Source organism: Giraffa tippelskirchi, chromosome 3, assembly GCF_054371585.1.
Source record: "Giraffa tippelskirchi isolate mGirTip1 chromosome 3, T2T-mGirTip1v1.2.pri, whole genome shotgun sequence".
Lineage (NCBI taxonomy): Eukaryota > Metazoa > Chordata > Mammalia > Artiodactyla > Giraffidae > Giraffa > Giraffa tippelskirchi.
Genome location: NC_137277.1, coordinates 184,233,907 through 184,305,367, shown reverse-complemented (window position 1 = coordinate 184,305,367; position 71,461 = coordinate 184,233,907). Strand labels below are relative to the sequence as shown.

The following is a 71,461-nucleotide window of genomic DNA, read 5'->3' as shown; positions in this document are numbered from 1 at the left end:
TCTCCTGCCCTCTTATTGGTCCAAGGTTAACCATGTTCTAGGAAAGTCACTAACTGTCCTTTCTTGGAAAACACTGTTCTTTAACCTGAGACGTGTCACTTCCCTTTTTTCAAATGACCTTCCTTTTATAACGATAGCGGTGGTCCACTTTTGCCCACAGATTTAACACCTTCAACTGGCAAAAAAAAAAAAAAGTCTGTCACCCCTAGTGGTCCCAGGACCGAGAGAGGTGGACTTTACTAATTCTCAGGACCCAAAGACTGGGGTCTCGGCTGCCCCCTTTCAGCCAGACGGCCCTGCAAGACCCTGGTGTCGTCCTGAGGCTCTGCCCGCACGGCCCGGCGGGACAGCCTCACGGAAGAGGCCTGTTTCTCCTGTGTCTACTTGGAGGCGGCCCCCGATGCATTCCGGAGAGAACTGCCTGCCCCCAGCCTGACCCACTTGCAAAACAACCTGGGGGCCTCACACACTCGCTGGCGGACTCTGAGAGCAGAGGAGACAGTTGGCTGTAAGGAGCCCCTGTGTGGGGCAAGGGGAGGAACAGACATAACCCTTCATCCATAGCGGGGGCAGAAGGGACTCGGTCCTGGGAGCTGGCGTGAAAGCCTGGGTCGGGAGGAGGGATGAAGGGAGCACCACTGCCTGGAGAGGGGGCGACTCTGGGAACCTGCAGGAAACCATGGATGAAACCCAGGAGAGGGCCTCTCTGGCCCCTGCTCCCAACTGAGGGCTCTGACCAAACTCCCCTCCTCCCTCTCACACCCTCACACATGCACGCTCACATACACTCCCATACTTTATCACACACCTCACGTGCACAAACATAGTGAGTGAGTGAGTGAAAGTCGCTCAGTCATGTCCTACTCTTTGCGACCCTGTGGGCTATACAGTCCATGGAATTCTCCAGGCCAGAACACTGGAGTGGGTGGGTAGCCTTTCCCTTCTCCGGAGAATCTTCCCAACCCAGGGATCGAACCCAGGTCTCCTGCATTGCAGGCGGATTCTTGACCAATGCACAAACATAGAGCCATACTCTTATACACTCACACCAACACACTCAGTAAAGGACACTCACACACTCCCTAAAGCATATTCACACGTTCTCACACACTCACACCCTGTCACACACACTCATACAAACACCCTCATACACACGCACCCTCTCACACAGCCCCACACCTGAGGGTAGTCCCGGGGTCCGTCTTTGAGCATCCCCGGGCACAGGGCCTGCGCCCAGCCCCGATCTAATCTGGATTGGGGAACCGGGCTTCAGTTCCTCAGGTGCAGACCCTGCTCGGAGGATTTGTCTGTGTAATCATTCCCAGCGTCTGGTCTCGAGGCAGGGTGGGGGGTGCCAGGAACAAAGGGCACCGCCCAGGGAACAGAGCAGCGGCTGCCAGGGCCCGACCGCCCAGTCCTGTACGGCCCTCGAGCTGCAGGGCCCGTGAGCACCACGGGTCAAGGCGGCTCCTCCCACAGGTGACAGACAAAAGGCCACCGGGGGAAGTGTCAAGGCCTCTGTTTCTTTGGGGTCTTCAGGCCATAGCATCTCAAAACGGATGCCGGCCTCCATGGGAGAATTTAAACTTGTCTCTAAGTCTCTCAAGAAATACCGCCATCCTGGCCTCCATTCTGTCTGCTCTCCTCGGGGGCTGGGGGCTCATTCTTTCCTGGCTGAGCCCAGCATCTCACTCAGGAACCGAGTGGAGAACTAAGTCACCACAGAATTAGCTACATCATCCCACTGGATCCTGGCTGCAGCCCCAAGGGTACCCATTTTGCAGATGCGCAAACTGAGTCTCTGTGACGTCAGATTACTTGTCCAGTGATCAGTCTGTGAGTGGCAGAAACCCAAAGTGGAGCCCAGGCCAGCTGCCTCCGAGCCTGAGCTTCTAAAACCGTGCCATGAATGAAATAGTAGACACCTCTGGTGTGATAAATTTTTTAAAGTTCCCTGGGAGAACCTGATGAACAACTGGGTTTGGAAGCTTCCATCTCAGATACAGATGCTCCCACCCAAATTCATAGGGGATTCTGGACTTTTCCCCAAATTGTGTCCCTTTCATGCTTCCTGATAAAATAGCATTATGCACGGAGAGCTTGGGCTTCCCAGGTGGCACTGGTGGTAAAGAATCCGCCTGCCAATGCAGGAGATGCAGGTTCGATCCCTGGATCAGGAAGATATCCTGGAATGGGAAATGGCAACACGCTCCAGTATTCTCGTCTGGGAAATTCCAGGACAGAGGAGCCTGGCTGGTTACAATCCATGGAGTTGAAAAGAGTCGGACACAACTGAACACACACACACACACACACACACACACACACCACACGGAGAGCTTACTCTCCGCCAGGCACAGTTCCAGGGACTTGACACGAATGGACTCACTGAATGAATGCCCCCTTCCAGTCCTGTGATGTCGGAATTGTTATCCCCATTAGACAGATGAGGAAACAGGCACGAAGCCATCAGGAGGCAAAGATTTAGAGCCAGGCAGGGCAGCTCCGCCTCCGCCCTGGGCGACGACCCCGAGCACTGCCCCTGGCACACGGCTGGGCTGCCAGGGGTGCTGAAGTGGTGGCATTGTCAAGAGCTGCGATTTTTATCTTGACAAGTGGTCCTTTCACAATTGCTGTTTCCCCTCCGCAGCCCAAAGCGGAAGCGAGAAGGAGAAAGAAAGAAACAGGGCGTCAGCAGGGCCTGATGGATGTGCCGAGCTGGATCACACCTTGAAACCAAAAATCCATTCCCTTTGTCTACACCAACAATGTGTGTTGAGGGGCGGCAGGAAGCCCAGGCGGCCCACCCACCCCTCTGGGGGAGCTTGGCACAGCTCCCGGCCATGCAGGCAAGCCCTGCCTGGGAGGAGGGGGACCCAGGAGGGGCGGGTGTACAGAGGGTCTGGATGGTGCAATCACGGAGGTGGGGAGCAGGCAGCGTGACAACCCGGGAGACCAGCTCAAGGGGTCCCCAGAGCACCCAGGACAGTCTGGAGATAAGCCTTTCAGGTCTCCGTGCCCTCCCCCCATAAATGGCCCTGGAAACACCATCAGGACAGAGGTTTCCTAGGTGGCCTCAAGTCCCCCGAGAAGCCATATCAACACACTTCCCAAGATACGAGACTCGGAGACCCAGCCCTGCCCGGGTCAGTCTGCGGTGGAGGGTTGTCTGCGGTTCCTCCGATACCCAGGGGTGGGGGACCTGCCTAGGGCTACAGAGATGTGATCCAGTCTGTGAGGGGCTTCCAGGAATGAGACATACACACTCCAAGTGGCACGAGGCAGGTAGTCTCTCTGTCTCACCACTGGACCCAGCAGGTGTGTGTTGGATGAGTTTGTGATGAGAATATCAGTAAAAACTAACATGTATCCGCCATCATGGAGAAGGAAATGGCAACCCACTCCAGTATTCGTGCCTGGAGAATCACATGGACAAAGAAGTCTGATGGGCTACAGTCCATGGGGTCGCACAGAGTCATACACGACTGAAGCGACTTAGCATGCACGCATGCATTATCCATCAACTGTGGGTCAAGCACATGCAGGGATTAGCTTTTTTTATTTTTTTAAGATTATTCGATATGGACTATTTTTTAAGTCTTTATTGAATTTGTTACAGCAACGTTTTTGTTTTATGGTTTGTTTGTTTTTCTGATCCAGCGGAGGCATGGAATCTTAGCTCCCCAAATAGGGATCGAACCCACACTTCCTGCATTGTAAGGCAAAGTCGTAACCACTGGGCCACCAGGGAAGTCCTGAGATTATTTGTTATCCTCCCAACAACCCTACAATGAAAGCTCTGTGAATTCAGAGGGCTGGAGATGGGGAGCAGTCAGGGGGCACGGGAGATGTTTGTACAGAGCAGGAGGGCTCTGGGTGGGTGGAGAGGAGGCAACGCCCTGCCCTTGCCCATGACCTCTGCCTGTCAGCAACCCTAAGCATCCATATCTGTGTTGATACAACCAGCCCCAGTTGTTCTAAACGGACAACACCAGCCCAAGGTAGAGCGAAGGCAGCCCAGGAGGTGAAGCGGTACAGGACCCTTGTGAGTGGTGAGGATCCACCCGCCTTGCTGGGGAAAGGCAGGCTTAGGGTCAGGCTGAGGTGGAATCCTGGCTCGGCCTCCTGCCTGGAAGTGCCGAGGGCAGGAAAACAAGAGTGCCTCCATAACCGTCAGCGGCCACTGGGGCCCATTAATGAATCACGCCAATAAAGCGTCTCTCTATTGGACCCACCAGCGTGGGCACCTTTTTCTGCTGCCTTGGGTGGGTGAGTCAGCATCCTCCGACCTCTCCATCGGTCACCTGTGGCTCCCGGTAACTCAGCCGTAAATCCTCACCCCCACACCGCTTAGATGTCAGACGGCCCCTGGGAAACCCTGCTGGATTTACGAGCTCGCAAGTCCAGATTCACTGGCGAGGGAAAAAGGGATCGTGTTGCCCATGGGGCACCTGGTGCTCAGAAGCCATAAACCATGCTGGTGACAGCGGGTCTGACGGGTTGAGGGCCCTCCCGGGTCATTTGCGCTCGGCTTAATGGCCACGATGATGAGGCAGGCGCTGCTTGGGAACTCCTGGAGGGCCACTACTGAAGCTTTAAATCTGTCACAGGGGGTTGAGGGAGGGGCTGCCCCTTTTCATCTTCTTGTTGGGGTGCCTGATCGCAGCTCTTTGGCTTTTTTCCCTCCTGTTCCTCCTCGTCTATCCTACCTTGTCCCCACGAGATGGCCCCGATGTTGCGAACACACACGTCGAATTCTGACTTGGGAGCACTGGAGAGTGACAGCCACTGCGTTTCCCAATCTTTCTTTATTGTCTTTGGAACAATAGTCCGCTGTGTTCCAGAGCACACAGGCTCATCTTGCATGGGGCAGCAGGAGGAACGGGAGCCGGGGGTTGCTGCGGGGGCCAGGGGGTGCAGGGCGTCCAAGGCAGCAGCGGCAGAGAGCAGGCCACGGGGCAGCAAGGATCTGGAGGCCCCCCTCGGCCCTGCCAGCCCCAGCCTGGTCTGAGCCACCTCCCCTGGACGCCTCTTCTTTCCCTGGACTCAGCCGCGAGCCCATTAAGTGGCCACTGAAAGGAGAAGCTGGTACTAGGTCTCCTGCCTTGTGCTGGGGCAAAAAGTATCCAGGTCTTATCCAGTGAGTGACCTCAAATTACCAAAAGCCAATGTGTTTATTTGATCTAAGACTCCGTGTGTGTGTGTGTGTGTGTGTGTGAGAGAGAGAGAGAGAGAGAAGGGGAAAAAATTAAAGGCAAAAAAGGGTATTATATGAACTTATCCTTTGGCAGAAGGAAAGAAGACATAGCATCTCTGGCTGGCTGTGAACGCTCTTTAATTAAGTAATAAATTTGGAAACAGGGAAATGAGCCCCAGTAAAAACACACTCTATTTAATTACCCATTCATCTTCTTGGCTCTGCCAGGGCACTTCTGCCAAGACACGCCAGCACATGGGCACTCAGGACAGAGGCTGCCCAGGCCTGCATTCCGATTTGGTTCCAGCTGGTGCCGTGTTGAAAGGGCGAGAGACGCGGAGGCCCAGAGGCCGGGAGAGACAGAGACGGGGAGCCAGCAACGGCGCAGAGTAACAGCTCTAATTCCATCAACAGGCTCTGGTGACACTGTAAACCACCAGACACATTCAGAGTGGTTTGTCACCACAGCCCCAGTGGAATTGACTCAGAAGGCATTGTTGCAGATTTTTCCAACATGAAGCCAAAATAAAGAGGCTGTGTGTGTGTGTGTGTGTGTGTGTGTGTGTGTGAAATACTGCTCCCTGTCATCTCCAGCCCCACACTGCTGCAGAGGAGCAAACCCAGGGTTTGGATCCCAAGTTCAAGTCCAAGCGGTTGCCCTGAGCAGAGCGGCCAGATGATAGCTTGTCTGCTCTTTCACCGAAGAGTCAGAGCCCGGAGGAAAGCGAGGCTGGATCCCGGGGGACAGCTGACCGCAGAGAATCAAAGACTTTGGGATTCTATTTCTGTGTCCTTGCGGGGGCCTGGAGCTCAGGGCCTAACTCCAGAGCTCAGACTCCTGGGTCAGCTCCACCAAAGCCAATCACAGGACCCCTACCCCCTACCCCCACCAAAGGCCAGGGGCCAGGATACTGAGAAGAACTGGGGATGCAGGGATGGGGTGGGAAGAGGCTGATCAATATGAAACCAAGGCCCAGCTGCTCACTGTGTGGCGGGCCTCTGGGAGTCTGTGGTTTGGGTACTGGAGCATTTCTAGAATCCAAGAGAAGAGTAAAGTAAGGAGGATTTAGGGCAGCAGAAAGTGTCCTTCGGGTCACTACGATGCCCCAAGGGTGTCTGAAGAGGCCCCTCCCACCTCCATCAGGGATCCCAAACCTGTCGCTTGTTTCCAGAATTTTCTCTCCATGTGGAAGAATACGTATGAATTTCTGGAGGAATATGTATTATTATGGACCAAATCTTTGCTGCTTTGGCCGCTGACCCCTAAAATCTGCTCCTATAAACAGCCTTCACTCACCAGACAGCCTCGTGATGTGTCAAGAGTAACTGAACCTGAAACTGCAGAGGAGATGGCCTTCAAAAGACTCCCAACTTTCAAAATTAAGGCAAAGAAAGCATTTGGCATAGGACATTTCAGGTCTGGCCAAAATTCAGGGCTTTGCAAAAATATCTTGGGACATTTCACTAAAGCCAGAGTGAAGCGGCCAGGACCTGGCTCTGGTCATTATAGGTTATTTGCAGCTTGTTTCTTTCCAAAGCAATTTTCTCCTATCTGCGAGCTGAGGTCTTCTGACTCAGCCTGATTGCTGCAGCTGGTGCACACAACTCCTGCCTTCACCAGCTGACAGGCGCTTGGAGACGGCTCTGGAAAGCGGCAGGAACGTGGGGGCCCCCCGCTCCAGTCCCAGCCCCCAGAAGACCCTGGCCGGCTCTCTGCACGCTCCAGAGGCATCCAGAGCAGTGCCAAGGGGGCGGCAGGCACGCGGGACGCAGCAAGTCAGAGTTCCCCTCTTCCCCGGGTGGGGCTCATCCAGGCAAAGTCATGCCCATCAGAAGGTCAGTACCATGTGGCACCCAATCTCTGATGGGAAGGAACTCGGGACAGATGACAGGAGCTCAGGGAGAAAGAAGATGGAGCCTGGGACTCTGCAGGGAGCCTCAGCACACAAGTCAAATTGTCAAGATGTGTGGCTGGCAGTCGGGCCCTTAAGCACACCACCCGCTTGTGGGGGCTTCACACGCGCTAAGTGAGCTAATGTGTGGGGCGTTTCTTTGATGTGGAATAGATCTTCAGGCCCCTTCTGACACCCTCCATCTTTTTTTAATATCGATTTATCTCTTTTCATGGCTGCGCTGGGTTTTAGCTGCAGCACACAGGGTCCTTTCTCTCCATTGCACGTGCAGGTTCTTTTAATTGCAGCATGCAAATTCTTGATTGCGACATACAGGATCTAGTTCCCCAACCAGGGATTGAACCCAGGCCCCCTGCATTGGGAATGCAGAGTCTTAACCACTGGACCACCAGTGAAGTCCCTCTCCATTTTTTAAAAATGTCGTGATCTTCCTACCCTGGTCAGTCCATCCTCTGTTAAAGCTGTATCCCTGTTAGCTGCTCTCTTGCAACTCACTCCGTCCCTCTGGACCTGCCCAGCCAGCAGACAACCTCTGCAACCCCTCAGTCCCTCAAGGTCATCAGCTTCCACGTTCACCTCTCACGCCTATGGGTTGGAGGTCGCCTATTGAGGATAAGTCCTCTAGAGTCTTCCAAGAGATCAGTTGCACAGGTAAATAAATCTCCGGGGAATGTGTCCTCAGGTCTGCCTCCCTCCAGGGGATGTGATTGTAAAGTCCACATCACCCACCTGTGTCCTCCAACAGTGTGGCCAGACTGGGAAGGAAGGGGGAGGGTTTTAGGCCATGAAAGCGTCCAACTACCAATACCTTACGCCATATAAGCCAAGATCTTACTCCACCTTCAGCACCTCCCGAAAAAAGTGAGGGTGAAGGGAACTTCCTTGGTGGTTCAGTGGTTAAAACTCTGCCTTCCAATGCAGGAGACTCAGGTTCGATCCCTGGTCAAGGAACTAAGATCCCACATGCCAAGGGGCAACTGAAGGCCATACATTGCAACTAGAGAAGCCCACGTGCCACAATAAGGCCTGGTGCAGCCAAAAATAAATAAAAGTTTAAAACAATAAATTAATTTAAAATAATTAATTTTTAAAAGTAAGGGTGGAGAAGACCAAGACCTTCAGAGCAACCATTTGTCCAAGGGCACCCACACTGATTATTTCTGATTTGTACACCTGGCAACCCTTCCCCAGACCACAAACAAAACACCAAGGAATAAAAGAGCAAGGTGCACCCTGGCATGTCTCTTCATATTTCCAGATGCCAATATAAGATTTTCTGCTCACTAACAGGGCCTCTGCCAGCTACCCACGTCAGTCTGAGGATGGAGATCAGGGGCCCTTGCCAGGCTCAGGTAATTTGTTCTTCCCCAGGCCAATACCTAGAACTGGGTCTAACAAATGATCCTGGCCCAAGGAGCTTGGTTTTGTCCAATCCCCTTTCCATACCCAACGGTGGCCAGTGGCTGGTGCCTCTGTTCTGAATATCGGCCTCTTGCCTTGATGCCTCTGGCCTGAGACTCTGAAATGTTTAATCAAAGCCATCCCTCCCTGAGACTGCCCCCTTCCCACAAGGCTTCTAGCTCCTCTCTCTAAAGACCTCAGTTTAACTTAATGGACGAAACAGAGACTGATTTCTATATGATTAATTAATTAAGAGTCTTCCTAGGAAGGGTAATAATGTAATAACTTAAATAAGACTGCAAGGCCTAGCTGCCAGTTTATAAAAAGAACAGCCAGAATAGCACAATTAGAAAGGCTTTCCAGCTGGAGGGAATGAGGAACAGTGTACCCCGTTCTGGTTAAGAGCACACTTTGTTCCAGAGGTTTCAAGTCCAGGGTCTGCCTATTCCATCTAAGAATGACCTGTCTTCTCTGAGTGGTTTCTTTGCTTGATAAATGGAAAAATAGAGGTGTATTTTTCAGTGCTGTTGTAGAAATCCAATAGATGTTATATCTGAAAACTGCTCAGGAAACAGGCTTAAAACACATGGAAAAATGCTCAAGAAATTCCATCTTAATAGCTGATACTAAGAATGGAAATAAGTGGAAAGAAGCCTGACGAACGTGGTCCATTGTGTTTTATCAGCAAACATCTTATTTTTCTCTGTACTATGAACCTGCATGCCCACTCCAAGTCTTTTGAAAGTAAGTGGATGAAAAGTCCCCGTAAGAAACATCTTAGCTGATTATAGATGACTAAATAGTTTTTATTTGCAGATGAGTCAAGGTGATTCTAGTTAGTAGACTTACTTGTTGGTATGTAGATTTGTAGCACTAGTAGCATGTCGGGCTTCCATGTGGCTCTGCTGGTAAAGAATCCGCCTGCAATGCGGGAGACCTGGGTTCGATCTCTGGGTTGGGAAGATCCCCTGGAGAAGGGAACAGCTACCCACTCCAGTATTCTGGCCTGGAGAATTCCATGGACTGTAGTCCATGGGATCTCAAAGAGTCAGACACAACTGAGCGAGTCAGTGTCCTGCCAGCCTTCACCCAGGCCTCTCAACTCCCCCATATGGTCCCTCCTCACCCCCCACACTCTTGGTCTCCCACCTTGGGTCCCTCAACTGTCCTGTGTCTGGTGATCCAATCCCTCAGGGTCTTGCTTAGGTGACTCGTTTTCTTTTGTTTATTTGGCTGCGCTGGTCTTCGTTGCTGCACTCGGGCTCTCTCTGGTTGCAGGGCACGGGTCTCTGATTGTGGTGGCTCCTCTTGTTGCCGGGCATGGGCTCCAGGGCACACAGGAGCAGTAGTTGTGGCACACAGGCTTAGTTGCCCCGTGGCAGGTGGGATCTTCCCAGACCGCAGGTCAAACCCATGTACCCTACCTTGCAAGGCAGACTCTTAACCAATGGACCACCAGGGAAGCTCTAGATAACTCTTTATCTAAACCTAATCCTTTTCCTGTAAAGGATCAGATAGTAACAATTTCAGGCTTTGAAGACTACACAGTCTCCATCACAATTCCTCAGCTCTTGCCTCTGCACCTTAAAAGCAGCTGTAGACAAGAGGCCAGTGAGTGTGGCTCTCTGTTCCAATAAAACTCGATTTGCAAAAACAATTGATGGGCCCAAGAACAATTCTTTGGCCCAAGAATCTAAATAGTTCTTTGGTATTAGGGGATTATAATGGTCAATACATTGTATCTAGAGGCTCACTTCCTTCTGAAGCTTTTGATACTTTAATCCTCAATCATGATCAATGGGGGACATTTTAGACACTGGGAAACTGCTAAGTCACCTCAGTCACGTCCGACTCTGTGCGACCCCATAGACGGCAGCCCACCAGGCAACCCCGTCCCTGGGATTCTCCAGGCAAGAACACTGGAGTGGGTTGCCATTTCCTTCTCCAATGCATAAAAGTGAAAAGTGAAAGTGAAGTCGCTCAGTCATGTCCGACTCTTAGCGACCCCATGGACTGCAGCCTACCAGGCTCCTCCATCCATGGGATTTCCCAGGCACGAGTACTGGAGTGGAGTGCCATTGCCTTCTCCGGACACTGGGAAAAGTTCAGGATAAAAGACACGTGTGGCTTCTCTGAATCACAGCACCTGTGGCTAAAGCCAACCAGACTTTGTCACCTGTAATTGCTGGCATTTTCAGATCACAGAAAGACCTAAGCTGAATTAGATCAGTGGCTCTTAAGTTTGAGAGTACGACAAAATCACCCAGAGGGCTTGTTAAAGCACAGATTACTGGGCCCCACTCCAAGACCTTCTGATTCAGTAGGTCTGAGGTGGAGCCAAGGGATTCACATTTCTAACAAATTCCCAGCCAATGCAGATGCTGCTGTCCAGGGAGCGTGGTTTGAGAACCACGGTGATACACGTTAAAAACCTAAAGGTATACTGCCACCTAGTGGACAGTTCTTAGTAGTACCCTATGCCAAAAATTTTTTGATTTTTAAAATGTACTGAAAATTACACATCTTTTGCCATGGAAAAGAATCAAATTCACAAAGCAAATTTGTCATTTGTATACTTGGGAATCCACAACCATATTCAAAGCTTCTTTAAAGAGATGAAGTGTCACATTATTTATGATAACATGGCTGCAATTTTAAATCAACTTAAACCAAAAACAGATTATTTTCCACCAGGGGAAAAACACTTTAAATACCTAAATAGAATAAAAACCACTGCTGGCTCTGTTCTCTGGCCACTCTCCCATCCCCAGATGCACATATCTCTCCTGAAAGGAAAAATCCACACAGCCCAGCTCTCCAACCCACTATTGATAAACCACTTCAACCTGGTGTAATTGACAAAATTCAGCAGGAGACTGGCCAAAATGAGCCTGTTTCAGACCCTTAACTTTGTGACCTTTGCACACACAGAAGAGTGGCAGTGGTAAAGGACCCTGTGAATAGGTAACTGACATACTGACAATGCAATTACCCGCTCCCACCTACTCATCCCAGTTAGCTCTATCTAACTTCACCTGGCAAGAAATGAAGGGACGCTACAATTGCCGATAGCAGATGACTTGGGATTCCATGCTTGGAGGGCTGCTGGATCGTTGTCAGCGTGGAGAAGCACACTGAGCCCGTGCTACAAAGGATGGCGTGGCACCAGGAGACCGGAAATGACAGGGACCGGGACGGTTTTTGATGCCAACAGTTTATATTTGATCTCCAGATGCAATACAGCTGACAGCTAATTAGTTTGACTTAGATCTACACAGATCTTTGCTCTTTTTTTCCACACATGCTGTGGGCATGCTAGTGTGAAAATGTGTCTGCCTGGGGTTGCTCTTTGATTGAGAATTCTCTGGAATGAACACACTTGGAACCCCTGAGAAGTCTGGAGCCCCAGCCCGTGGACCATCTGGTGAAGACAGTCTCTCTCTCTCCAGCTTGGCCCGAGAGCAGGTAATGCAGCGGCTGTCTTTTTATTCAAGTGGCCAATTCCAGCCTAACAAAGCTGGAGTAGATCGCCCGGTTTCATGTTTCTGAGTACGAGGCCACCATTAACTGCAAACCTCAGTGCTCAAGAGCTACTGGATGGGAATTCTGTGGCTACTAATGAAAAAGCAGAGCATTAGCTGGTGAGCTGTTTGGAAGGAATGAGAAAGACATGCAAAGCTACAGTTTTGGGGACAGCTGAAGCAGCAAGATCCTCCCCTCCCCTGGCCCCAGAGGATCAGAGCTACATTTACACAGCCCTACTGTGTGCCAATAGGGGCTTCCCCCATGGCTCAGTGGTAAAGAATCTTCCTGCAATGCAGGAGACCCAGGTTAAACCCCTGGGTCAGGAAGATTCCCTGGAGGGGGAATGGCTACCCAGTCCAGTATTTTTGCCTGGAGAATCCCATGGACAGAGGACAGACCATGGTCTTCACCACCACACCTTAAGGCTTCATGAGTCGGGCTGGTCTAAGCCATCCATGGCAATCCGAGCCCCGCTGACTGGCCTAGGGAAAGGCCGATGTGGCCTGCACTCCCCAGAAGCAGGATTATACCTCACCCCCTACCATGACCTCATAGCGGACTCAGTGGCTCTCCCTGTCCCCTGACTTTGGGCTTAGCTGTGTGACTTGCTTCAGCCAAGGTGATATTTCACCACGTGGTTCAGGCTGGGGCTTGAAATGCACTTGTGCCATTGGTGTGCCCCCTTGTCCTCATGGTTCCCAGAAGGAGACTGGGACATGGTGCCAACCCAGTTTGGACTAAATCCCAGAGCCAGTCCCAACTGCACCCAGCCTTAATCAGCAAACCATGGCCACCCCACTGGCTGTGTACAGCATGCACTGATACAGCTCATAATCCTGTTCCAGTCGATGATACTGGGAAAGGTTTCCAGAATACACTGAACCTCCAGAGGAGAAAAGCTTTGGGACTTTACCCCTCTCTTCCTCGCTGGGCGCTGGTAAGAAGACATGGTACCGAGGGCTGGGCACCACCTGGTGACCACAGGTAACAAATGCAAAGACAAAAGGCCAATACACTGAGAAGCCAAAGTAGGAAAAAAGGACTGACCCTAGGTTCTTGGTGATCTTTCAAGTCACTGAACAACTCCCCACCTCTCCATTTTTTTTAGAAAAACAGTATCCTCTTTGTTCAAGCCAGCACTGTTGGGAGTTCAATTACTTACAGCCAAAGCCATTCTTAACTACTATTGACTCTCTTAAGTATGGGCTAAAAGAAAACTGTTACAAAAGCTGTATCTTCACGTCTGCTTTTTTCTTGAAGTGGGTCAAATCTCTCCAAAAAATAGCAGGAGGGAAGTCACAAATCCTTGCTGGTATCAATCAATACCTGCTGCTGGAGTGTGCTTCCCAGGTGGCGCTAAAGGTAAAAAAACCTGCCTACCGATGCAGGAGACATAAGAGACACAGGTTTAGCCCCTGGGTCAGAAAGATCCCCTGGAGAAGGAAATGGCAACCCACCCCAGCATTCTTGCCTGGACAATCTCATGGACAGAGGAAACTGGTGGGCTACAGTCCGTAGGATCACACGGAGTAGGACATGACTGAAGTGACTTAGCACACACAAACGCTTGTGAAAAGCAGCGTAACTAAAATCAGTCCTTAAATTTTATTTGTTGACATAGTCAAGTTTCTAGAACACTTCCTAACATATAATAGGTGCTCAATATAGCTTTCTAAATGAAATTTCTAATTGAGCTGTTGATATTTCTCTGGATGGGCCATCACATGTGTCTCTTGGGAATCCAAGAGTCTGATTTGACTACTTTGTTTTCTCAAGAGGCCTCCTGGAAATCACACCAAAGTGAATTTTGTGAAGCCTGCACATTAAACAGCCCTTCCAAACTCAGTGGAAGTCTTGTCATGATATGATTGCAATCAGAAATCATATGAGCTTTATTGAGATATAATTCTCATACCATAAAATTCACTTTTTAAAGTGCACAATTTAGTGGGTTTTGGCATATTCACAGGATTGTGCAACCATCAACCATAATATAATTTTAGAACATTTTCATCATCCCAAAAGGAGACCTCATAACCATCAGCAGTCATTCCCCATCACTCCCTCTCCCATCCACCCAGCCCCTGGCAAAACCACTAACCTACTTTCTGGCTTTATGGATTTGCCTGTTCTGGACATTTCATATAAATGGAGTCATATAACGTGTATGGTCTTTTGTGTCTGACTTGTGTCAGTTAGCAAATGTTTTCAAGATTCATCCATGTTGCAGCTGGTATCAGTATTTCATTCCTTTTTTTAAATTTTTGTTTATTAATATTTATTATTTGTGACTGTACTGGGTCTTCGCTGCTGCACAGGCTACTCTTTAGTTGTGGTGCACGGGCTTCTCATTGCAGTGGCTTCTCTGGTTGTGGAGCATGAATTCTAGGGTGCTCGGGCTTCAGTAGCTGTGGCACATGGGCTTAGTTGCTCTGTGGCATGTGGGATCTTCCCAGATCAGGGATCAAACCTGTGTCTCCTGCATTGACCGGTGAATTTCTTACCACTGAGCCACCAGGGAAGCCCTTCATGCCTTTTTATTGCTGAATAATATTCCATTGTGTGGACATGCAACATTTTCTTTATGCATTCATCAATTGATTGCTTCCACTTCAGGGCTATTAAAAAGAATGCTGCTACAAACATTTGCTTACAAGTTTTTGTGTGGCAAAATATCTTCATTTCTTTTGGGTACATACTCAGGGGTAAGAATTTTTGGGTCATATGGTAGCTCTCTGTTTAACCTTTTGAGGAACTTTCAGACTGTTTCTCAAAGCAGCTACCCCATTTTATATTCCCACCAGTATGCAATGTATGGAGAGTTCCAATTTCTCCATGTCCTCACCAACACTTGTCATTATGTCTTTCTGATTATAGCTAGTCAATGTGAAGTGTATTTCATTGTAGTTTACTTTGCATTTCCCTGAGGGCTAATGGTTTTGAATGTCTATTCTGTGTGTTTATTGGCCATTTGTACAGCCCCTTTAGAAAAATGTACAGACATAAATTTGATCTTATTTATATAGGCTAATTTTGCCTGGGGGCTTCCCTGATAGCTCAGTTGGTAAAGAATCTGCCTACAATGCTAGAGACCCTGGTTTGATTCCTGGGTCGGGAAGATTCCCTGGAGAAGGAATAGGTTACCCATTCCAGTATTCTTGGGCTTCCCTTGTGGCTCAGTTCAGTTCTGTTCAGTCACTCAGTCGTGTCTGACTCTTTGCGACCCCATGAATTGCAGCACACCAGGCCTCTCTGTCCATCACTAACTCCCAGAGTCTACCCAAACCCATGTCCATCGAGTCAGTGATGCCATCCAACCATCTCATCCTCTGTCGTCCCCTTCTCCTCCTGCCCCCAATCCTACCCAGCATTAGGGTCTTTTCCAATGAGTCAACTCTTCGCATCAGGTGGCCAAAGTATTGGAGTTTCAGCTTCAACATCAGTCCTTCCAATGAACACCCAGGATTGATCTCCTTTAGGATGGATTGATTGGATCTCCTTGCAGTCCAAGGGACTCTCAAGAGTCTTCTCCAACACCACAGTTCAAAAGCATCAATTCTGCGGCACTCAGCTTTCTTCACCGTCCAACTCTCACATCCATACATGACCACTGGAAAAACCATAGCCTTGACTAGATGGACTTTTGTTGTCAAAGTAATGTCTCTGCTTTTAAATATGCTATCTAGGTTCAGTGGGTAAAAATTTTGCTGAAAATTTTTGTAAGCCTGGATTATGGAACCAAAATTCGTTTTTCCCTAATAATAAACAAAGTATTATAAAAAAAACTGATTAACTCACACACCATTTAGAATACATGTATCTAAAACAAAGGAAAAGATCATTGTTTTCTCAGCCACTAAAGTCCCATCTCTTAGCATGTCTGGCAAAAACAAAAAAAAGAGAGAGAGAGAGAGAGAGAAAATCAGTCTAATAGAGCAAAATTACAATCAGAATTAGTGAAATGTTTAAATTCAAAATGGCTTTTAGAATTCCCTTTTCTTCTTTTAATTACATGTAGTAACAGAAACTAGTTTACTGAGTACTTTAAAATTACAACTTTTCCCACTTTTTAATTTATCTACTAATAAGTTCATTATAAGTTGCTGTATGTCAAGCATTATACTTGTTTATTTAAACTTCACCAGAACCCTATGAGGTAAGTAGCCTGTATTAGTTAGCTATTCAATTCAGTTCAGTTGCTCAGTCATGTCCGACTCTTTGCGACCCCGTGGATTGCAGCACACCAGGCTTCCCTGTCCATCACCAACTCCTGGAGCTTGCTCAAATTCATGTCCATTGAGTTGGTGATGCCATCCAACCATCTCATCCTCTGTCATCCCCTTCTCCTCTTGCCTTCAATCTTTCCCAGCATCAGGGCCTTTTCTAATGGCCAAAGTATTGGAGCTTCAGCTTCAGCATTAGTTAGCTATGCTGTGTAACAAATCATCCCAAAACTTGGTGGCTTAAAACACTGCCACAATTAATTATCTCTCACAGTTTCTGTGGACAAGACATGGGCAGGATGGCTTGACTCTGCTATACAACATCTGGGCCTCAATGGGAAGACTCGAAGGCTGGGGATTGAAATAGCCAATATCACTCCAATGTCTGGCAATTGATGCTGGCTGTTGATTAAGACCTTCACAAGGTCTATGCATGTTCTTCTAGACACGGTGACTGGATTCCTGAGAGAGAACCAGGTGGAAGCCATATTGCCTCTGTGATTGAACCTCCGAAGCCACTCAGCATCACTTCCATCACAGTTACAAAGGTCCTCCCAAGTTCAAGGAGAAGAAACACAGTCCCTCCTGGTTGTGGATTGCAGTATGCAACCATGGTGCTTTCTTTCATGTGTCAGTTGGACTGGCCCACTTTCTTTCTGAGTGTGTCTGTGAGGATGTTTCCAGATAAGATTCATGTTTGAATCAGTGGACTCAGTAAAGCAGATTGCCCTCCCCAGTGTGGGTGGGGTCATGCAACCTGCAATCTACTGGAGGCCTGAATAGAACAAAAAGAGAAGGAAGGGAGGATCCATCCTCTTCCATCCTGCCTGTTGAGATGAGATATCAGTCTCTTCTTGCCCTTGGACTAGAACTCGCACCTTTGACTCCCCTGGTTCGCAGGCCTTCAAACTTGGACTGAATTTTACCACTGACCTTCCTGGGTCTCCAGCTTGCAGATAGAAGATCATAGGACTTCTCAGCCTCCAAAATCACGTGAGCCAGTTTCTCATAATACATCCATCTATATGGAGAAATTTATACAGAGATTGTACACATGTGCATAAAACTACATATACATGTTGGTTCTGTTTCTCTAATACATATACCCTAACAAAATTCATGTGTGGAAGTCTTAATCCCCATGCCTCAGCCTGTGACCTTATTTGGAAATGGGGTCTTTACAGAGCTAATCAAGTTAAAATGAAATCATTAAGGTGGGCCCTTTTTCAAATGAGTGGTATCCTTATAAAATGGGGAAATTTGAAGACAGTTAACTCACACCAGGAGAACACCACATGAAGATGAAGAAATCAGAGTGATGTTGCTACATGCCAAGACATGCCAAAGATTGCCAGAAAACCCCTCAGAGCTAGCAAAGAGGCAGGCAGGAGATTCTCCTTCACAGATCTCAGACGGCAACAACCCTGCCAACCCCTGGATCTCAGACATCCAGCCTCCAGAACTGAGAGACCATAAGGGTCTGTGGTTCAAGTCACCCGGTTTGTGGTACTGTCAGCCCATATCCTCGGATGCAGAATGCACAGATATGGAGGGCCAAGTCTGGGACTTGAGAACATCCTCAAATTTTGGTGTCATGGAGGCTCCTAGAATCAATCCCCTGCAGATACCCAAGGGCAACTGTGCTTTATCAGAGCAGAGCTAGGAAGCTAACTTCCGCCTCATGATGGAGGATCATCAACATCAAATTGTAGGAAGAGCATGCAGAAAGGGTAGTTAGGGGTACGGCCATCTTTGGAAATTACAACCTGCCACAGCCCATCCCCTCACCAACAAAAATTCACCTCCCTCCCACATGCAAAATGTACTGGTCCCCTCCTGCCAACCACCAAACCTCATCCCATTACAGCATTAGCTTAAAGTCCAGGATCTCATCTCTAAATCAGATTCAGAAGGAACCAAGGCTTCTGGAGTACAGTCAAGGAGCACAGCTCCTCTGGATCTGAAGAGTCATCAATTAAAGAGGCCAGTTATCTACCCGCCCCCAGGGGCCACATGCAGTGGGGGAACAGCTCATGGACATGTTCTCCTTTCAAAGTCATCCCCATTCTCCGAAGAGCCTGAAACCATCAGCTCTAAAGCACCATCAAAGATCTCGCCTAAGGGACTTCCCTGGTGGGCCAGTGGTTAAGAATCCCCTTCCCAGTGCAGGGGATGTGGGTTCAATCCCTGATCGGGGAAACTGAGATTTCACATGCTGTGGAGCAACTAAGCTGGTGAGCCACAATTAGAAAGTCCGTGTGCAGCAACAGAAGACCTGGCCTGGTTCACCGAAGGTACCACGTGCTGCAACTAAGATCCGACACAGCCAAATAGATCAAAATTTTAAAAAGATCTCTCTCAGATTGTTTTCTTCCCTCATGTCCTCTCTCCTTACAGAATTAGATGATTTCAGAGTTGGAAGGGGATTTAAAGTTTAAGCCAGCCCTGCACACAGCCTGGACAAATCTCACTCTAGACACGATGTTGGCCTAAGAGAGTCAGACCCTGAAAACTAGATACTGTATGATTCCATCTGTGGGAAGTTCAAAACTGGCAAACTAATCAGAGGTAATAGAGGTCAGAATAATGGTTAACTTTGGGGGATGGTTTGACAGCAAAAGATTATGAGGGATCCCTCTAGGCTTGATCTGTTTAGTAGTTGCACAGGTTTATAAGTCTGTAAAAATTCATCTTATGATTGGGCACTTTATGTAAGTTATAACTCGGTTTTTTTAAAAAGAGATTTAAGTTAGTTCTGTGGCTTCCATAATCAGGGATTTCATAAACTAATCAAATTCCATACTTCTCTCTGCACCTTCCAACTGGAAGAAGTAATTTTCTAAATTACTATGGATTAATGTTCTATCTAGGGAAAGGCTGAATGTTTGCTTCTTGGGTTTAAAAAAATACGACTGATTTTGAAGCTGTGTTCCTCAGATCCCACAAGAGAGCGTTAAACAGTGGCTGTGATCTCTCCAAAAGGCTGTTTAACCGTCCCTGCTTTCCTTCCCCACCACTTTCTGTTGTCAGGCTCTGTTCCTTCAAGGCCCCACACAGGCGCCTAAGCAACAGATGAGAGCTAGACCGCTCATTAATAAGAATGAGAAATGCCAAAGCAGGATTTTGTAAAAATGGTGGTATATTTTAGGTGTTTTACTTTCACATACATGCGGTGAATGATATTCTAGAACACCCCACACAGTGTAGAGCATTTCTGAGATTGTTAGTTCTTTTCTGCATCTTTCCCCAAGGGGTCACTTCCAGCCAAAGAAACACACGCCTGCCCCTCCCGGCACACACCATGGACATACACCCCACGCACCAGCAGGAACACGTGCAGGTCTCAGCCAGCTGAGGTGGTGTCAACATCTCCCCGTTTCTCATGGTCCCGCCAGCCTGTTGAGCTCCCAACAGCCTGGAGATTTCCAAATGAAAATCCGACAACCTCATCCACAAAAACAGGACTGGATCCAAAGCTAAACTATTCATTCAAAACATGAACATTTTATAGATAAGGAATTTTTTTTCTTTTTATTTTAATGATTTGATCTTAAGTGCTGGTTCCACTGGGGCTTCCCAGGTGGCGCTAGTGGCAAAGACCCTGCCTGCCAATGCAGGAGACATAAGAGATGTGGGTTCGATCCCTGGGTTGGAAAGATCCCCTGGAGGAGCAGGGCATGGCAACCCACAAGTATTCTCGCCTGGAGAATCCCATGGACAGAGAAGCCTGGTGTGGGCTACAGTCCACGGGCTCGCAAAGAGTTCAGTTCAGTTCAGTCGCTCAGTCGTGTCTGACTCTCTGCAACCCCATGAATTGCAGCACGCCAGGCCTCTCTGTCCATCACCAACTCCCGGAGTCTACCCAAACCCATGTTCATCGAGTCGGTGATGCCATCCAACCATCTCATCCTCTGTCGTCCCCTTCTCCTCCCGCCCCCAATCCTACCCAGCATTAGGGTCTTTTCCAATGAGTCAACCCTTCGCATGAGGTGGCCAAAGTATTGGAGTTTCAGCTTCAACATCAGACCTTCCAATGAACACCCAGGATTGATCTCTTTTAGGATGGATTGATTGGCAAAGAGTTAGACATGACTTAAGTGACTTAGCATACCCTGGTTCTAACCACAGCAAAAATCCAGGTGAGACCTCTGGTTCTCAGATCCCTGGATTCTGCAAGTGGTTGTCATTTGTCAGAAACCAGACTTTGAGTCTAACTGCCTTGCACTGGAGAAGCAGCCCCGGGGAGCGTGAGGTTAATCCTGGATAAGCAGTGAGCTTCTGAAGAGAGCTTTGCTGAAGGAGGAAGGCCGCTGCTGCAGCACCTCTCAGGGCTGGGGAGAAGGGGCCTGGGGAAGGGGGACTTCAAAGCTCCTGGGCTTCCTATCTCTTCAAAGCTTCAGATCAGCAGGAAGAGGAAGTCTCTGCTGGCCCTAAAAAAAAAAAAAAGCCAGACTTTTGGGGGCAGGGAGCAAATCACACAGAAATCCTACCTCCCTTGAAGATTTCTGAACTTTCAACTTGGCATTATTGGGACTTCCCTGGTGGTCCAGTGGTTAAGACTCTGTGCTTCCAATACAGGGGATGCAGGTTCAATCTCTGGTCTGAGAACTAAGATCCCACATGCCATGTAACACAGCCAAATAATGTTAATAAATTGGTATTGTCTTGATTTGGAAGAGGATAGGAAATCTCCAAAGGGACAGTACTTATTTATGTTGTTGTTACTATTATAACTCCTAAGGTACCTGCTATAAACCAGACACGTCTAAGCACATTACACTCATTAAATCCCCCCAACAGTCCTCAGAGGTAGGCATTATTAACATATTTTAGAGCTGGAGAAACCGAAGCACAAAGTAGCTGACATATTATGGACTGAATCATGTCACCCCAATTCATATTCTGAAATCCTAACCTCCGCACATGACTAGATTTGGAGACGGGGCCTTTAAAGTGGTCATTAAGGTTAAATAAGGTCATAAGGGTGGGGGCCTAATCCAATAGAATTGGTGGCCCTATAAGAAGAGGAAGAGACACCAGGAATACACAGGCACAGAGAAAAGGCCATGTTAGCACAGGTAGCTATCTGCAAGCCAAGGAGTGGGCCCTTGTCAGAAACCAACCCTGCTGGCACCTTGAGCCTGGACTTCCAGCCTCCATAACTGTGAACAAGGAAATTTTTACAGTTTAAGCCACCTAGTCTATAGCATTCTGTTAGGGAAGCCCTAGTGAACAGTACAGGTGACTTGCCTAAGAATTTTTGCCTTATAAATGGAAGAACTGGGATTTGAATCTAGATTGTTTGACATCTGAGTCTGTGCTTTCTTTTTTCCTGGCCATACCATGTGGCTAGCAGAATCTCAGTTCCCTGATCAGGGATTGAACCCGGGCCACAGCAGGGAAGCACCAAATCCACACTAGACCACCAGGAATCTCCCCTGAATCCATGCTTTTAATGGCTAATGCACAGGGTCTCTTGCCATGAGAAAGGAGGGAGGAGAGCCCTGTTCAGGAACATGAGGGTGACCACAGGAACTGCCAAGATGCAGGAGCATTTACTCTGCACACTTTATGGCAAGTAGAAGGGACAAAAGTGGAAGCAGTAACAGCTTTTGTTTTCTTGGGCTCCAAAATCCATGTGGAACATTCAGCCATGAAATTAAAAGACACTTGCTCCTGGGAAGAAAAGCTATGACAAATCTAGACCACATATTAAAAAGCAGAGACATAAACTTGCCAACAGATGTCCATCTAGTCAAAGCTATGGTTTTTCCAGTAGTCATGTATGGATGTGAGAGTTGGACTAGAGAGAAGGCCGAGCACGAAAGAATTGATGCTTTCAAATTGCAGTGCTGGAGAAGACTCTTCAGAGTCCTTTGGACTGTAAGGAGATCAAACCGGTCAATCCTAAAGGAAATCAACTGTGAATATTCATTGGAAGGACTGATGCTGAAGCTGAAGCTCCAATACTTTGGCCACCTGATGCAAAAATCTAACTCCTTGGAAAAGACCCTGATGCTGGGAAAGACTAAAGGCAGAGATAGGGGGCAGCAGAGGATGAGATGGCTAATTGGCATTACCAATTCAATAGACATGAATCTGAGCCAACTCCAGGACATAGTGTAAGACAGGGGAGCCTGGAGTGCTATAGTCCATGGGGTTGCAAAGAGTCAGACATGACTTAGCAACTGAACAACAACAACAAAGCCCATGGCACTAAGAGCTTTGCATGGATTATCCTTTTAATACCAACAACCATCCTGTGAGGATGCTGCCCCCCTCCATTTCACTAAGGCCTTAAGAAGAAGCCAACAGGGGCAAACTCACCCCAGACTAGCTGGGAACACTGTGCTAAATACAACTAGCTGTAACTATTAGAGATCATTTTGTTTTGGGCAGCTTCACCACCAGGCCCAAAACTGTTCAACCAGGCCTCCCAAATGGGAGAACACAGTTGAGTCAAGTGAGAATTACGCCTCCACTTCTCTGGGAAAACCTCTGGAATCCATGAGCCAGTGAGGAAGGGGTCCCCACTGAGATGTCACAGGGTTGAAGAAAAGGGTCAGTGGGGAGAAGCCCTGCCCTGATGGGCAGGGTAGGTAGGAAGGAACACTGTCAGGGGGGCTTACCCAGACAAGCCTGCTGTGGGTGGGTAGAGGGGTACGGAATTAAACAGGGCCACTGCCCCCTCCCTCTTAGAATAAGTCATGGCTAACGGGCTTCCCTGGTGGCTCAGTCGGTAAAGACTCTGCCTACAATGCAGGAGACCCAGGTTTGATCCCTGGATCTGGAAAATCCCCTGGAGAAGGAAATGGCAACCCACTCCTGTATTCTTGCCTGGGAAATCCCATAGACAGAGGAGCCTGGCAGGCTACAGTCTGTGGGGTCTCAAAGAGTCAAACATGACTTAGTGACTAAACCACCACCAATGGGGCCTCAGCAGCAGTCAGGTTGATGTCAAAGGGGGCTCACGAACATTGCCTCTGTTTCCAGCCACATCCTCTATATCCTCCCAAATAGACCTCACTTCCTTTTCTAGGCATTCAGTTTCCCCAGACCCATGGATGGATTCTGAAAGACTGACATAAATCATCTCCATTCTCCCTGCACAGCATTTTCCAAAGGACAAGATGTGTCTTGAAGGTAAGCACACCTGAGACAGGTGGCCCCTTTTGAACTTTGTGGCCAAAGTCAAGGAAAAGATCTCAGCTTGGTGCCAATATGTCTTTCATGACATTTCTCATATTTTGTCGTCTTTCGACAAAGAAAGACTAGACTTTAGATTCAGAGCCTTTTATGGGCAGCAGTGTCTTCCTTCCTATCTCCTGGAAACTCCAAATTACACATACAGGGCCCCCTAATTCACTGATACGCTGCTTATTATTTAATTCTTTTACTCTCTGTCTTGCCTTTTGGAGGGTTTCTGTTGCTATGTCTTCAAGTCCACTACTTTCTTCTGTGATGTCTAATCTACAGTTAAGCCCATTCACTGTATTTTTCATCTTAGACATGTAATTTTCATGTCAAAAATTTCAATGTAGGTCTTTTCATGTCTTTTCTTAACTTTTTGAACATGTGAAGTACAGCTGACTTGTCTCTTACTTCAAATGTCTGTGTCACTTCTTGGTAAGTTCAGGTTGATTTACTTTTCTTCTCATTATGAGTCTTATTTTCCTGTTTCTCTGAAGATGCTGGACACTGTGAACTTGATTTTTTAGGTACTGAATATTTCTGTGTTTATGATAATGATTCTTAATCTTTGTTCTAGGATATAGTTAAATATTTTGGAAACTGTGATTTTTTTTTAGTTTTTTTAATTAATTTATTTTTAATTGGGGGATAATTGCTTTACAATATTGTGTTGGTTTCTGCCGTATGTTAACATGAATTAGCCATAGGTATACATGTGTTCCCTCCATCTTGAACCTCCCTCCCACCTCCCACCCCATCCCACCCCTCTAGGTTGTCACAGAGCACCAGTTTGAGCTTCCTGAGTCATACAGCAAATTCCCACCAGCTATCTGTTTGACATATGGGAATACATATGTTTCCATGCCATTCTCTCAATTCACGCCACCCTCCCTTCCCCCGACTGTGTCCACAAGTCTGCTCTGTTTGATTCTTTTAGGTCTGAACTTTTAAGATTTTTAGGCAAGACCCAAGCACTGTTTAGTCTAGGGCTAATTAATCTCCACTACTGAGGCAAAACCTCAGGATCCTATGCCATGGATTACGAAGTTTTCCAGCTCAGCTGGTGGGAAACACTCTTCCTGGCCATGCGTGAGTGCCAGGTGCTATTTTCCCCTCAGCCTCCAGGCATTTCCTCACACACATATTCTGCCTTCTGCTTGTTGAGACCTCTGTGGACTTTCCCAGTTCTGCCTGCAGCTCCCTTCTCTCCAGCACTCTGTACTGCGAGCTTTGCCACGGTGGTGTGCCCAGACTTTCGGCTCTGTCTCTTCAACGAAGGGCACCTCTGGGCTCTGCCTGGCTTCTCCCACCACGCACCCACCATAGTCTGGACGTTCTTTAAACCCAATGGGCTCAGTTGATCATAGGGCTACCCTTGTTTCTTCTCTTAGGAACCACTGGGCTTCCTTGTTTAATTTCCAGTATCTTGAAAACCACTGGGACTTCCCTGGTGGTCCAGTGGTTAAGAATCTGCCTTGTAATGCAGGGGATGTGTGTTTGATCCCTAGTCCAGGAACTAAGATCCCACGTGCTGCAGGGAAACTAAGCCCACAACTACTGAGCCAGGGTGCCACAAAAAGAGAGTCCACTCTGAAACATACCATATGACACAGTGAAGATTCCATGTGCTGCACCTAAGACCCAACGTAGTGAAAGAAAGAGAAAACTGCTGTTTCACATAAGCTTTTTTTGTTTGTTTTTGTTTCAAGTGGCAAGGTAAATCCATCTCCCATCCCTCCATCTTGACTGGAAGGAGAAGTCTCATGTTAACTCTTTCAATTAGATTTTATAATTTTCTTCACATAGGTGCTGTGCCTTCTCATTTAACCCACGTGGCTCAGTGTCTTAAGAATCCACCGGCCAGTGCAGGAGACACGGGTTTGATTCCTGTGTTAGGAAGATCTTCTGGAGAAGGAAATGGCAAGCCACTCCAGTATTCTTGCCTGGGAAATCCCATGGACAGAAGAGCCTGGCAGGCTACAGTCCATGGGGTTGCCAGAGTCAGACACAACTTAGCAACTAAACAACAACAAATACATTCTTTTTCTTTTTCAATTAATTAATTTATTTTGATTGGAGCATAATTACTTTGCAACATTATGGTGGCTTTTGCCATATATCAACATGAATCAGCCACAGGTATACATGCATCCCCCCCATTCTGAACCTCCCTTCCTAACCCGTCCCTCTGGGTTGTCCCACAGCACCATCTTTGGGTGCCCCGCTTCGTGCATTGAACTTGCACTGGTCATCTATTTTTTATACGGTAATGTACATGTTTCAGTGCTATTCTCTCAAATCCTCCCATCCTCGCCTTCTCCCACTGAGTCCAAAAGTCTGTTCTTTACATCTGTGTTTCCTTTGCTGCCCTGCATGTAGGATCATCAGTATCATCTTTCTAAATTCCATATATATATATATATGCATTAATATACAGTATTTATCTTTCTCTTTCTGACTTACTTCACTCTGTATAATAGACTTCAGGTTCACCCACCTCATTAGAACTGACTCAAATACATTCCTTTTTATATCTGAGTAATATTCCATTGTGTATATGTACCACACTTCCTTATCCATTCATCTGCTGACGGACATCTATACTACACTGAGACCAAACTCCACCCAAGAGCCAGCAAGCTCCAGTGCAAGACACTCCATGCTAATCCTCCAGCAAAACAGGAACACAACCCTGAACATTAAAAGACAGACTGCCCGAAGCCATACCAAACCCACATGCGTGCTTTTCTACGTGTGCGTGTGTGCTAAGTCGCTTCAGTCATGTCCGACTCTGGACAATCCTATGGACCATAGCCCACCAGGCTCCTCTGTCCATGGGATTCTCCAAGCAAGAATACTGGAGTGAGTTGCCATTCCCTTCTCCAGGGGATCCTCTAACCCAGGGATTACACCTGCATCTCTTATGTCTCCTGCATTGGCAGGTGGGTTCTTTACCCCTAGTGTCACCTGGAAAGCCCGTGGACACCCAAAACTCACTACTGGACACTGAATCGCCTCCAGAGAGGATCCAGCTCCATCCACCAGAACACAGACACAAGTTCCCCCAACCAGGAAACCCTCACAAACCGCCGGTCCAACCCCACCCTCAGGGAGCAGACTCCACAACAAATATATTCTAGAGACTTCCCTGGTAGTCCGCTGGTTAAGACTCTTTGTCCCCAGTTCAGGCGGCATTGATTCACTCCTGGTCGGGGAACTAATATCCCACATGCCACAGGCTTGGCCAATATATATAAATATATATGTATATGTATACACATATAATAATTTTTATTGCTATTTTAACTATTTCCTCCCATCTCCATTTCTAGAGTGAAGAAAAACTACTGATTTTTGTATATTTCACATTTGTCCTGAAATCGAACCATGAATTGTTCATACATTTATTCAGCAGCAGCTAACAGGAAGATGAGAGGCAGGCATCTAGGGCTGGTGCAGCTGCTCAGTGTTGCCAACAGGAATGCAAGCTCCACTCTCCTCAGCACATTAAGTTTGTCCTCACGCTTGTTACTTCATGGCACAAAAAGGCTGCTATTACAACTCCAGCCCTCTCATGTATAATCCAAGCAGGAAGAAGAAAGAGGGAAGCAGGGAGTGGCTCCCTTACGAGGAAAGCAAAAGATTTCTCAGATTAGATTGTGTCATCTTAGCCAGAACTATAACATTTGACAACCTGGAAAAGCAGGTCAGTCTGGAGAAACAAACGTTTAGCTGGAAATTTTACCACAAATTCACCCAAAAAAATCAGGGTTTGGTTGGTTATGAAGAGAATTGATACTGGACAGGCAATTAACAGGCCTTCAAGCTACTCTTGCATTCTTAGAATAAACCCTGCTGGCTCATATATTCTTGTAAATACCGTGCCAGATTCTATTTGACAATGTGTTTTGATGTGTTTCTTTTTTAGGGCTATTGCAATACTCAGGATTAAAGACCTGAACTAAGGTAGTGGAAATGGGAAATGAAATACATTTATCTTCAGGAGCTTCCTGTTCAAGATAGTAGAGTACAAGGATACACAGTAATCTCCTGCCAGAGCACCAAAATCACAACTAACTGTTGAACAACCATCGACAGGAGGATGCTGGAACCCACCAAAAAAAGATACCCCACATCCAAAGACAAAGAAGAAGCAATACGGTAGGAGGGGCACAATCACCATAAAATCAAATCCCGTACCTGCCAGTTAGGTGACCCACAAACTGGATAATAATACCAAACAATACCAAACAATAATACCAAAGAAGTTCTCCACTGTTGTGTGAAGATTCTGGACCACACCTCAGGCTTCCCAGCCTGGGGATCTGACAAAGGGACTGGGAATCCCCAGGGAATCTGGCCTTGAAGCTCAGTGGGATTTGATTACAGGACTTCCACAGGACTGGGGGGAACAGAGACTCCAGACTTGGAAGTCACAAACAAAACCTTTCATGCACCAAGACCCTGAGGAAAGGAGCAGGAGACTGAACCAAAACTACCTGCTAGTGTTGGAAGGTCTCCTGTGGAGGTGTGGGTGGGCAAGGGCTCACCACAGGGACTGGGGCACTGGCAGCATCAGGCTGGGAAGGTCCGCCTTGGCGTAAACCCTCTTGGAGGTTGCCATTAATCCTACCATAGAGCCTGTAGTCTCCAGGGCTGGGTCACCTCAGGACAAAAAGCTATCAGGAAGTGCAACCCACCCATCAGCAGATAATTGGATTAAAGTGTTACTGAGCAAGGCCCTGCCCACCACAGCAAGACCCAGTTTTTCCCATCACCAGCCCCTCCCATCAGGAAGCTTACTCAAGCCTCTTAGCGTCCTCCATCAGAGGGCAGACAGAAGCAAGAACCACAGTCCCACAGTGGCTAAAGCAAAACCATATTACATGATGATGAAAAAGCAGAAAGTTATGGCCCAGAGTCCCAGATGAAGGGACAACATGTCGCTGTTGCTCAGTCACCCAGTCGTGTCCGACACTTTGTAACCCCATGGACTGCAGCATGCCAGGCCTCCCTGTCCCTCACCATCTCCCAAAGTTTGCCCGTGTTCATGTTCATTGCATCAGTGATGTCATCCAGCCATCTCATCCTCTGACGCCCTCTTCTCCTTCTGCCCTCAATCTTTCCCAGCATTAGGGACTTTTTCAATGGGTTGGCTGTTCACATCAAATGAACAAGATATTGGAGTTTCAGCATCAGTCCTTCCAATGAGTATTCAGGGTTGATTTCCCTTAAGAGTGACTGGTTTGATCTCCTTGCTGTCCAGGGGACTCTCAGGTGTCTTCTCCAACACCACAGTTCAAAGGCATCAATACTTTGGCACTCTGCCTTCTTTATGGTCCAGCTCTCATAACCGTAAATGACCACTGGGAAAACCATAGCCTTGACTATACAGACCTTTGTCGGCAGAGTAATGTCTCTGCTTTTCAACACACTGTCTAGGTTTGTCATCGCTTTCCTGCCAAGAAGCAATCGTCTTCCGATTTCATGGCAGCAGTCATTGTCCACAGTGATTTCAGAGCCCAAGAAGAGGAAATCTGTCACTACTCTGAACTTTTCCCCTTCTATTTGCCATGAAGTAATGGGGCCAGATGCCATGATCTTAGTTTTTTGACACTGAGTTTTAAGCCTGCTCTTTCACTCTCCTGCTTCACCCTCATCAAGAGGCTCTTTATTTCCTCTTCACTTTCTGCCATTAGAATGGTATCACCCACATATTTTGAGATTGTTGATGTTTCTCCCCCATCTTGATTCCAGCTTGTAACTCATCCAGCCCAGCATTTCTCATGATGTGCTCAGCATATAGGTTAAACAAACAGTATGACAGCCCTGTCATACTCCTTTATCTTGAACCAATCAGTTTATCCATACAGAGTTCTAAATGTTGCTTCTTGACTCACATACAGGTTTCCCAGGAGACAGGTAAGATGGTCTGGTATTCCCATCTCCTCAAGAGCTTTCCACAGTTTGTCATGATCCACACAGTCAAAGGCTTTAGCATAGTTGATGAAACAGAGGTAGATGTGTTTCTGGAATTCCCTTGCTTTCTCTGTGGTGTTGGAGAAGACTCTTGAGAGTCCCTTGGACTTCAAGGAGATCCAGCCAGTCCATCCTAAAGGAGAACAGTCCTGGGTGTTCATTGGAAGGACTGATGCTGAAACTCCAATAATTTGGCCACCTGATGCGAAGAGCTGACTCATTGGAAAAGACCCTGATGCTGGGAAAGATTGAAGGTGGGAGGAGAAGGGGACAACAGAGGATGAGATAGTTGGATATCACCGACTCAATGGACATGAGTTTGAGTAAACTCCGGGAGTTGGTGATGGACAGGGAGGCCTGGCGCTCTGCAGTCCATGGGTCACAAAGAGTCAGACATGACTGAGTGACTGAACTGAACCTATGATTGAGCGAATGTTGGCAATTTGATCTTTGGTTCCTCTGCCTTTTCTAAATCCAGCTTGGACATCTGGAAGTTCTTGGTTTGCACAAGGCTGAAGCCTAGCATGCAAGATTTTAAGCATGCCTTTACTAGCATGGGAAAGAAGTGGTCATTCAGTCGTGTCTGACTCTTTGCAACCCCATGGGCTGTAGCCTACCAGGCTCCTCTGTCCATGGGATTTTCCAGGAAAGGGTACTGGAGTGGGTTGCCATTTCCTTCTCCAGGGGATCTTCCCAATCCAGGGATCGAACCCAGGTCTCCCTCATTGCAGGCAGACGCTTTACTGTCTGAGCCACCAGGGAAGCCCTAGCATGGGAGATGAGTGCAACATAAAACCTCAGAAAAACACTAAATGAAGTGGAGATAGGCAACCTTCTAGAAAAAAGAATTCAGAATAATGATAGTGAAGATAATCCAGGATCTTGGGAAAACAACAGAGCAGATACAAGACATGTTTACCAAAGACCTAGAAGAACTAAAGAACAAACAGAGGTGAATACACTAGAAGGAATCGATAGCAGAATAACTGAGGAAGAACAGATAAATAACCTGGAGGACAGAATGGTGAAAATCACTGTGTGGAACAGAATATAGAAAAAAGAATGAAAAAAGAAAAATGAAGACAGCCTAAGAGACCTCTGCACCAACATAAATGCACCAACATTCATATTATAGGCGTCCCAGAAGGAGAAAAGAGAAAGGACTTGATAAAATATTTTAAGAGATAATAACTGAAAACTTCCCTAACATGGCAAAGAAAATAGTCAACCAAGTCCAGGAAGCACAGAGAATCCCAGGCAGGATAAAGCCAAGGAGGGACACACCAAGACACATAGTAATCAAACTGACAAAAATTAACGACAAAGATAAAATATTAAAAGCAACAAGGGAAAAACAAATAACATATAAGGGAACTCCCACCAGGCTATCAGCTGATTTCTCAACAGAAACTCTATATGCCAGAAGGGAATGGCATGATGTATTTAAAGTGATGAAAGGGAAGAACCTACAACCAAGAATACTCTACCCAGCAAGACTCTCATCCAGATTTGGAAAAATCAAAAAGTTTTCCAGACATGCAAAAGTTAAAGAGAATTCAGCACCACTAAACCAGCTTTACATCAAATGCTAAAGGAACGTCTATAGACAGGAAACACAAGTGAAGGAAAAGACCTACAGAAAATAAACTCAAAACAATTAACAGTATTATACATATCAATAATTACCTTAAGAGTAAATAGATTTAAGTGCACCAACCATGAAGACTGGCTGGGCAAATGAAAATAGGTGCACATATGCACTTTCACTTATCACTGCTTGACCCTCCAAATTGTATGTAATTATTTTATATTGTTAATTGTGTTCTCATTATGGCTTGCAATTTTAATTCGTGTAGCTATTGTGTAAACTGATAAATATTCTTCACTATTGTGATTATATAACTATTAACTGTTTAACACCATTGTATGATTGGTCAACAGTAAAACAGAACTCTGTATCACCAAAACTATGATTTAATAGGAAAACCTGTAATCACTTTTTAAAATCCAGATGCATATCAGAATTATCTTGAAATTTGTTTTTGAAAAATACAAATACCCAGGTATTGCTTTTTTTCCCTCCAGAGCTCCAGATGTTTCTAATGAGCAGTCATGTTTAAAAACAACTGGACTATATGATGATCTTTTAGTTTGTTTCAGTTCTTCTATTTCTTATTCAGTGCTACCATTTCATTTTCCAATTTCTCCATCTTTTTTTTGATGTTTTTTTCTCAAGCCTTTCTCAAGCACAGTAGAAAAGCTTTTGTATATGTATCAATAATATATGTTATTTTAGAAAATTTACCAATTTTTGCCTAAAAAATTTATGACATTTTGATTCCACTCGACTTCGTATGGGTAGAATGCTCGACTTCTAATTTAAAAAAATAGATATGCAACACACAACAAAGGTTTACTGTCTAGCACAAGAATTATAGTATCTTGTAATAACCTATGATGGAAAATAATTTCAAAAATAATGTGTATAACTCAGTCATCTTGCTGTGCATCTGAAACGTAAGTCAACTATACTTCAATAAAAAATATACATATTAAGAAAAAAATATATATTTATTTTCAGAGGTAGCATCCAGGCTGTGGTCAGACCTAACTGCACATAGATTAAGTGCTATAAGATAAAAAAAGAGCAGAAATAGAAAGTACTACATAAATTTTAAAAGGAAATAATCATCACCGGTTATTAATTATAAATCTAAAGCTGAAATTTTCTTGAGTTTCAGGTTTTTCTTAATTTGGAATGTCCTAATTAGGTACTTAGCATTTTTATCAACACATAGAAAAAATTATACCAATCTTTCACTCTTTAGTTTTATTAAAATAGGACTATTACTGTTATAATAGCATGGTGGTCTTTTTATTATCTTTCAGATAGTGAAATATTTATAGATGATATTATACATTTAGCATTTGCTTCAAAATAAATGAGTTATAGAAAGTGGATAGAAATGAAGATGAAACAAAGATTGCCATAAGTTGGTAATTATTAAAGACAGGCACTGAATTATTATAGGACTCATTATTTTGACCAGGTTTGCAATGGAAGCACGTGTGTATCTGTGTAAATATAAATGTATAAATACAAATATTCATTTTATTTATTGGCTGTGCTGTCTTTGCTGAGGCATGTGGGTTTCTCCGGTTGCAGGGCATGGGCTTAGTTGCCCCATGGCAATGTGGGATCTTGGAGAAGGAAATGGCAACCCACTCCAGTATTCTCACCTGGAAAATCCCATGGACACAGGAGACTCGCGGGCTACAGTCCATAGGGTCTCAAAGTGTCAGACACAACTGAAGCAACTGAGAATGTGGAATCTTAGTTCCCCAACCAGGGATTAAACCCGGGAAGGCAGACTCTTAACCACTGGACCACCAGGGAAGTCCCCAGATACTTGTTTTAAATTATAAAGTATTTAATAGGGATTCTCTTCCACAAGGTATCTCCTTTTCAAAAGGGAACTATACCTGGTCACTGTTTATGGGAGGACAATTCTACTTCCTGAACTCCGTCCTAAGCAGTCCGCTATGGAGACAGCCTGCTCCTGCCCTCCAGTAGCCACTATCATCTTCCTCATCACCATCCTTAGCTACGGAGTCTACAACCCCACAGCGTTCCCGAGTCCAGTTCTAGATTTTATCAAATTCACTGAAATACTCAAAAGTAACAATGACTGCATTTACATATGCTACTAGCATTCCTTAAACCCAAAATGCCTCAAAGATTCAAGTCATACACATTTAAAATATATAGAAAAATAATAGAATTTATACAAAGTAGATTTTTACAAAACAGGTACATTACAAGAAATATATCTTATATTCAAGCACAAAAAATGTGGAAATATACATGAAGTATACATTTAAGAAAAAACATTTATTTTTAAATGCTGGGTGGGAGGGCACACAGAGTTCTAGTTTACAGTATAACTCTGAAGAGAACTTCAATTTGCTAGCAGAAATTTTCACTCTATTCTCAAGCTTCTAAACAGTTCCTGATGGGATTAGACGGCTGTTCCTCTTTCCAAATTCTGCTTAATTTCAGCTGTATATTTCCCATAGAATCTTTCTGCCTTCTTGTTGAATTTAGCATTCCTTTCATTAATGTAGTCAATATCTGCATCATCATTATACGGACGTCTCCGGCTGTATTTGTCTCGTTTTTCAATTCTGGGAGAAGAAGATAAGTTTCAAAACTGCCTTCCTTCTTGGTATTAATAAAACATGGCAAAAAAACAATCAGTACACTTAAACTAGCACACTTTGGGGTGGGGGGAGCCCAGTTTTCATCAAGATGAAGTTGAAACTGCCAATTAACAGCACATCCCTGGGTATGAACCATGAAATTCAGTAAATACAAACAAATCTTCAGAATGCTTCTAAAAGAACAATGATACACTGCCAGGAACTGGATACATGAAGAAAATGATTATAACAGTAATTATATTAAGTAATAATTATAATAAATATAATAATTATATTAATAACCACAGCTAATATGAACAGAGTATACAGTATGTACTAGACACTAATCTTAATACTGAAGTGTATGAGCTTCTATAAATTAAATTCATTTTGTTCTGCCTGATCAATATCAGGAAAACAACCCTATCAGTATTAAAAAACACAAATATACTTAGGTAAATTTACTAGAACATTTATACTTCTTTAAATCAAAGAGTGCCATGGTTGTTAAAGTAGTAGTAAGAATAATTTCTTTAAAGAGAATAATTTTATTTATAATTTTCAATTATAATAATAACTCAATTCCATCAATATTTTCCATCTTCATTCCAAATCAAATGGACTCAATTCATATTTGCTCTCTGTCCCCAATACCACTAGAGATGCAAGGTCAGAAATGAGCAAGTAGAATATCTATCTTAATTCATTCTAAGCATGTTATGTCCATTTTGTCACAAAACATTTAAGGAAATGGCTGCTGTATGGAGTACTCACTGTTTTTCCAGGTCTATGACCATCCTGTCAATTTCCTCTGTGGAAGGCACATGTGTCCCATGAAGAAGACTGTTGGATGTTGGGAAAAACTCTTCTCCACTGAAAAGACAGCAACATGGACTTGGAGTAACACTGCAAGTGCTCCACATTTGCAAACTAAACTACCATTCATGAAGAGAGATAAAATACATAAATACCTTTACTGTGGAATCCTATCTCATCTTTTTTTAAACAACGAGAGAAAAGAGGATACAGAATTGTAAAGGAGGAAAGTTAAGAAATCACCTAGTTCAACACCTTCATTCTACAGATAAAGAGCAAAGGGTCAGAGTTAAAGGACTTGCTTCCAGCCTCAGGTTCTCTTTCCACTATAGCAGGCTAGCAAATTCCAGCCTCTTGTTTAAAGAAACAGTCTTACTGGGACACAGCCCACCCATTTGTCTATGACTACTCTATGGCTGCTTTCACATCACAAGGGCAGAGTGGAGTAGTTGTGACAGAGCCCAGACAGCCCATAAGCCTAAAATATTTACTCTCTGGTCCTTTACAGCAGTTCACCTATCCTGGCACCAAAGCATTCTATGTCCCAAAATATGAGTAACTATGATAATCTCTCAACACCCAGTTGCAGAATGCCCAGCTAGAAAGATAATCATGTGGTTAGCTTAACTGCTGCGGATGGGCAGTAAACAGTGTCATCAAGATCTGAAACCATCCTTATACAGTTGTTGAGGATTTCTCTGGTGGTCCAGTCGTTAAAAATCTACCTGCCAATACAGGGGACACGGGTTTGATCCCTGGTCCGGGAAGATTCCACATGGCACGTAGCAACTAACCCCATGCCCCATAACTACTGAAGCCCACATGCTCTAGGGCCCATGTGCTGCAACTACTAAGCCTGAGTGTTGCAATTAATGAAGCCTGTGCACCTAGGGCCTGTGATCCACAACGAGAGAAGCCACCACAATGAGAAGCCTACACACCTCAATGGAGAGTAGCTTCAATAGAGAGTAGCTCCCACTCGCTGTAACTAGAGAAAACCCACATGCAACAAAGACCCAGCACAGCCAAAAAACAGCAACAACAAAAAAAACCCAGCTATTGGTAATCCACACCTAAGCACTACAGTGTGTTTGTATTTATGTATATACGTTTATGTATACACACAAGTTTTAATACAACAATATCACTTCAGGATGAAAACGGGACTTGCATTAATCCTGTCAACTTACTGCTTTTCTCTCAGTCTCTCATACGTTTCCATGTCTGGTTTGATCTGTTTGGTCAGCCGATGATACTGGCGAAGCTGGGCAGCAGCATAATCTAAAAATAAAATGAGAATTGGAAATGATATATTACCTTATTTGATCATTACTATTCAGAGAAAAATCAAAATTATTAGCATAACCTTTATCCTGAAGATCCTGAGCAAACAGGCTTTAATTTTAGCACTGAATAAAGGAATCCAGCTGATTCAAGTAGAGCCTTTTTCACTTCTGCCATACGTGATATATCTGTATTTTTCTTAGGAGCACAAGTCTATTACAGGATGTTCCACGAAGGGGCAGGCATATCCTTTCTTAAAACCAGAAACACTGAAGGCATGCTTATCTCAGAGGCCTATTCAATAAAGTAAAGGTCCGTCTTACCTGAAAATCCCAGGTCGGGGTTTTTCCTCCTTTTTTTCCTCTCCCATCTTTCTGCATCTTCTGCACTGATTTCTAGCAACTTCACTTTCTCATAGTCTTCCCCTCTTGCTGCACATTCCTAAAAAGAAAGAGAAAAAAGCTAATGCTTGCCCTTATGATATAAGCAATTATTTGATCTATTTTAAGGGAATATAAAGCAATACATTTAAAATAACCATTACTATGTGAAGGAGAAATTTGGTTATCTGCTCTTGTATGTAAGAAGTGAGTACATCAATCTAAAAAATAATAATTATTCAACATTTATCCAGTGTCAGACCCTCTTTTAAATGTTCCAAATGCACTGACTCATTTAATTCATAATTAACTCAAGTAATTATTACAGATCCCATTTTACAGATGAGAAAACACAATCACAGGGAGATTAAATTACTTGCCCAAAGTGCTGCAGCTGATAAAGAGCTTTTTTTACTGTCTCAATACAATAGAATAGATCACTTATGAAGACAGCAGAGCAGTTCCTAACCTTTTTCTTTTCTTCTTCCTGTAGTTCCCATTCCAAACGAGCTTTTTTGGCTTCCCAATTTGCAGGTAACTTAAGTCTTTTATCTTCTTCAACAACTTCCTGGTGATTTAATTTACGAGCTTCATTCTAAAACCATAAACACAAAAAGGTTGTTGGCTGAAACATAAAAATAAATCCAAACAAATTTTTCCCACTTTAAGGAAGGCCAAGTAGACACATTAATAAGGGACTCCCCTTTATCCTAAAAGCAAGACAACCATCAAAGGATCTCAAGCAAGGTCTTACGTTTGTATACAGTCAAGAAATGTGTTGAGCTGTACTGGTGTGCTATTCCAGATGCCTGGGGGTTAATGTCTCACGTTATGAAAAAAATATTCTACTTTCAATTCCCTTTTAATCCTGACTAATTCAAGGAAGAAGCCTCAATTTGAGGCTGGCGCTTTAACACATATCATAGTATCTCTAACCTTTCCCAAGTACTCCTGCTCTTTAGCTATTTTAGCACTTTACATTATGGCAAATGAAAGGCACTCCCCATTTAAATTACTGTATGAAGAGTCTGTTTTAAAATAAATTTAACTGCATAAACCAAAACAAGTATACTATCTCAGGGACAACTTAAGTTAGATGTTTGTTGGGTCACAGTCTGGAGGCAGCTAGTCCAGGAAGATGCGTCTCTTAAAATCCAACCCCATGTTCTTTACCTAGTCCCTCCACGTAAATATGTGTGTTTAATCCTGTATCAAATTTTTCTGGGTAAAGAAACAGGCTTCTCTCAACGTGTCATTCCTGCCATCCAGACACCAGGAATACGTGTGGTCAAAGCTGAATGTGCTACACTGAAGGAAACAGCAAACCATGGGGAACTGGAGACATTTCAGTGAAAAGGTGTTAGGAGGAGCTACTTACAGAATTTGAGTCTCTATCAGGTGACTGGAGGGAGAGGGTCAAGGAAGCTCTGGCTTAGGCAGGGTCAGCAAGTCAGGGCACACTATGATTGTTTTTATGAACATACTTCAGTTTTTGTACAGGAGGCAGGAGTAAGGGAGTGAGGCTAGTGCTGTATTTATCACTGGTGTTAGCAGAAGACGGTGCTGTGTGGTCATTTATGTGGTTTGTACAGCTGTGCTTTTGTCACACTGTGGCAGTCTGAGTGTGGGTGAGGATTTTGTGAAACCGGGGCCAAGCTATCAGTCAGGACCCTTTGAGTTGAAACAGTCAAGAGCTGCTTTTTTGTTTCTTGGCTCCAACTGCAGCCAGCTGTTTGCTGGACTCTTACCCCTGATATGAATTCCTTTCCATGTGTTCCCTCTGTTTGGAAGAGTTTACTGGAGTCATACCGCAGAGAGGCTGTTAGTGAGAGGCCCCCAAAACTCGAAAAAAGGTTTGGAGAAAGAATGTCTGTTTCCAAAAGTGACTCCAATGTGCTGCCAGGTTGAGACCCACCGGGACAGAACTTTCATCCAGCTCTGCCAATCTGTCACACGCAAAAGTGCCCCTTCCTCTTCCCTCCACAAACGTGCGCGGGCCTGGCCAGGTGACAAGTGTCAGGCGGCCTCCGGGACACTCACCCGCTTCAGGTGCAGCTCCCGGAATTTGCGCAGTCTCTGTTCGCGCTTCTGGGCGGCCAGCTCCTCGACTCCTGCGGGAGGCTGCTGCTCCTCTGCTCCACCCACCGGCACCTATACGGCGGAGGAGAGGTTGAAGTAAGGGCCGGTTCGGCTTCTCCCCGGCCAACCCAGGAGAGCCCCCGCGGGCCGGGCCAGGCGCTCATCGCGACCCAGGCCCCACATTATCTGCGCCTTCCTGACCCAGCACACAAGCACTTCCTCCACTTCTCGCCCCTGCTGCCCTCAGAACCCTCCCCAACTAAGAACCCTGGGTAGAACCAGCAGCACGTACCTTCTCAGCAAGAGTCGCAGCCGCCATCTCAAGCTTTGCTTGCCCACTTCCGGAAACAAAACCCAGCACTTCCGCCGACCTTTGGACTGCCGCGTCAGTACACAATAATAGCCTACCATAAACCCCGCCTCTTCCGGCAGCCTCAGGAATTTAGGGCCAATCCCTGCCCCTTTTGGCAGTGAGACATTTTCAATTGGGCAGAGTATTGCGCAGCCGCAAAAGGCCGTAGAGGCGGGGGCGAGGCGGGGCGGGGCGGGGCGGGGCGAGGCGCGGGGCGGGGCGGGGCGGGGCGGGGGGCGGGGCGGGGGGCGGGGCGGGGGGCGGGGCGGGGGGCGGGGGGCGGGGCGGGGGGCGGGGGGCGGGGAGGGGGGCGGGGCGGGGGGCGGGGAGGGGGGCGGGGGGCGGGGAGGGGCGGGCTAGGAGGGTTTCGGTAGCCGGCGGGTCGGGGAGCATAGCCAAGCTAGGAGAACCTTGTGGAAAGTTACCTCAACTGTGTACCTCACCCTTAAGCGGAAAGTGTTTTCCCTTCAGCGCCTAGGCTGTGTCACCTCCTCCAAGGCAGGTCTTTCCCTGACTACGTTGTCTCGCGTAGACCCTTAGTACTGTCGTATGGCACCATTTTCATTCTCTTCCATGTATGTAAGAGATTTTTCAAGTCTAATTTTTCTTTTCCCCAAAACGATGGTGTAAATCGATGGGAGGCAGAAGAGCAGGGTGCATCCCATCCTGTTCGTTCTAACGTGCTCAACGGGGAAACTACGCCGAAATTAATAATAGTGCCAAAAAGTTAATATAATTCAGTAAGGTGCTGGATACAAGAGGTCAGGGAAGCCTAGAGTGCAGCAGTCCGTGGGTTCGCAAAGAGGGGGACACGACTTAGCCACAACAACAGCATAGCTGCTGGATACAAGAGGAATGCATAAAAATAATTTTTTTTCTTTACTTCAACCGTTAGTTGGATGTGGAAATGAAAAAGTAGTCCCCTAAATGAGAAGATACTGTATAAGATTTAAACGGTAACATGAGGAAAACTACAAAATAGTTTTAAATTAAAAAACTTAAATTTCAATAAGTGATTAAGGATTTTCTGGTTGGAAGACAAAAGAAAAATGTGTTATCACAAAGGAATATCTCCAATAAGTATAAATGTTATTTAATCAGAATCTCAGTGGATTGTTTTTATTTTAGAGATGGAAATATGATAAAAATCTCAAAGTTCAATGACACACTATTGGTGAGCCTGTGAAGAAACATGAATTACTATATGGCTGGTAGTATGGCTGGTAGTGTTATGGACCAGCCAGGGTTCTTGGACTCTTTTAATCAATAGAAATTGCTAAGAGGCCAGATGAATTCAACCAAAGCATTACTGGAAAACTTGCTGCATAAGGGGGAAGTGAAAACGAGTAACAGGTACACTTCCTGGCTCCCTGAGGTGAGTAGGGCTGTGTGAAATTGAAAAGTCCCTCAGTCGTGACCAACTCTTTGCAACCCAATGGACTATGGAGGCCATGGAATTCTCTAGGCCAGAATACTGGGGTGGATAGCCCTTCCTTTCTCCAGGGGATCTGCCCAACCCAGGGATCGAACCCAGGTCTGCCTCTTTGCAGGCGGGTTCTTTAGGAGCAGAGCCACAGGGAAGCTAAAGAATACTGGAGTGGGTAGCCTATCCCTTCTCCAGTGGATCTTCACAACCCAGGAATCAAACCCAAGTCTCCTGCATTGCAGGAGAATTCTTTACCAACTGAACTGTCAGGGAAGCCCTGATGATGAAAAGGACATCTTTTCTTGGTGTTAGTTCTAGAAGGTCTTTTGGTCCTCATAGAATCGTTCAGCTTCAGCTTGCTCAGCATTACTGATTGGGGCATAGACTTGGATTACTGTGATACTGAATGGTTAGTTTAGGAAACAAACAGATATTCTGTCATCTTTGAGACTGCACTCAAGTACTGCATTTCAAGCTGGTTTTAGAAAAGGCAGAGGAACCAGAGATCAAATTGCCAATATCCGCTGGATCATCGAAAAAGCAAGAGAGTTCCAGAAAAACATGTATTTCTGCTTTATTGACTATGCCAAAGCCTTTGACTGTGTGGATCACAATAAACTGTGGAAAATTCTTCAAGAGATGGGAATACCAGACCATCTGACCTGTCTCTTGAGAAACCTGTATGCAGGTCAGGAAGCAACAGTTAGAACTGGACATGGAACAACAGACTGGTTCCAAATAGGAAAAGGAGTATGTCAAGGCTGTATATTGTCACCCTGCTTATTTAACTTCTATGCAGAGTACATCATGAGAAACGCTGGGCTGGAAGAAACACAAGCTGGAATCAAGATTGCCGGGAGAAATATCAAATAACCTCAGATATGCAGATGACACCACCCTTATGGCAGAAAGTGAAGAAGAACTAAAGAGCCTCTTGATGAAAGTGAAAGAGGAGAGTGAAAAAGTTGGCTTAAAGCTCAACGTTCAGAAAACTAAGATCATGGCATCTGGTCCCATCACTTCATGGGAAGTAGATGGGAAAACAGTGCAAACAGTGTCAGACTTATTTTTTTGGGCTCCAAAATCACTGCTGATGGTGTTTGCAGCCGTGAAATTAAAAGATGCTTACTCCTTGGAAGGAAGGTTATGACCAACCTAGATAGCATATTTAAAAGCAGAGACATTACTTTGCCAACAAAGTTCCGTCTAGTCAAGGCTATGGTTTTTCCAGTGGTCATGTATGGATGTGAGAGTTGGACGGTGAAGAAAGCTGAGCGTCGAAGAATTGATGCTTTTGAACTGTGGTGTTGGAGAAGACTCTTGAGACTCCCTTGGACTGCAAGATCCAACCAGTCTATCCTAGGGGAGATCAGTCCTGGGTGTTCATTGGAAGGACTGATGTTGAAGTTGAAACTCCAATACTTTGGCCACCTCATGCGAAGAGTTGACTCGTTGCAAAAGACCCTAATGCTGGGAAGGCTTGGGGGCAGGAGAAGGGGACGACAGAGGATGAGATGGCTGGATGGCATCACCGACTCGATGGACATGGGTTTGGGTAGACTCCGGGAGTTGGTAATGGACAGGGAGGCCTGGCGTGCTGCGATTCATGGAGTCACAAAGAGTCGGACACGACTGAGCGACTCAACTGAACTGAAGTGAACTGAAGCAAGAAGGCCCTGCCCACCACAATAAGACCATTTTTCCCACACCAGTCCCTCTCATCAGAAAGCTTCCTCAACCCTCTTAGCCTCCTCCAGCAGGCAGACACAAGCAAGAAGAACCACAGTTTCACAAGAGCTAGAACAAAAACCACATTATTGAAAGTTAATCAGCATGAAATCAGCTGAAATCAGCATGAAAAAGCACAAAGTTATATCCCAGAGGAAGGGACAAAATAAAACCCCAGAAAGACCACTAAATAAAGTGGATAGGCTGCCGGAGTCCAGCTCCAGCAGCCAGGGAATCGCCCTGAAGGGATGAACAGTGTCGGTGGAGAATGATGCAGCCTCTGACTCAAAGTGCGGAACTGCATGTTTAAGCATAACATTTTCTTTTATACTTTTACAAAAGCATTAGGTCACAGGTTTGACATCTTCAGTTTTCCCTCACCCAGATTTACTGTCTCCACAAATCACTGTCGTCCTTCAGAGTTCCCTCTTAAGGGTCCTTGTGATTACATTGTAACTCATGTTTGTCTTTGGACTGCATACAGCATTCCTCGATTTCTTATCTTTCTAAATCCTGCTTGAGCTCATTATCTCCTAAAAAGGCTTTTAGCTATTCAGTTCAGTTCAGTTGCTTAGTCCTGTCCGACTCTTTGCGACCCCATGAATTGCAGCACGCCAGGCCTCTCTGTCCATCACCAACTCCCGGAGTCTACCCAAACCCATGTCCATCGACTCAGTGATGCCATCCAACCATCTCATTCTCTGTCGTCCCCTTCTCCTCCCGCCCCCAATCCTACCCAGCATTAGGGTCTTTTCCAATGAGTCAACCCCTCGCATGAGGTGGCCAAAGTATTGTGGAGTTTCAACTTCAACATCAGACCTTCCAATGAACACCCAGGATTGATCTCTTTTAGGATGGATTGATTGGATCTCCTTGCAGTCCAAGGGACTCTCAAGAGTCTTCTCCAACACCACAGTTCAAAAGCATCAATTCTTCGGCACTCAGCTTTCTTCACCGTCCAACTGTCACATTCATACATGACCACTGGAAAAACCATAGCCTTGACTAGACGGAACTTTGTTGGCAAAGTAATGTCTCTGCTTTTAAATATGCTATCTAGGTTGGTCATAACCTTCCTTCCAAGGAGTAAGCGTCTTTTAATTTCATGGCTGCAGTCACCATCAGCAGTGATTCTGGAGCCCAAAAAAATAAAGTCTGACACTGTTTCCCCATCTATTTCCCATGAAGTGATGGGACCAGATGCCATGATCTTAGTTTTCTGAACGTTGAGCTTTAAGCCAACTTTTTCACTCTCCTCTTTCACCTTCATCAAGAGGCTCTTTAGTTCTTCTTCACTTTCTGCCATAAGGGTGGTGTCATCCGCATATCTGAGGTTATTGATATTTCTCCCGGCAATCTTGATTCCAGCTTGTGTTTCTTCCAGCCCAGCGTTTCTCATGATGTACTCTGCATAGAAGTTAAATAAGCAGGGTGACAATATACAGCCTTGATGTACTCCTTTTCCTATTTGGAACCAGTCTGTTCTTCCATGTCCAGTTCTAACTGTTGCTTCCTGACTGGCATACAGGTTTCTCAAGAGACAGGTCAGATGGTCTGGTATTCCCATCTCTTTCAGAATTTTCCACAGTTTATTGTGATCCACACAGTCAAAGGCTTTGGCATAGTCAATAAAGCAGAAATACATGTTTTTCTGGAACTCTCTTGCTTTTTCAATGATCCAGCGGATATTGGCAATTTGATCTCTGGTTCCTCTGCCTTTTCTAAAACCAGCTTGAACATCTGGAAGTTCATGGTTCATGTATTGCATCTCTAAAATTCCTAGTCTCTATAAGCTATAGTAAAGTATGCCAACACTACAACATACTTTAAACTTTTAGCTTCTAACTATTTTTAATTATTCCTAAACCCTAAACTCAGCAAACTTCTTTTGCCATAAACATTTCCCTCACAAGCAGGTCTCAATAACAATCTTTCCCATGGCCTCAAGCTGCAGCCTATGTGCTCATCCCAGAACATTCTTTGTAAAGGTCCTTGAACAAATGTAACTTCATGGATTTTTTCCTGGCCAACTGCAAAAGGCTTTGTGCTTTCTCATGCAAGAATAAGCACCTTAACATTTTTTCCAGCAACTCAACCGAAGGAAGGAAAGAACAAGTCAGAATCACAAGACTTAACTCCTTCATCCCGGGACCATGCCTGCGGGATGAGGAGAGGGGGTGGGGCCGTGCCTCCATTTTGTCAGTAATGCCTAACGCGGCCCCCGACAATAGGCAAACTTCCAAAAAAAAAAAACTAAGAATAATGATACTGAAGATGACCCAGGATCTCGAGAAAACAATGGAGAAGATGCAAAACACATTTACCAAGGACTAAAAAGAATTAAAGAACAAACAGATGAATAATATGCTAGAAGGAATCACTAGAAGAATAACTGAGGCAGAAGAACTGGATAAATGACCTTAAGGGCAGAATGGTGGAAATCACTGCCACAAAACAGAATATAGAAAAAAGAATGAAAACAGCCTAAGAGACCTCTGGGACGTTAAATGCACCAACATTTGCATTACAGGGGTCCCAGAATGAGAGAAAGTACCTGAGAAAATATAGTAACTAAAAACTTCCCAAACAAGGGAAAGGGAATAGTCAACCAAGTCCAGGAAGCACAGAGAGTCCCAGGCAAGATAAACCCAAGGAGGAGCACACCAACACCAAGACATAGTAATCAAATGGACAAAACTTAATGACAGAGATAAAATATTTTTTAAAATATATTAAAAACAAGGGGAAAACAACAAATAACGTACAAGAGAACTCCCACCAGGTTATCAGCTGATTTCTCAACAGACACTCTACAAGCCAAGGGACTGGCAAGATATATTTATCAAGTGATGAAAGGGGAGAACCTACAACCAAGAATACTTCTACCTGGCAAGACTCTCACTCAGATTTGATGGAGCAGTTTTCCAGACAAGCAAAAGTTAAAGAGAATTCAGAACCACTAAACCAGCTTTATAACAAATGCTAAAGGAACTTCTCTACGCAGGAAACAAAAAAGGCTTACAGAAAATAAACCCACAACAATTAAGAAATTGGTAATTGGATCATACATATCGATAATTACCTTAAATGTAAATGGATTAAAGTGAAGAACTAAAGAGTCTCTTGATGAAAGTGAAAGAGGAGAGTGAAAAAGTTGGCTTAAAGCTCAACATTAAGAAAACTAAGATCATGGCATCTGGTCCCATCACTTCAAGGGAAATAGATGGGGAAACAGTGGAAACAGTGGCAGACTTTATTTTTTGGGCTCCAAAAATCACTGCAGATGGTGACTGCAGCCATGAAATTAAAAGACGCTTACTCCTTGGAAGGAAGGTTATGACTAACCTAGATAGCATATTAAAAAGCAGAGACATTACTTTGCCAACAAAGGTCCATCTAGTCAAGGCTATGGTTTTTCTCGTAGTCATGTATGGATGTGAGAGTTGGACGGTGAAGAAAGCTGAGCACCGAAGAATTGATGCTTTTGAACTGTGGTGTTGGAGAAGACTCTTGAGAGTCCCTTGGACTGCAAGGAGATCAGTCCTGGGTGTTCATTGTAAGGACTGATGTTGAAGCTGAAACTCCAATACTTTGGCCACCTCATTCGAAGAGCTGACTCATTTGAAAAGACCCTGATGCTAGGAAGGATTGGGGGCAGGAGGAGAAGGGGATGACAGAGGATGAGTTGGCTGGATGGCATCACCGACTCGATGGACATAACTCCAGAAGTTGGTGATGGACAGGGAGGCCTGGCATGCTGCGATTCATGGGGTCGCAAAGAGCCAGACACGACTGAGGAACTCAACTGAACTCAACTGAAATTAAACACATCAACCAACCAGACTGGCTGGCTGGATGAAAACACATGTATGCACTTTCATTTATCCCATCACTGTGTTTGACTCTCTCAAACTGTATGTAATTATTTTATATTGTTAATCATGTTCCCATTATGGCTTACAATTCTCTTTTACTTTTTGTCTGGCTATTGACTGTGAAACTGATAAACACCTTTTATTACCATGATTATGTAACTATTACTCCCTAATACATTGTATCACCAAAACTCCATTTAATAGAAAAACCTGTAATCCCTTTTTAAAATCCAGATGCGTATCAAAATTATCCTGAAATTTTAGGCTAACTGTATAGCACAGGGAACTATAGTCAATGTAACAACCTACAATGGAAAATAACTTCAAAAATAATATGTGTATACGTACAACTGAATCAACTTGCTGTGTACCTGAAACATTCTCAACTGTATTTCAATAAAATATACATAAAGGAAAAAAATTCAGTTCATTCTAGCCAACTTCCAAAGTAATCAAAAGCATCCATGGGGTAGTGGCTGTCTTAATGGGATGTGCATGTAAAATACTGGATAGTACAGCTTTAGTTAATACAGTAGCACATCCTACTTGAGGATCTTCACTATCTTTTTAAGTTGACATCTTACATTTAAATTCAAACATTTTATGCAATTAGTCAAATGGTTGGAGAGACCGTCTAAAAATGGCTTAAATCTTTCTAGTCCTGGTATCCACTACTATACTAACAGGCAAAATTACAAAAGTCTGTAGCTAATGTTTAAACCAACTGTCCAGATCTTTAGTGTAACATTCATTTTAAAATTTTTACATGCTTAGTTAAGTTCCCTCAGCTATAGTAAGAAGCATTCAAGAATTTCAAATCAATGAACATTTATTAAAACATGACGGAAAAAAATTAATGAAACTAAAGCCTCCGATTTTCTAGCTCATTGAGCAATTCCACTTCAACCTCTCTGAGTTTCCTGCCCTGATGCTCAGCTCAGGACAACACTATGCTAATATTAAGTCTTTAAAACCAAACTTCTCAGATTTTAATGAGTATCTACATCAACGGGAAACACGGTTGTGATTCAGTTTCTAATTCAGATCTGGGTAGAGACTTGAGGTTCAACATTTCTCACCAACTCCCAGGTAAGGTCACTGAGCCCTATGGTATCAATCCATGGGTTTGGATCTGGGAGAAGGAAGGTTTTCAAGGAGATACTGCCCCATTCTTCTTCATTAAATAAAAACCCATTATGTAAAATATACACAATCAACAGAGACTAAAATAATAAAAACAAATTTATTAACAAAATATTTACAACACAGTTCAATTACTGTTTGCTTCTAAAAATTTCACTTCTACATAAGAGATCCATAATACATAAAACATTTATAAGTTTAAATATACAAGAATCCCACCTGTGTGTAACCTGTGGTCCATCTGTGCTATCTCCCATCTGCAAGAGAAATCTAAAACATTATTTAAGTATTTACATATTTTTGTGTTGTCATTTGTAATTGCAACACCACCATTAAACAGTTCACAAGAATGGAATAATGCTAGAAACACAAACTTGCCAAAAAACGTGCATTTCAGGCAACCTTAGCTGTTGGCTTTTTTCAGACAGGTATCCACAGTCCATATGGACTTTTCTTCTTATCTATTTTTGAGGATCCTGAAGAATTCTCTTCAGCAGTAGCTTTAGCTGATTTCTGAAGCATAGGCTTTGCTACAGAATTCTGAAAGAGAACAAATTCTTAAGTCAGCTTCCCAAATACATACATTATATATTTAAAATATCATTTTAAAAAATACGTTAAATAAGACGCCAACCAAATGCAAAGCCACGGACCTCACTTGCAACTTGATTCCATCAAACTGTAAAGCCAAGACACTAGTGGGGGAAATCAGATACATGCAAGGCATACTGCAATAAGGAAATATTAAGATAGTCTTGAAATTTTTTTAAGCCTTTAGCTGATTATTCTAATCACAGGATATTCTGAGATTTTATTTTAAAATATTTCAACAATCAAAAAGGACAAAGGGAACAGTTAAAAGGGGAAAACACTGAAAACTGAGAATGTGCATATTAGAGTAGGAAGCTATTGGTCACTTCTGCTGCTGCTGCTAAGTCACTTCAGTCGTGTCTGACTCTGTGCGACCCCACAGACGGCAGCCCACCAGGCTCCCCCGTCCCTGGGATTTTCCAGGCAAGAACACTGGAGTGGGTTGCCATTTCCTTCTCCAATGCATGAAAGTGAAAAGTGAAAGTAAAATCGCTGAGTTGTGTCTGACTCAGCGACCCCATGGACTGCAGCCTATCAGGCTCTTCTGTCCATTTTCCAGGCAAGAGTACTGGAGTGGGGTGCCATTGCCTTCTCCAGGTCACTTGTGAGGACCACACAAAAAAAGTATTAAAAATTCTATTTAGTGGCTTAGTAGGCCTCATATCATCACAAGTAAGCCAACAAAAATAAAAGCCCCCTAACAGAAATACATTCCAAATCTAGTTTTTGAGTGATCAATGCTTTAGATATACTTACGTTAGAGCTAAAAGCGATGCTTTTTTGCTGATAAGACTTTTCATTGGCATTTTTTGTTCCATCTTCTGTTAACTTGTCCGGTAGCTAGACAGGTAAAATAAAGTAAATTTTAGAAGTCACACCCTTGTAGGTATAAAAAGCAGTCCAATTGTATTATAAATTTACTTGTAGAGACACAAATCAAGTTTGATCTAACCAGTCAACATCCTAAAATAACACAGTACTTCTCTTAAGTTTTTCCCATAACAGAATTGATTCAATAATCTAAGACACTCTTCTCCATAAAGCAGTATTGTATGTATCCCTCTGATGTAAATTCAAGTAACTGTGAAAATAAAATCATACCAAAAAATACCTAGTTTCAAAAGAACTAAGGCATTTGCCCATCCAGTTGGGTACCTAATCACCTGAAAAATCAACTCAACTCTTATTTGTCCACCACTAAGGCTTAGGCAAACCCACATCTGGGTCTGCATGACAGGAGATAACCCATTGTTCCTATGTTAACTGAATGTATCAATTCCTAATTATCTTAAACCTTTAAAGTTATGCATTTTATGCTGCACATTTCTGGAGAATTATAATAAACTTATCTGCAAATGAAGCAGGCCTCTTCTTCTGTAATCTCTCAAAACATCTGGAATATATTGCATATATTATGAAAGGGACATCTTTATCAGACGCCCCACCATTACAAAGTACACTTTCATTTAAAAATTGTTTTTAGTATCTTATCCAAATAGTGCTTGTCCCAAATTCTAGCATGCATCGGAATCTACCAACAGAAAACTAAGCTTTCAGTGTGTCAACACAGACTTCAAATTAGTTTAACCTCTGATGCTTTTGTGCATGTATCAATTACCAAGACTTTCTTCATCAATGTCTGGAGACCACATTCATGATTTCTATAAGACAGAAATAAAGCAGATAAACTATACTGTATGTTGAGTACAGAATCTGTGGGAACATAACCCTGCAAATGAAAATTACAGACACTCTGTAAAAAACTAGCTAGAAAAACTTGGTAACTACACAGAAATCACCAAAGTACCAGCTACAATTATGGAAGTAATCAGGATTATGTCAATTGAAAATAAAGGTCATTAGTTTCCCACTTTCCGGAGAAGGCAATGGCACCCCACTCCAGTACTTTTGCCTGGAAAATCCCATAGATGGAGGAGCCTGGTAGGCTGCAGTCCATGGGGTCGCTAAGAGTCGGACAGGACTGATCGACTTCACTTTCACTTTCATGCACTGGAGAAGGAAATGGCAACCCACTCCAGTGTTCTTGCCTAGAGAATCCCAGGGACTGGGGTGCCTGGTGGGCTGCCGTCCATGGGGTTGCACAGAGTCGGACACGACTGAAGCGACTTAGCAGCAGCAGCAGCTCCCACTTTCATGGGAAAGACCCTATCTAATATTGTCAGGTCTGTTATTTTAAATTATATTTAGCTAGCCATTTCAAGAAACAGTCTAGGGTAAATGAAGTAAAAATGGATAATCAGCTCTTTCTGAAGATCTTCTGAAGATCTTATTCATTTTAATATTAAGTTTAAGTTTAAAGATGAAGTTTGAAGATTAAATTTATTCTTAAAATAAACTTAAAATACTTACCTCAGACTTTGCACCATTATTCAGTACAGCTGTTTCCTGGTTTCTTTCTTTAGATACAGGAACACTTCTGAGACTAGCTGGCAAGTCAAAGTTGGCTGTTCCTAATGCTTTTGCTGCATTGGCTTTGGCTATTTCTAACAGCTCCATTCGATCTACAAAAGGAAACACAAAATGTTCATTCATCCGATAGCATTTCGCCAAAAAAACTCAAAATCACAAAATGTTTTTACACTAGTAATATAAAGATATTTAAACAGTATCTCCACGTATAAAATATATTTATGGAAAAAGAATTCTACCTCTTTTGTTTAGAAAAGTAAGCATCCCTCAATAATCAAACCTTGGTCAATAAATCAGTAGCATCTTGAAAGCTGGTCCATCCAGAACTGCCCTCCACCGAGCCATTTAACACGCCCGATGTTAAGCCGCAGGGGGAAAAGCAGTCCATTTTAAAACTGGGTGCGAACCGTACTGGAGTTTTAATTATTAACCCCCTGGGGTCCTTCCTCTTTCCCCGAGGGCCTCTCCAACGACTCACCTTTCTCGCTCAAGCGAAAGGGGGTTGGGCTCCGCGACCTGCTCCCGGATCGCCCCCTCCAGCTTCTGCGCTCCTCCGGGTAGACGGTGCGGCCGAAGCCGTAGTAGCGGCGGCCTCGCGCGATGGCGTAGGCCCTCCGGTAGTACAAGCGGCCGCGGGAGCGGCTGCGGGAGCGGCTGCGGGACCGGTAGGACCTCCGGGTGGAGCCTAAGTGCCTCTCCCGGTACCGGCGGCTGCGGGAACGCGAGTGGCTCCGTGAGCAGGAGCGCGAGTAGCGCCGGTACCTCCTCTGGTGGCGCCTTCGGGAGCGAGACCTGGAGCGGCTCCTCCGCCCGGGCGGGCTGCGGCTCCGCGACCAAGATCGGCTCGAGACACTGGAACGGGACGGAGAGCGGCTCCCGGACGCTGATGACGGCCGGCTGCACGGGCCCGACCGCGAGGTCGAGGGCGAGGTCTTGGGCGGCGAACCCGGCCACAGGTCGTTCACGTAGCTGGACATCTCGGCCGGGAGCTAACTTTCCTACGAGTATCCCTTCCCAGAAACTCAGTTCCTAAAATCAAACGAGAAAGAAACCAAAAAAAAAAAAAGTTAAGTTCCGGAAGTGAGTCGCGAGGGCGGCCCCGGGTCGAGGAGAAAACTAGCCTCCTGGCCTCTAGGCAGTGGCGCCGCCTGCGGCCGGCCTTCCCGCCCGGCCACCTTCCTTCCCCCACCCGCGGGGCTCACACAGGCCCGGGGACACACACGTCTTGAGGTACTCGCAGAGCCACCCCGTCACCAGAAGACCCACCACAGGCCGTCGACGCCTCACTCAGTGAGAGAAAGGCCCAACGCACGCCTTCCTGTAGAAGCTAAAGACGAAGAGGTTTTCACTGTTCTTCCCCAAAACGAACCCTCACCACTTCCACGTCCGACGTCCTGACACGATTTGAACAGGGCGACAGCAAGCGTGTCTGAAACACCAGGAGCTGGCGCTCGGCGCGTGCGCAGAGACGTTACGTGGTGGGCGTAGCTCTTCTCGTCCAACTGCCGCTCTCCTCTCTCCCCGCCCAGCCCCACCCTCCGCCTCGCCCAAAGGCCTCTGGGATGCGTATGCGCGCCCAAGCAAGGAAGGAGGGCGCCGGTACGCCTTCGCTCCATCCGGGTATCATCCTGTAGGTGTTTGGGTTTTCGGCAGTAAGTGGGAGAAAATGAGGCAGCATCGCGCGGATTACACGAGTCACTGGGGCTTTGTTCCGGCCGATATTGACTGGGGCGTGGACTCCTCTTTTGGGAAGCTGCAGGCTCGGAGTGTGCCTCCCGGGACCCTTATTGGCCACTTCCTCCTGACCCGTGTCCGGAAGGTGGGCCGCCCTCCTGGGACGTCACAGAAAGCGTGTCATTGCATGCGTTATCTTAGAAAAGGTGTTTTTGCTAGAAAAAGTAAGAAAGGTAAAGACAGAATGCAGAGATACGCATAGTTCAGTTCATTCGCTCAGTCGTGTCCGACTCTTTGCGACCCCATGAATTGCAGCACGCCAGGCCTCTCTGTCCATCACCAACTCTCGGAGTCTACCCAAACCCATGCCCATCGAGTCAGTTAGGCCATCCAACCATCTCATCCTCTGTCGTCCCCTTCTCCTCCCGCCCCCAATCCTACCCAGCATTAGGGTCTTTTCCAATGAGTCAACCCTTCGCATGAGGTGGCCAAAGTATTGGAGTTTCAGCTTCAACATCAGACCTTCCAATGAACACCCAGGATTGATCTCTTTTAGGATGGATTGATTGGATCTCCTTGCAGTCCAAGGGACTCTCAAGAGTCTTCTCCAACACCACAGTTCAAAAGCATCAATTCTTTGGCCCTCAGCTTTCTTCACCATCCAACTCTCACATCCATACATGACTACTGGAAAAACCATAGCCTTGACTAGACGGACTTTTGTTGGCAAAGTAATGTCTCTGCTTTTAAATATGCTATCTAGGTTGGCCATAACCTTCCTTCCAAGGAGTAAGCGTCTTTTAATTTCATGGCTGCAATCACCATCAGCAATGATTTTGGAGCCCAAAAAAATAAAGTCTGACACTGTTTCCACTGTTTCCCCATCTATTTCCCATGAAGTGATGGGACCAGATGCCATGATCTTAGTTTTCTGAACGTTGAGCTTTAAGCCAACTTTTCCACTCTCCTCTTTCACCTTCATCAAGAGGCTCTTTAGTTCTTCACTTTCTGCCATAAGGGTGGTGTCATCTGCATATCTGAGGTTATTGATATTTCTCTCGGCAATCTTGATTCCAGCTTGTGTTTCTTCCAGCCCAGCGTTTCTCATGATGTACTCTGCATGTAAGTTAAATAAGCAGGGTGACAATGTACAGCCTTGATGTACTCCTTTTCCTATTTGGAACCAGTCTGTTGTTCCATGTCCAGTTCTAACTGTTGCTTCCTGACCTGCATACAGGTTTCTCAAGAGACAGGTCAGATGGTCTGGTATTCCCATCTCTTTCAGCATTTTCCGCAGTTTATTGTGATCCACACAGTCAAAGGCTTTGGCATAGTCAATAAAGCAGAAATAGATATTTTTCTGGAACTCTCTTGCTTTTTTGATGATCCAGCAGATATTGGCAATTTGATCTCTGGTTCCTCTGCCTTTTCTAAAACCAGCTTGAACATCTGGAAGTTCACGGTTCATGTATTGCTGAAGCCTGGCTTGGAGAATTTTGAGCATTACTTTACTAGCGTGTGAGATGAGTGCAATTGTGTGGTAGTTTGAGCATTCTTTGGCATTGCCTTTCTTAGGGATGGAATGAAAACTGACCTTTTCCAGTCCTGTGGCCACTGCTGAGTTTTCCAAATTTGCTGGCATATTGAGTGCAGCAGACTGACCCAGACTTGCCTGTGAGTGTCCAGGAGTCTCCAGCAGAGGTGTGGGTCAGTGGTGGCCTGCTGCAGGGTTGGGGCACGGAGTGTAGCAGTATATGCATGAGATCTTTTGAAGGAGGTCGCCATTATCTTCATTACCTCCACCATAGATTAGCCCCAGGTAAATAGCAAGGAAGAACACAACTCTACCCATCAGTGGAAAATTGGGTTAAAGATTTACTGAGCATGGCCCTGCCCATCAGAACAAGACCCAGTTTCTCCCTCAGTCAGTCTCCCATCAGGAGGCTTCCATTAGCCTCTTATCCTTCTCCATCAGAGGGCAGACAGACTGAAAACCACAATCACAGAAAACTAACCAATCTAATCACATGGACCACAGCCTTGTCTAACTCAGTGAAACTATGAGCCATGCCGTGTAGGGCCACCCAAGACAGACAGGTCATGGTGGAGAGTTCTGAGAAAATGTGGTCCACTGGAGAAGGAAACAGCAAACCACTTCAGTATTCTTGCCTTGAGAACCCCATAACAGTATGAAAAGACAAAAAGATAGGACACTGAAAGATGAACTCCCCAGGTCGGTAGGTGCCCAATATGCTACTAGAAATCAGTGGATAAATAACTCCAGAAAGAATGAAGAGACGGAGCCAAAGCAAAAACAACACCCAGTTGTGGATGTGACTGGTGATGGAAGCAAGGTCCGATGCGGTAAAGAGCAATATTGCATAGGAACCTGGAATGTTAGGTCCATGAATCAAGGCAAATTGAAAGTGGTCAAACAGGAGATGGCAAGAGTGAATGTCAACATTTTAGGAATCAGCGAACTAAAATGGACTGGAATGGATGAATTTAACTCAGATGACCATTTTAGACATACTAATTGTTAATAATAAGGACTTCCCTGTAGCTCAAGTGGTAAAGAACCTGCCTGTGATACAGGAGACCAGGGTTCAGTCCCTGGGTCAGGAAGATCCTCTGGAGAAGGGAATGGTAATCCATTCCAGTATTCTTGCCTGGAGAATTCCATGGACAGGGAAGCCTGGCTGTCTACAGTTCATGGGGTCACAGAGTCAGACACGACTGAGTGACTCACACACACACACACATACACACAGATTGTTAATAAACATGACAGTTGCCTTAAAATAAGTTTTCATCCAATGAATTTACCACTTCTGTAAGGAGAAGTAGTAATAGTTCTATTAGCTGTTTTGCAAGTCAAGGGTGAGATTTTTACAAAGGCCACTCTTTTTGGAGGGAAGATGCAAAATCACATCCTGCATTATATAGGGTAACCCAATGTAATCAGAGGAGAGATTGAAAGCATGAGCAAAATTCCACCCTTCACTGCTGCTTCTGAAATGTTATGGAATATCTGCAAGGACTCAGAGAGGTCTGTGGGAACTAAGGATGGCTCCCTGCTGACAGCACCAAGGAAACAGAGCTCTTAGTCCTACAATTTCAGAACTGAATTCCTCCAATACCTGACTGAGCAGGATGTTGGGGATTTGCCCCTAGGTCTCCTGAAAGAATGCACTGGCAGCCCTGCTGACACCTTGACTTTAGACCAGTGACCCATCTCACAGAACTTAATAAATTGGGGTTAGTTAAGACACTATTAAGACTTTATTTTCTTGGGCTTCAAAAATCACTGCAGATGGTGACTGCATCCATGAAATTAAAAGACGCTTCCTCCTTGGAAGAAAAACTGTGATTGCCTAGACAGTATGTTAAAAAGCAGACATTGCCAACAAAGGTCCCTATAGTCAAAGCTATGGTTTTTCCAGTAGTCATGTATGGATGTGAGAGTTGGACCATAATGAAGTCTGAGCACTGAAGAATTGATGCTTTTGAACTGTGGTGTTGGAGAAGACTCTTGACAAGAGTCCCTTGGACTGCAAGGAGATCAAACCAGTCCATCCTAAAGGAAATCAGTCCTGAATATTCATTGGAAGGACTGTTGCTGAAGCTCCAACACTTTGGCCACCTGATGCAAAGAGCCAACTCATTAGAAAAGACCCTGTTGCTGGGAAAGAATGAAGGCAGGAGGAAAAGAGGACAACAGAGGATGAGACGGTGGGATGGCATTGCTGACTCACTGGAATGAGTTTGAGCAAGCTCCAGGAGATGGTGAAGGACAGGGAAGCCTGGCAGGCTGCAGTCCATGGGGTCGCAAAGAGTAGGGCACGACTGAGTGGACAAGAAGAAGAAGACACTAAGTTTGTGGCTATTTGTTACTGAAGCGGTAGGAAACTAGTACACTCGCTAAAGTTTTATAGCTTTTATCCATGCACATCTTACACTTACCTTGCTGAGTGTATTCTAAGATATTTTCATGATATTTGTGAATCCTGAATAGGAGCCTTTTTGTTAAGTGTTCAGTTTGTTTTATGTGTTTGAAAGGTGCACAACATTTAGCTGGGTTAGGTGAGTAACACCTAGGTCAGTTTTTACACCCAACATTAAAGTTTTTTTTTTTTTCATTTAATAGGCAAATTCAACCTATTTACATTTATCAGAGTAACTGCATTATTGACCTTATCTCTTCCATTGGAGCCTATTGTTCATTTTACTCTGCCTTTTCCACTTTTTCCTGTTTTATTTTGCCAACCTGATCAAGTCTCTCTTCCTCCCACTGCTCGTGTAGAGGTTCTGCAATGTTTCATCATACCAGTAATGATTTAAAAGTTATCTTTTTCTCCCTATGAAAGATATTTAAACCCCATCTCTCCTTCCACAAATATTTATAGAAAGTTTATTACATTAGATGCTATTGGATATGTTAAGAAAAATTTAGTACCAAAATTAAATTTTTTCATTAATTTTAATAACAGCTAATTTTGTAACAAGCAAGGAAATCCAAAGATCTATAACGTAAAAGCTAATAATACATTTCCTGTAAGTATGGAATCCTATAAAAGAGGGCCCCAGTCTTTTCCCCATAACTTAGAAAAAATGTTAACATATTCAAACTCTCTCAAATACAATATGCTATTTTTTGTGAATATGGTCTCTTTCTAAACAAACTGATTTGAAATTTGCTTTTATAATCAGTATCCTTTAAGATAAACCATATAGATCTAATTTATTTCTAATCAGCTATCTAATATTCCATAGTCTAGAAGGACCAGAAATTAATCTATGCCTTATTCATGGACATTCATGTTGTATCCAGTTTTTCTACCACTAAAAACTATGCCTTGGACCCAAAGTCAGATTTCAAAAATGTCAGAGCAGTTGCAGAGCAGAGCTACTCCACTGGATCCTAATAACGGCTTCAAGGTCAACAGAGCCATGTCCAGGATAGAACCTGGAGTAGCTGATTGCAATGAAAACCCCAGCACTACTCAAAGAATTACTTCCAAAACACCTGAGGTAGTAGCTCAGTGGGTAAGCTTAGCTCTCAGACAGAGACAGGGTATGACCAGCTTGCAACCATGGAGCTCATCTAGAGGGTGAGAATTGTGAAGAGGAAAAAGGAGCTCTGAGTAATCCTGACACAGAAGACATATTCATTTATCTTAGAGATGAGACATCTCTGTTATTAGCACTGCTTTAGAACCGTTAGCTATAGTCAAGGCAGTTAACACAAAGATCAATAAACTCCAGTCTGATGTGACACTCCTGTCTTCCAGGATCTCCCAAAGAACTCCTGCGATTGGTTCATACATTACCCCTCCGTGTGAGCTCGCCCTTAATTGCCTGTGATTACTGAGCCGCATATAACTAGGCTGTTATTCCTACTATTCCTCCCGATGACTGCTTCTTGAATTGGTAATTCTGGCATGGAAATACCAGGCTTCAGTGCTATTTAGGAGGCACCCCTTGATGTAGCAACTTAACACCTCTGTTTCCTGCCATGAGAATGTTACCTGCAGTATCACCGTGGAAGCTGACCACCGTGGCCCTATTGCAGCCACCATCAAGAGGTGTTAAGAAGTCTCCTGTACATGTTATTTGGCTTTTGGGTTAGGGCCAGGAAAAGCAAGCAAACAGCACCCAGATCCAGATGTGTATCTGCCAGTGTCATTCCCAATAACCCAGAAAGGTATAATTCCTGGTGGTGTCATTACAAGATAAGGACTGATCTGTGCCTCTGCCTAACTAAGAATGTGACACTTGTGTCCACGCCTAGTGGCCACCTCTATTGCTCATTTGAGGACTGTTCTACTCTGCACAGCAATAGAACTCTTCAGTGCACACTTTTGCTCAGTAGAGTGCTGTTCCTGAATCACAAGAGCTGTCTCAGCCATACTCAGCTGAACATCAAAGGAACCATAACTAATCCATGTCTGTGGATTATGTTACAAGGCCTACATAAAGAATCTGACTTCAGTAAAGGCACGGTCAGAGGCAATGTAATAACGAGAATGTCAACAGGTCAAGAATAGAAACAGGAGAAATAATGCACAAGGCTACTATATAGATACTGTAAGAGATTTCCTTTTCAAACATTACATGTCTTGGAATCTACTCTGTGTCCTGCTCCCTCAATTCCTTCACAGCCTTTATTGACCATACTCAAGTTTTTGCAGCTTTGGTTCAACAATAACATAATCACAGGTATTATCTCACAAGACCCAGCTATTGTCTTGCCCTATGTAAAGATGATCTATTCTGTCCTCAGACTAACAAGTGACCTTTATTTCAAGGTACAAAGCAGTGCAACTGTGATGTTTTACCAACAGAACCAGATCTTATACAGCAAATTGCCTCCAAATAGGTAAAGGACCACACATCAGCCGATTTGGCCAACTATGCTCAGAGAAGCTAGGACTGGCCACTGCCCCATGTTCAACAACCATTTCACCAAACCCTATTAATGACTAAGACTTTACTGGGAGACTTCCACTGGGACCTTATAGCAAGCTTTCATGTGCTGGACACTTTGTATTATGCAACTGGACCTAAATCTGAATTCTCTGGAATGTTCTCTGCATCTCATGATGAGTCCACCTACTTGAATAGTTCTTCATGACACACTGGATTACTTTCATTTCCTTTCCTCAATCCACCAGCCTGGCTTTGTAGGATAGTATACATTACAATGCTTGCAACTTCACTAGGAGCCAGGGTCACTCTTTGAGCCACTTTAACTACTGGTACTTTTAATGTTATATGATAAAGTCTCAAAAGTGGGATTTCTGGATTAAAAGTTCTGTGTGATTTAATATATCACTGTATTGTTTTCCATAAATGTCTGAAAGAAACCCTTTCTGATACCCCAGAGCAGTTAATTTTCCCTATTATAGGTTATCCTGTTTTCCTGTGCCTCATATTTGTAGCCCTTCTCACAATTGTAATAAAGTTTTCATTCATTTTGCAATATGTCATTTTCCTGCTAGAATATAAATTACATAAGTACAGGCTTGTTTCCACTATATCCCAATATTCCAGACACCATGTTGCACATGGAAAGCACTCAGTTGATGTTTACTGAATAAACAAATGAAATAGCCTCTCAAATAAATCTTGAAGGGCAGGAAGAGGGAAAGGAGAGGAAGTATTTATTTGTTCATTCGTGTATGTATATACATATGCTTTGGCCACACTTCAGCTTGTGGGATCTTAGTTCCCCAAATGGATCAAACCCAGGCCCATGGCAATGCAAGCACAATGTCCTAACCACTGGACCACTAGGGAATTCCCAGGAAAGGAAGGGAAGTTGTTGGGTTTTTTTTTGGCTGTGCCACATGGCATACAGGATCCTAGTTTCTCTAGTTCCCCAAGTTTCAACCAGGGACTGAACACACACACACACACACGCGCGCGCACACACACAACTGGTATGGGGTCTTAACCACTGGACTGCCAGGAAGTACTGGGAATATTTCAGACATGAACAAAGTTCTTAGCAAAATTTTGCAAACAGAATTGCCCATTTTATAATTTGGGGACAGAAAATAAACCAGCATGGCTAAAGCAAAGAGTTTGTGGTGGGGAATTCTGGAAGATAAAGCTGAAGATTTAGGGCACATTATGGGAACCATGAATGTGAACATTGTCAAGCAACAGGGGCCTAGTTTTTCAGAAACAGGTAGATTGAGGGAGGGGCAGAAGATATTAAAGACTTGAAGAGAAAGAAGAAGGTCTAATGTAATCTTTTATGTTGAAATGACTAGATAGAGTAGGACAGCTATGTATTACTTGAAATTAGTGAACATGAGTTAAAAAGGAGACTAGTTAGTATTACTTTTTTTCTCTAACATCTCTCGTACCATAGAGGTTTTCAGTGTTTAAATGAACGAAAAATAAAGTGAGTTAATACTGAATTTATGTTGCATGCCCAAAAGAAATGCTTTATGCCAATTTTTTTTTTTTTTTGGCTGTGCCTAGAGGCATGTGAGATCTTAGTTCCCTGGCCAGGAATTGAACCCGTTCTCAGCAGTGAATGTGACAAGTCCTAAACACCAGATAGCCAGGGAATTCCCAAGGCAGATATCCTTTTATTTGAACCACTTATTTTAGAGAATTAGGTCCTATGTACCGTTGCATAAAATTAGCATGGATAATGAGAGAATATTATGAAATTTGTAAAATAAAAAGTTCAAACATTAATAAGTTTAATAAACAATATATAAAGTCTTTCTGGCAGAGCTTCTACTTTTTTTTTTCTAACAGTAAATATGTTCTCATAAAGATCGCGTGTCACAACCACAATTACGTGCTTCATGAAATTTTAGCTAGGATACACTACTATTCTCAAGATTTTAATACTTCCCTTTTTGAAGTCTATTTGGTGTTTTGGCAGAATTACCAGCCGTATGAGCCTGACAGTGCTTGTGATCAGACTTTGCGACCGAGGGCAGAACCCTGTAGTCGCTCGGTTGCAGGACACAGGGATGGACGCTGTGTGGCAGTGTTTAAATGCTCTTCTGTAAGCCAATGCCCCAGCTCTGTGCATTGGCTGCAAATGCATCCCAGCGTTAAATGTTTCTTTTCTATTGCTCTGTTTGTCTCATTTTGTTTAGCTAGATGGTCAAAATGAACTCCAGTCCTTAATAAAAGCATAGAACAATTTAGTCACTGAATATGGCTGTATGTAGGTTATTACTGTGGGGAAACTTGGTAAAGTTTTGTTTTTGTGAAAAAAAGTATTGTTTTTGTGAAAAGCTCTGACAGACCAAGGTCTTTAATGTTTCCATAACACTTAAAAAAAAATTAAAAATGAATGAGCTATCCAGTTACCAAGATTTCACTTATATTAATGTAGTTGCACATATGAAATTTGAGTGTAAATTTGTTTTTCCAAGATTTTTAAACGATGAACATTATTTGAATGAAAGAGAACCAATCTATTGATTATTTACAACTGATAATACAACTTTATTTCATGGATTTTTTTTCCCTATACAGTACATAAAACAATTCATATGAAGCCACCTACAAAACATGGCGAGATTGTCTTCCTCACTACCCTTCACTTTCTAAGATGATACCACTCATAGTGATTGAAATCAGACTGGGTGGCTTAAACCACAGAAATGTATTTGTTCACAGTTCTGGAGGCTGGGCGTCCAAGATCATGGTGCTAGCTGGATTGGTTTTGTGAGACATCTCTTCCTAGCTTGCAGGTTGTTGCCTTCTCGCTGTATATTCACATGGCTTTTTCTCTGTGCACATCTGTCTCTTCCTCTTTTTAATAATGACATCAGTCCTATTAGAGTCCCACTGTTATGACCTCACTTAACCTTAATAATTTTCCTAGAGGCTGTGTTTGCAAATATAGTCATAATGGGGGTTAGGGCTACACAGGGGATGGGCATAGAGACACAGTTCAGCCCATAACAATAGTTATTAACAGATATAAAATTTTAATGGATTAGATATCAGTGGACTTCCCTGGGTGGTACAGTGGTTAAGAGTCCGCCTGCCAATGCAGGGGACATGAGTTCAACTCCTGGTCCAGGAAGATTCCACATGCCCATGGAGCAACTAAGCACGTGCACCACAGCTACTGAGCCAGAGTGCTCAAGAGCCTGCACCCAGCAATGAAGAGTAGCCTCTGCTCGCCACAACTAGCGAAAGCCCTTGTTCAGTGCAGCCAAAAACAAACAAATAAAATTATATATATGAAAAATATCTAGGAGTTCAGGAGTCCCAGAATGTGAACCCACCTTATCTAACCTTACCTAACCCACTTTACCTAACATCCAACTTCCTTGTAAAAAAAAGCTATTTTATTCAGTAATTAATTTAACCAATATTTATTGAGTATTAACTTTGAGCCTAAGATACAGCAATAAACAAACTGTACTATGTGCTTGACCTCATGAGGTTTGTTTTCTAATAGAAGAGACAGACCATAAACAAATTAAGATGTAGAATGTGATGTCAGGTAGTGATACATATTTTGAATTTAAAAAAAAGTAAAGGAAGAAGTGGACGACTTGTGTGTGCAGGGGGTGCTGCTATGCAAGATAGGGTAGAGATAAGGCCTCTCTTAAGAGGCATCATCTAAGCAGAGACTAGAAAGGGGCGAAGGAGTGAGCCTGTGGCCGTGCAGAGGAGGAACATTCCAGGTAAAAGACAGGTCCAAAGGTTCTAGGGCAGGAGGGCAGTGTGTTTCAGGGTCTGTGAGGAAGCCAGTGTGATGGAGCAGAATGAGCTGGGGGCAAGTGATAAGTGATAAGAGCATGAAGGATCTTATAGCATTCTAGTCTACAAGACAAGAAGCCACTGAAGCATACGGAGAACAGAAGAAATAGAAAATGATTTATATTTTAAAGCCTCTCTGGCTGCTGTGTGGAGAAAAGATCAGGGAGAGGAGACCCAATATGAAGCAGAGAGACAACTGGCCCAATGCCTGGCTGAATGAATCACAAGAAGAAATAGAAAATGATTTATATTTTAAAGCCTCTCTGGCTGCTGTGTGGAGAAAAGATGAGGGAGTGGAGACCCAATATGAAGCAGAGAGACAATTGGCCCAATGCCTGGCTGAATGAATCACAAGCTGGAATCAAGATCACTGGGAGAAATATCAACAACCTCAGACATACAGATGATATCACTTGAATGGCAGAACTCAAAGAGAAACTAAAGAGCCTCTTGATGAGAGTGAAGTGAAAGTTGCTCAGTCTTTGTGACCCCATGGACTATACAATCCACAGAATTCTGCAAGCTAGAATACTGGAGTGGATAGCTGTTCCCTTCTCCAGGGAATCTTCCCAACCCATGGATCAAACCCAGGTCTCCCACATTGCAGGCAGATTCTTTATCAGCTGAGCTACCAGGGAAGCCCAGTGACAGTGAAAGAGGAGAGCAAAAAAGCTGGCTTGAAACTCAACATTAAAAAAACAAAGATCATGGCAACCAGTCCTACCCCAGAAGAGTAGAAAGTGGAAACAGTGACAGATTTTCTTTTGGGGGGAACTTATTTTCTTGGGCTTGCGGACAATAACTTCAGCCATGAGTTTAAAAGATATTTGTTCCTTGTAAGGAAAGACATGACAAACCTAGACAGCATATTAAAAAGCAGAGATATCACTTTGCCAACAAAGGTCCGAATAGTCAAAGCTATGGTTTTCCCAATAGTCATATATGGATATAAGAGTTGGACCATAAAGAAGGCTGAGTGCCGAAGAATTGATGCTTTTCAATTGTGGTGCTGGAGAAAACTCTTGAAAGTCTCTTGGACTGCAAGGAGATCAAACCAGTCAATCTTAAAATAAATCAACCCTGGATATTCATTGGAAAGACTGACGCTGAAGCTCCAGTACTTTGACCAGCTGATGCAAAGAGCTGACTCCTTGGGAAAGACTCTGATGCTGGGAAAGATTGAAGGCAAAAGAAGAAGGGGCAGCAGAGGATGAGATGGTTAGATAGCACCACTGACTTAATGGGCATGAATTTGAGCAAACCCTGGGAGACAGTAGAGGACAGAGGAGCCTGGTGTGCTGCAGTCCATGGGGTTGCAAAGAGTCAGACGCGACTGAGTGACTGAGCACACAAGCACGATGCTGTGTATATTTTACTGCAATAAAAAAAAAAAGATGTTTGCCATTTTGCTTCAATTTTTTTTTTTTTACTGTTCACAAAGTTTAGAATTAGGTGATCTGCTCATAGTATTATAGGTTACAGAACTGATATCTGAGCCCAGATCTGACTGCCTCCAAAGCCCATACCTTAACTACCATGCTTTGCTGTCCCTCCATTAGTGTCCCTGGGACCTCTCCTCCTCTTGCATTTCACATATTCCAAGGTCTTATCTCCTTCAGAGAGCTCTTGAGATTACTAGCTCACATTCATTCATTCAACAAATATCCACTGAGCTTTTCCTAGGTACGAGGAACTATGAAAATACCTTTTCCATACTCATGTAATTCTCATCACAGCCCACAGTGAAAGGGGTAGTGCTTAGACCTGAGAAAACTGCATCTTGGAGAGGTTACATCACATGTTCAGTATTACAGGCCTAGTTGGTAACCAAGACAGGCACTAAATTCAGGTATGCCTAGGTCTGGAGTCGGACACGACTGAGCTACTTCACTTCACCTTCATTGGAGACAAGAGTATCGTGTTTCTTACTTCTGGCACTGTGTTTACCATGAGGGAAAGGTCTCATCCACACTGTTAGAAGCTTGAGTCACCCTCGTTCTCTGTCTACACCTGATAGATTCCTCTGGTTCAAATTTCTTCTGTTTATGTGTTTTCTCTCCCCCAGAAGATCTGAGCTCCATATTCGGGGAATTCCTTTTTTACCTCTGCACCCCAGCATCTGAAGCTAGAAGGAAACTAACTGTTCTTTCCCAAGCCTCTGTCCTCTCAGAAGTTATTTCTCAAATATGAGATCACCCAGCTACTCAGGGGAGCCAGGACTAGAACTCTGTTTATATCGGGGAGGAGACGTGATGCCACAAGTCCTCAGTTTAAACGTAGAGGAAAGTTAAGGGGATTGATGGTGTGTGAAAAGGTCCGTAAGACACCTTTAAATCTCTTTCATTAATCTTTTAATAGAACCATTTGCTCTTTTTTTTTGATGGGGCGGGGGAAGGCTGTGCGATACACAAGCTCTTAGTTTTGGCATGACGTGTGGGATCTAGTTCCCCAACCAGGGATCAAACCTGGGATCTAACTCTGCATTGGGAGTGCAGAGGCTTAGCCACTGGAGCACCAAGTCCCAAGAGGGAGCTCTTTTTAGTTGAAAGATATGAACCCACAGTTCAACACTCTGTAATTTGACTACCATCTGAGAGGTTAAAAGAACCTGATGGGGCTCTTCCCATCAAGGTTCAAGTACAGTTTTTGGTTGCTGTCTTTTCTTGAATACTGTCACTGGGTTCCAATGTGTGGGGTAGACCCTCATCAGGTGGAGTCTCTGAAGGCCTCTTTGACCTGCTGGAAATAAGCTTTTAATACTGCACTAGAGTCTTACAGTACTGGGTCATATCGGAGTTCACAAGAGCTGGTTGAGTATGTGTGGTTCTATCATTAAGGGCATGGGTTGCCTGATAATGATTTCATCAGGCATCAACTTCTATTTCCCAAAAGGTGCTGATCTTATTGTCCTAAGAGTTAAAGGTAACACTTTAGGCCAAGGTAATCCCATGGTTTCAGTTAGTTTTGCCAATTTTCATTTTAGAATGCCATTGGTACCTTCAACCACTTCTGAAGATTGAGGATGACAAGGCCAATAGTAGTGCCATTACCCTTTAATAACTTCATCTAGTTGTTTCATAATTTGTCCAGTAAAGTGAATCCCTCTATCACCTGAAATTAAGCTTGGGATTTCCTGTAGGGGAAAAACATTTTCTAGTAATTTCTTTGCTACAGTGGTAGCATCAGCTTTCCAACACGGAAAAGCTTCTACTCATCCAGAAAATCGACATACTATTATTAAGTACATATTGATGGCCCACAGAAGAAGGCAAAGGAATGAAACCTAAATATAAATGTTCAAATGGTCCAGATGGTGAGGCAGAAGTTCTGGAGCCCCTTTCCTGAACTCACCCACGTCGTGGGATTGGCTGGTTAAACATTATATTTCACACCTTCTTAGAACAGTTACCCCAGCAATATTTTTTCCCAATTTGAATCATTTGGTCAACCCCACAGTGAACAGTTGGAGTGCTTATAATAATAGCAATCTGAGGGATTCAGAAAGCACCAGGTGACCATCCAGGGCCTTCCCAAGTCTTCTTTTTATATTAAATTTGCATCTATTCTTGGTGCCACTCTTTTTTCCTAATACAGATACAGTTGCTTGTCTGTTAAATAAGTTATCATAAGTGATTTGGTTTGGATCACCTTTGTGGAGTTCATTCGTTACAGAGTTTTGGTATATTAGGAACCTCATGAATCGCAGCCTTAGCATCAAAGTTGTCTATAACATTTCCTTGATATTCACAGTCTGATTTGTATGAGCTTCAACTTTTCTGATAGCAACTTACAAAGGCAGTAATAATACAGACAGACGCTAAGCAATCTGTGGTCCATTTTTTATAGGCATGCCATTTGATGTGAGGGATTTCTTCTGTTTCTGTAGTATACCAAAATCATGGATTACTCCAAAAGCATACCTGATTTGTATACTTATTTACAGTTTATCTTTGGCTAACTCACAGGCTTGAGTCAAGGTAACCAATTCTGAAACTTGTGCTAAATTAAGTTGGGGAAGAATTTTCCTTTTTAATTTTGGGTATTATAATTCATTTTGGGTATTAAAAGCATAAGAGTCTGATATTTTCCTGCGGAATTTTTGGCGTAGGAACCATCAACATAGAGTATTAATTCTGGATTGGCTGATGGGTTTCCTGTAAATCTAATCTAGGAGTCAAATTTTGAGGAACCAATTCGACACAATTATACGTCTCTCTTTTGTTGGGTAAATGTAGGAGAGTAGTAGGGTTTAAGGAGTTACAGCAAAGAATGCACAGGCTTGAAGGAGACAAGAAGGAACAGAATCTCATAAAATGTTAGTCTCCTGATGGAGAAATTCAGCGAATGCTTGGTATGTAGTAAGCTTTCCACAGCATAAGGAACCTGTAGATATGAATCATTTCCCTGATCAAGTTCTGAGGACTCTACAGTTTTAGTGGTTGCAGCTGTGAATTTTTAAGACTTTTTTTTGTTTGTTTTTTGGATGTGGACCATTTTTGAAAATCTGTATTGAATTTGTTACAATATTGCTTGTGTTTCATATTTTGGTTTTTTGGCCACCAGGCATGTGGGATCCCAGCTCCCGGACTAGGGATTAAACCCACACCCTCTGTATTGGAAGGTGAAGTCCCAGCCACTGAACCTCCAGGGAAGTCCCCTGCGGCTACTGCTTTCAAACAGTTTGGGTCTGGCCTGGTAAATGGGTTCAACTGCAGGCTATAATAGGCTATAGGTCTATTTTTTTCCTTCATGTTCTGGAGGACTCCTAAAGCTCAATCATTCCATTCATGGATGAACAATACAAAAGGTCTAGAATATTCAGGGAGCAATAATGTGGGAGGCTTTTACAAAGCCCATTTGAATTCAGGAAAGGTTTCCTCCTGTTTTATTTCCCAAGGAAGAGACTTCTGAGTGCTATTTTTAGTTCACAGAGTGGAGAAGCCAATTAAGACATATGAGACTCAGGACCTACAATATCCTGCAAGACAAAAGGAATCCTTACAGGTCTAGGATAGTTTTGAATGGTATTTATACTTTCTAAAGACAGAAAGATTCCTTTTGCAGGGAATTCATGACCTAGATAATGAGGTACCTCTTTTGAGAACTGAAGCTTATCTTGAGGTCCTACAGCTTTTTACAGGAGCCCCTGGTGGCTCAGATGGTAAAGAGTCTGCCTGCAGTGTGGGAGACCTGGGTTCCATCCTTGTGTCAGGAAGATCCCCTGGAGTAGGAAATGGCAACTCACTCCAGTACTTTTGCCTGGAAAATTCCATAGACGGAAGTGCCTGATAGGCTACAGTCCATGGGGTCACAAAGAGTCAGACGCGACTGAGCAACTTCACTACAGCTTTTATAAGCCAGTCATTGTAACTGGTATGTTGAACTGATTCCTGAGTTCTCCAGGGATGAGGAACAAAGAAGCACATCATTTACATATTAAATCAAGGCAAAGTCTCTGAGAACTTCCGGAAGAGTATTTAAATCCCGATGTTAAATTTGTGAAAAGTATGAGAGCCTCAGTAAACCCCTGATGCACTGCTGTCCAGTAAGAATGTTGGTTTCTCCAAGTAAAAGCAAACATTGACTTACTTTGTCCACAAGGATGCTGAAGAAAGCAGAGCATAAGTCTACAACTACTAAAGCATTTGGACTCGGCTAGTATATTTGCCAACAAAGTGATTAGATTTGGTACCCCTAGAAACTTCAGTACCTCAATGGCTTTTGCTTATGGCTCTAAGGTCTTATACAAATCTCCATCTCAGTCTACAGGGTTTCTTTAAGGCAAGACAGGAACACTACAAGAACTGATACAGGGGATAATAAACCTCTGACTTAGTACATCTTCTGTTATAGGGGTGAGCCTGTGTATGGCTTCAGGCTTTAAGAGGTACTGAGGTGAATTAGGAAGTGGTTTAGAAGGATCATTCTGAAATGTAATGAGTTTGGGATTTTTTATTGTTTCCACATCCGTGGAAGAGGCCCATAGAGTATTAAGAGAGATCTATCAGTTCAGTTCAGCTCAGTCGATCAGTCATGTCCGACTCTTTGCAACCCCATGGACTGCAGCACACCAGGCTTCCCTGTTCATCACCAACTACTGGCGCTTGCTCAAACTCATGTCCATCGAGTCGGTGATACCATCCAACCATCTCATCCTCTGTCGTCCCCTTCTCCTCCTGCCTTCTATTTTTCCCAGCATCAGGGTTTTTTCCAATGAGTCAGTTCTTCTCATCAGGTGGCCAAATAGCATCCTTACTTTATGGAATTTAGTAGTCTCCTCAGGACAATCAGTTTGGGCTTGGAGAACATATAATGCCTCAGTGTCAGATGAGCCTGAAAATTCTAAGGTTATTTCTCCTGAGGAAAATTTTACTTGGCTTTATAATGCAGAAAGCAGGTCTTCCCTCCACCCAAAACAAGCAACTTTTTATTGAAGTATAGTTGATTTACAATGTTGTGTTAGATTCAGGTGTACAGCAAAGTGATTCACTTATAGATATATACTTCTTCAGATTCTTTTCCATTATAGGTTATTACAAGATATTGAATGCAGTTCCCTGTGTCATAGTAGGTCCTATTGTTTATCTATTTATGTATAGTAGTGTGTATCTCTTAACCCCAAATCCTAACTTATTCCTTCTCTCTTCCTTTCCCCTTTGCTAACCATAAATTTGTTTTCTGTCTGTGAGTCTATTTCTGTTTTGTAAAAGCGAAAATGAAAGTGAAAGTCGCTCAGTTGTGTCCAACTCTTTGTGACCCCAAGGACCGTCCATGGACTTCTCCAGGCCAGAATACTGGAGTGGGTAGCCTTTCCCTTCTCCAGGGGATCTTCCCAACCCAGGTCTCCCATATCGCAGGCAGATTCTTTACCAGCTGAGCCACAAGGGAAGCCCAAGAACAGTGGAGTAGGTAGCCTATCCCTTCTCCAAGGGATCTTCCCAACCCAGGAATCGAACTGGGGTCTCCCACATTGCAGGCGAATTCTTTACCAACTGAGCTATCAGGGAAGCCCACTTCTGTTTTGTAAATAAGTTCATTTGTATTTTTAAGTGATATATGATATATATAAGTGATCATATATGTGATATATGATAATTTGTCTTTGTTTGACTTACTTCACTCAGTATGATAATCTCTAGGTCCATCCATGTCGCTGCAAATGGCATAATTTCATTCCTTTTTACAGATGAGTAATATTCCATTAGGGTGGGTGTGTTTATGTGCTGTGTGTACACACACCACATCTTCTTTATCCATTCAACTGTTGATGGACATTTAGGTTGCTCCCCCACATCTTGACTATTGTAAATAGTAAAGAAAGTGAAGTTGCTCAGTCATGTCTGACTCTTTGTGACTCTATGGACTGTAGCCTCCCCCCCTACCCGCCAGGCTCCTCTGTCCATGGAATTTTTCACACAAGAGTACTGGAGTGGGTAGCCATTACCTTCTCCAGGGGATCTTCCCGACCCAGGGATCGAACCTGGGTCTCCCACATTGCAGGCAGACGCTTTACCATCTGAGCCACCATGGAAGCCTATTTTGTTAAATAGTAAATAGCTGTATAAATAAAAAAATAAATAGTAAATAGCTGTATCTAGGAAATTCACAGGGGTAGTATCATATAATAGTAAAATATCACTTCCAGAGAAAGAGCCAACGGTTATGGGTTCCAATAAAAGAGTTCTTTGAACTTGACATTACTCCGAGGAAGTTCTTCACGTATCACGTGGCTTTATTTCTTTTTAATATTTAAAAATGTTTTATTTATGTATTAGCTGTGCTGGGTCTTCATTGCTGCATGGGCTTATCTCTAGCTGTGGCAAGTGGGGGCTACTCTGTAGCTGCAGTCTGTGGGTTTCTCATTTGGGTGCAGGCTTCAGTAGTTATGGTTCCCAGGCTCCAGAGCACATGCTTAATAGTTGTGGCACATGGGCTTAGTTGCTCTGCGGTATGTGGGATCTTCCTCCCAGGCCAGGGAACTAACCCATGTCTCCTGCAGTGGCAGGTAGATTCTTTATTGCTGAGCCATCAGGGAAGCCCCCATGACAGTTTTAAAGTAAACAGAGTTGCAAGGGGCTGGGAAGGAGCTTCCTAGGGGCCTAGTGGTTAGGATTCGGGGCTTTCACTGCCATGGCCTGGGTTCAATCCCTCATGGGGAACTGAGATCCCGCCAGCCATGTGGAACAGTCAAAAAAAGAAAGAAAGAAAAGAAAAAAGTAAATAGAGCTGCTCTGGTATCTATCAATATGGTAGAAATTCTCTATTTAGATTTACTTTAATTTTCATTTTTGAGTTAAAGGAATCATTGAAAGTAGCTTACTGGGCAATTTCAGGGAGCTTTATCACTGTTGACAGTCATCACAAGAATCTGGGAGTTGTGGGCTCTCTTATAGGGCAACTGGATTGTTTAAAGTGGGCCAATCTACCAATGTCCCTTTTGATTACAATATTTGTAAGTATCTCTACCAATAGGGTCAAAACATGGAGTAGGAATGGACCTCTTGAAGTTGGGTCAGGATTGTTACCTTGAATTTATTTGCCTGATAGCCTTTTTCTCTTCTACTGTTCTTTCAAAATGTTCAGCAAAATGTTGAAGCTCAGGGAGGGAAGTGACTTCTGATTCTAATTTATGTTCCTGTAACAAACCATGGAGCTCTGGGTGAAGCCTATTAACAAAATGGGCACACAAGGCAAAACTAGTCCCCAGATCTTTGAGATCAGAGTATTGTCTGTGCGTTTTAAGTCACTTCAGTCGTGTCTGACTCTTTGCAACCCTATGGACTATAGCCCCCCAGGCTCCTCTGGCCAAGGGATTCTCTAGGCAAGAATACTAGAGTCGGTTGCCATGCCCTCCTCCAGGGGATCGTCCCAACCCAGGGATTGAACTGCAATACACAATCTTGTTTAGACTTCAGAGACAAAGCAGAGCAGGCTTCTGACCTTGTTTGTTAACCTTCCTGGACTGCCTGAGGTGGATGCAAGCCTTGTAGCACCATAGATAAGACAGAGGATGAATCTTGAGATTGTTGAGCCCCTAGAGGGGGTTTGGTCAACCAAGCCCCAGGCTTAACAACATTCCAAGTTTTACACGACAAAACAAACAGCATTAACAAGAAACCAGAGCTGCAATTTGCTTACAAATTGCTGATGATATCAATTTATGTCCTGGGATTATAAGTGAGGACTCCAAACTGCAGTTTTTCAAGTCTCACCCCAAGGAGTGCTGTCTAATACCTTTTCCCAACTGGGACTCCAGTTGCGCTGTGTCACGGGACTTCCCAGCACAGTTGAAGTCTGTATGTTGGTCAAAACCCAATTTGATGATGTATCCTCTACTATTTCTCTTTTCTTTTAATGTTAGTATATTGAAAGAAAGCTAGATAATTCTCTAATAAGTATTAGTATTATCTATTTGTATGGAAAGAGGGGCTTATTTTGTTAACAAATCCCTTGAACTTGAGACGAAAGTGAAAGCTTTCTGCAAAGCAGGGTCTTTTTAATATATTTCTTAAAGCCAATTTTGAGCGTTTCCTGGACTTAGTATCATGTTAACAAACTAGCTCAGTAGGTAAAGAATCCACCTGCAATGCAGGAGACTCTGGTTCAATTCCTTGGTTGGGAAGATCCACTGGAGAAGGGATAGCCTACCCACTTCAGTATTCTTGGGCTTCCTTGGTGGCTCAGCTGGTAAAGAAGCCACTCGCAATGTGGGAGACCTGGGTTCAATCCCTGGGTTGGGAAGATCTCCTGGAGAAGGGAATGGCTACCAAAAACGAGGATCATAGGATCTGGTCCCATCA

The 71,461-nt window shown here is 44.2% G+C and overlaps 2 protein-coding genes and 1 long non-coding RNA gene across 16 annotated transcripts; 1 reads left to right on the top strand and 2 right to left on the bottom strand.

Moving 5' to 3' along the window:
- Positions 1–33,302: 33,302 nt before the first annotated feature.
- Positions 33,303–38,531, bottom strand: SYF2 (SYF2 pre-mRNA splicing factor). The gene is made up of 7 exons (XM_081586674.1): positions 38,481–38,531; positions 38,150–38,260; positions 36,579–36,704; positions 36,053–36,170; positions 35,636–35,726; positions 34,404–34,502; positions 33,303–33,614 (listed from the first exon to the last, which is right to left on the bottom strand). The coding sequence occupies exons 1-7, from the start codon at positions 38,505–38,507 to the stop codon at positions 33,449–33,451; spliced, it is 738 nt and encodes a 245-aa protein (XP_081442800.1). The 5' UTR covers positions 38,508–38,531; the 3' UTR covers positions 33,303–33,448.
- An 8,264-nt stretch (positions 38,532–46,795) lies between these two features.
- On the bottom strand, positions 46,796–51,197 carry RSRP1 (arginine and serine rich protein 1). Of its 14 annotated transcripts, XR_014081078.1 has the most exons (7): positions 51,109–51,197; positions 50,212–50,762; positions 49,674–49,825; positions 48,922–48,964; positions 48,060–48,696; positions 47,091–47,252; positions 46,796–46,969 (listed from the first exon to the last, which is right to left on the bottom strand). XR_014081078.1 is itself a non-coding variant. In XM_081586673.1 (6 exons), the coding sequence occupies exons 2-5, from the start codon at positions 50,708–50,710 to the stop codon at positions 47,133–47,135; spliced, it is 855 nt and encodes a 284-aa protein (XP_081442799.1). In that variant the 5' UTR covers positions 50,711–50,762; positions 51,000–51,197; the 3' UTR covers positions 46,796–46,969; positions 47,091–47,132. The 14 variants fall into 14 exon arrangements, 5 of the variants coding, with proteins under 5 accessions (XP_081442799.1, XP_081442794.1, XP_081442796.1 ...); XR_014081071.1 differs by having other exon boundaries at positions 46,796–47,252; positions 51,000–51,197; XR_014081077.1 differs by lacking the exon at positions 48,922–48,964 and having other exon boundaries at positions 51,000–51,197.
- Positions 50,649–58,391, top strand: LOC145543825 (uncharacterized). Its single transcript, XR_014081079.1, has 2 exons — positions 50,649–51,552; positions 56,699–58,391. It is a non-coding gene; the product is annotated as an uncharacterized LOC145543825 (long non-coding RNA).
- Positions 58,392–71,461: the final 13,070 nt, after the last annotated feature.

What these genes read in the sequence shown, in the direction of transcription:
- SYF2 (XM_081586674.1), bottom strand. Translation starts at nt 38,507, where the DNA reads ATGGCGGCTGCGACTCTTGCTGAGAAG. An exon ending in AGGAAGAAGAAAAGAAAAAG is followed by an intron (nt 36,171 to 36,578) that starts GTTAGGAACTGC and finishes CTTTCTTTTTAG; the next exon opens with GAATGTGCAGCAAGAGGGGA. An exon ending in GTCATAGACCTGGAAAAACA is followed by an intron (nt 33,615 to 34,403) that starts GTGAGTACTCCA and finishes TTCTTCTCCCAG; the next exon opens with AATTGAAAAACGAGACAAAT.
- RSRP1 (XM_081586668.1), bottom strand. Translation starts at nt 50,710, where the DNA reads ATGTCCAGCTACGTGAACGACCTGTGGCCGGGTTCGCCGCCCAAGACC. An exon ending in ATAATGGTGCAAAGTCTGAG is followed by an intron (nt 48,144 to 49,673) that starts GTAAGTATTTTA and finishes TTACCTGTCTAG; the next exon opens with CTACCGGACAAGTTAACAGA. An exon ending in GCATCGCTTTTAGCTCTAAC is followed by an intron (nt 47,253 to 48,059) that starts GTAAGTATATCT and finishes GTTCTCTTTCAG; the next exon opens with AATTCTGTAGCAAAGCCTAT.